This window comes from Meleagris gallopavo, chromosome 31 (assembly GCF_905368555.1).
Source record: "Meleagris gallopavo chromosome 31, MGAL_WU_HG_1.1, whole genome shotgun sequence".
NCBI lineage: Eukaryota > Metazoa > Chordata > Aves > Galliformes > Phasianidae > Meleagris > Meleagris gallopavo.
In genome coordinates this window covers 754,675-822,213 of record NC_139434.1, presented here as the reverse complement: position 1 = coordinate 822,213, position 67,539 = coordinate 754,675, and the positions used below count along the sequence as shown (strand labels likewise).

At 55.0% G+C, this 67,539-nt stretch overlaps 7 protein-coding genes across 11 annotated transcripts in view; 2 read left to right on the top strand and 5 right to left on the bottom strand.

The window, feature by feature from the left end:
• The window catches only part of POU6F1 (POU class 6 homeobox 1), an 18,020-nt gene extending 17,501 nt beyond the window's left edge, over positions 1–519 (bottom strand). Inside the window, 1 exon segment of the mRNA XM_085212397.1 lies at positions 426–519. The gene's annotated coding sequence lies outside the window, so the exon portion shown is untranslated.
• An 11,661-nt stretch (positions 520–12,180) lies between these two features.
• Positions 12,181–15,042, top strand: DAZAP2 (DAZ associated protein 2). The gene is given in 6 exon segments (XM_085212420.1): positions 12,181–12,306; positions 13,415–13,536; positions 13,944–14,040; positions 14,043–14,185; positions 14,891–14,978; positions 14,981–15,042. Coding segments are annotated over 6 exon segments (498 nt in total). The 5' UTR covers positions 12,181–12,293; the 3' UTR covers positions 15,016–15,042.
• A 3,292-nt stretch (positions 15,043–18,334) lies between these two features.
• On the bottom strand, positions 18,335–22,035 carry SMAGP (small cell adhesion glycoprotein). Its single transcript, XM_085212406.1, has 4 exons — positions 21,904–22,035; positions 19,278–19,350; positions 18,868–18,942; positions 18,335–18,697 (listed from the first exon to the last, which is right to left on the bottom strand). The coding sequence occupies exons 2-4, from the start codon at positions 19,306–19,308 to the stop codon at positions 18,525–18,527; spliced, it is 279 nt and encodes a 92-aa protein (XP_085068532.1). The 5' UTR covers positions 19,309–19,350; positions 21,904–22,035; the 3' UTR covers positions 18,335–18,524.
• A 2,377-nt stretch (positions 22,036–24,412) lies between these two features.
• Positions 24,413–32,085, bottom strand: BIN2 (bridging integrator 2). Its single transcript, XM_085212410.1, has 11 exons — positions 31,887–32,085; positions 30,311–30,391; positions 29,286–29,340; positions 29,048–29,142; positions 28,854–28,949; positions 27,691–27,798; positions 27,520–27,605; positions 27,183–27,258; positions 26,676–26,758; positions 25,125–25,686; positions 24,413–24,673 (listed from the first exon to the last, which is right to left on the bottom strand). Exons 1-11 carry the CDS (start codon positions 31,959–31,961, stop codon positions 24,566–24,568), a joined length of 1,425 nt encoding a protein of 474 aa, XP_085068536.1. The 5' UTR covers positions 31,962–32,085; the 3' UTR covers positions 24,413–24,565.
• Positions 32,086–33,266: 1,181 nt separating this feature from the next.
• Positions 33,267–36,386, bottom strand: CELA1 (chymotrypsin like elastase 1). The gene is made up of 7 exons (XM_010710550.3): positions 36,347–36,386; positions 36,163–36,245; positions 35,674–35,774; positions 34,966–35,091; positions 34,731–34,867; positions 33,628–33,773; positions 33,267–33,554 (listed from the first exon to the last, which is right to left on the bottom strand). Exons 1-7 carry the CDS (start codon positions 36,384–36,386, stop codon positions 33,267–33,269), a joined length of 921 nt encoding a protein of 306 aa, XP_010708852.2.
• A 2,513-nt stretch (positions 36,387–38,899) lies between these two features.
• Positions 38,900–60,247, bottom strand: GALNT6 (polypeptide N-acetylgalactosaminyltransferase 6). Of its 3 annotated transcripts, none has more exons than XM_085212107.1 (11): positions 60,088–60,247; positions 51,030–51,587; positions 49,673–49,845; positions 48,278–48,427; positions 47,901–48,135; positions 45,698–45,815; positions 45,406–45,606; positions 44,014–44,145; positions 42,369–42,470; positions 41,713–41,865; positions 38,900–39,964 (listed from the first exon to the last, which is right to left on the bottom strand). In XM_085212107.1, the coding sequence occupies exons 2-11, from the start codon at positions 51,515–51,517 to the stop codon at positions 39,851–39,853; spliced, it is 1,866 nt and encodes a 621-aa protein (XP_085068233.1). In that variant the 5' UTR covers positions 51,518–51,587; positions 60,088–60,247; the 3' UTR covers positions 38,900–39,850. The 3 variants fall into 3 exon arrangements, with proteins under 3 accessions (XP_085068233.1, XP_085068232.1, XP_085068231.1); XM_085212106.1 differs by lacking the exon at positions 60,088–60,247 and adding an exon at positions 59,234–59,372; XM_085212105.1 differs by lacking the exon at positions 60,088–60,247 and adding an exon at positions 55,555–55,628.
• On the top strand, positions 59,388–66,202 carry LOC104910880 (uncharacterized). 3 transcript variants are annotated; one of them, XM_085212108.1, is made up of 5 exons: positions 59,388–59,517; positions 61,320–61,442; positions 62,652–62,708; positions 63,016–63,509; positions 64,383–66,202. In XM_085212108.1, exons 1-5 carry the CDS (start codon positions 59,469–59,471, stop codon positions 64,536–64,538), a joined length of 879 nt encoding a protein of 292 aa, XP_085068234.1. In that variant the 5' UTR covers positions 59,388–59,468; the 3' UTR covers positions 64,539–66,202. The 3 variants fall into 3 exon arrangements, with proteins under 3 accessions (XP_085068234.1, XP_010708851.1, XP_085068235.1); XM_085212109.1 differs by having other exon boundaries at positions 59,389–59,517; positions 61,202–61,442; XM_010710549.4 differs by lacking the exon at positions 62,652–62,708.
• The last annotated feature ends 1,337 nt before the right edge of the window (positions 66,203–67,539 follow it).

Genomic DNA, 67,539 nt, shown 5'->3' with positions numbered 1-67,539 from the left:
CCCCACCCCGTGCCCCCCAAACATCCCTAAATCGTGCCTTTCCAAAGACCCCCCCCACCACGCAACCCAGCGCCCCCAACTCACCTTCCCCAACCCCCCCTCCTGTCCCCCCAAACCTCCGTGCCCCCACATCTCAACACCCCCAACTCGCCGACCCCCCCGCTGCCCCCTTAAAGCCCAACGCCCCCAACTCGCCCACCCCCACCGCGTGCCCCCCAAACCCCAAAGTCCTCCCTCCGCCCCCCCCCCCACCCCGGCAGCCTCCCCCCAATCCACCCCACAACCCCCCACAACCGATCCCCGCACCGCTCTCTCTTTATCATAAATATATAAATTATGCTAATTACCGCATTGCATATTCACCGCGCCGGGCCCCACCGCCCCCCGCCCGGCCCCCGCGCGGCCCCGCAGCGCCCCGCACTCACCGCTCCGCACCGCACCGCTCCGCACCGCGGTCACCGCTGCACCGCGCGGCGGCGGCGGCGGCACAAAGGGGCGGGGGGGGGTGGAAGGGGGGGGGGAGTGGGGAGTGATGGGGGGTGGGGGGGGGGCGGCCCCGGAGCGGTGCGGGGTTGCGGGGGTGAGAAAAGAGAAGAGGGGGAGGTGGGGAGAGGAGGTTTTGGGGCCGTTTGGGGCGAATCGGTGGATTTTTGGGGTGGGTTTTTTTTTGTTTTCTCGGCTCGGGGATTTTTTTTTTTTTTTTTTTTTTTTTTTCCTTTTGCTGCTGCGTCATGAACATAATTTATGCGCGCGGCCTTTGCCGCAGCCGCGGGGCTGCACCGCGCACAGCGGCCGCCGGGGGCGCGCGGAGACCCCCCCGCCCCCCCTCCCCAAATCTCTCCGCGCCCCCCCCCCCAAATCTCTCCGCTCCCCCCCCCCCGGCCCCGGAGTGGGACCCCAAAGCGGAGCTGAGCCCCGAGCTCTTTCCCCCCCCCAATCCCCCCAGCCCCGAAGTCAAAGCTCCGAAACGCCAGAGCCCTGAGACCCCCAAACCGCAGCTCCCCCACCCCCCCGGGACTCCCGAAATGAAAGCTCCCCAAAATCACAGCCTCCCTTCCCCCCACCAACGCCGAGACCCCCGAAGTCAGAGCTTCTCAACTCCCGACACCCCCGTCCGTGAATCCGCCCGGCGCCGAGACCCCCAAAGCAGAGTCCCCCCCCCCGAGGCTCCCCAAAGTGCGAGCTCCACAAAACCACAGCCGCCCTCCAACCCTGAGACCCCCAGAGCCAGGCTTTCTCAAGTCCCTGGACCCTCACACATGAATCCCCCAAACCGGAGCCCCCCCGAGGCCCCCCAAACTGAGAGCTTCCCACATCCAGAACCCCCCCAAAGCCCGATACCCCCGAAGTCAGAGCTCTGAAACACCAGAGTCCTCAGAACCCCAAATTGGAGCCCCTTCCCCCCCCCCCCCGGGACCCCTGAAGTGAGAACTCCCCACAACCACAGCCCCAACCCCAAGACCTCCAAAATCAGAGCTTCTCAAGTCCTGAGAGACCCCCATTCATTAATCCTCCCAGTACCGAGACCCCCAAACCGGAGCCCCCTCTGAGAATCCCCAAAATGAGAGGTCCTCACAACCAGAGCCCCCTCCCCAAGCTCAGAGACCCCCCAAACGGATCCCCCCCGTCTAGAGTCCTGAGACCCCCAAACCAGACCCTCTCCAGACTCCTAAAATCTGAGCCTCCCCAGCCCCGAGACCCCCAAACTCAGAGCTCCCCACAACCAGAGCCCCCTCCCCACGCCCTAAGAGCCCCCAACAGACCCCCCCCAGCTCCAAGAACTCCCTCCCCAGCTGCACTCTCCCCAGAGCCCCCCGACCCCCAGCTCTGAGCCTCCTCAAATCCAAACTTCCCCAACACTGACCCCCCACCCCACACGACAGAGCCCCCCAAACCCCACACCCCCATGAAACCCACAGCCCCCCAACCGTGCTCCCATTCCTAACCCACCCCAAACCACGTCCCAGACGCCCTGACCCCACAGCTCCACCCCAGACACCCCTAAACCAACCCCCAACCCCCCCCAAGACCCCAACCCCAAACCTCAGCCCCATTGAATCCACCCTCCCCCCCTCCCAAGACCCCCTCAGCCCCATTGAACCGCCACCTCTGCCCCCCTCACCCCCTTACCCCTATTCCTAGCCACCTCCCCCCCACCCACACACACTTTAGGGTCACACTTTGCAGTCTAACCCCCATAGCAGTGGGGTGAGACCCCCTCTGTGCCCCCCTCCCCATCCTAACCCTAACGCAGCATTTCACCATCATCAATTAATTCGTTCATCACAGCATTAAGGCGAAGCAAGGGGGGGGGGGACGACACGACAACCGAAGGGATTCCAAGTGCTCCCCCCCCCCCCCCGCAGCCCCCCAAAAATATCCACTACAATTGGGGACGGAGACCCAGGGCCGAATCCCAGGGTGGGGCTTCGCTTAAAGTCATAAAACCGCCCCCAAAAGCCCCCAAAAAGCCCCGAAAAGTGAAAACGGGAGGAGCACCCGAGCGCTGTGCAGTAATAATTCAGGACCGCTCCATTTTCCTGCATAGCATTACCCGCAGGTCCAACCCCCCCGGCATAATATGCAGAGGGAGGAGCTGGGGGTGGGCTCTGCTCCGGCGGCCTCACAGCACCAATGGGAGGGGGCTGCAAAAAGGAGCTGGGGGTTCCCATCCTATAAAGGCTGCAAGAGGTGCTGGGGGTCTGACCCTATAGAGGCTGCAGAGGGGGCTGGGGGTTCCAATCCTAAAAAGGCTGAAGGAGGTGCTGGGGGTTCTGGTCCTATAGAGGTTGCAGAAGGGTTGGGGGTCTGGTCCTATAAAGGATACAGGGGTGGCTGGGGGTTCCCATCCTATTAAGGCTGCAGGAGGATTCAGGGTCTGACCCTATAGAGGCTGCAGGGGAGGTTCTGGTCCTATAAAGGCTGCAGGAGGGTTGGGGGTCTGATCCTATAGAGGCTGCAAAGGGGGATGGGGGTTTTGGTCCTATAAAGCCTGTGAGAGGTGCTGGGGGTTCTGGTCCTATAAAGGTTGCAGAAGGGTTGGGGGTCTGGTCCTATAAAGGATACAGGGGTGGCTGGGGGTTCCCATCCTATTAAGGCTGCAGGAGGATTCAGGGTCTGACCCTATAGAGGCTGCAGGGGGGCTGGGGGTTCCAATTCTAAAAGGGCTGCAGGGGGGGCTGAGGGTTCCCATCCTATAAAGACTGCAGGGGGGTTGGAGGTCTGATCCTATAGAAGCTGCAGGAGGTGCTGGGGGTTCTGGTCCTATAAAGGGTGTAGGGGGAGCTGGCGGGTTCAGGTCCTATTAAGGCTGCAGGAGGGTTGGGGGTCTGATTCTATAGAAGCTGCAGGGGGGCTGGGGTTCCAATTCTAAAACGGCTTCGGGGGGGCTGGGATTTCCCATCCTATAAAGGCTGCAGGAGGGTTGGGGGTCTGATCCTATAGAGGCTGCAGGGGGGCTGAGGGGTTCCAATTCTAAAAGGGCTGCAGGGGGGCTGGGGGTTCCCATCCTATAAAGGCTGCAGGGGGGGTGGGGGTCTGATCCTATAGAGTCTGCACAGGGGGCTGGGGGTTCAGGACCTATAAAGGCCACAGGAAGGTTGGAGGTTCCCATCCTATAAAGCCTACAGGGGGGGCTGGGGGTTCTGATCCTATAAAGGCTGGGGTGTGTGTGGGGGGTGGATCATTAGAGTCCCCTCCAATGGGGTGCTGGTTTTGTGGATGGGGATGTAGGGACGCAGAGCAGATCAGGTGCGACGTTACCTTAATTGTCACCAGGTAATTAATCGTCACCACGTAATTAAAAGAAGGCAGGGCGCCGTTTCTGTGACTGTTCCGCTCATTAGAAGCACGGGAGCCGTTCTGCGGCGCTCCAAGCCCGTCTATGGATCCATTAGGGCTCATTTGGAGTCATTAAAAAGAAGGGACCAAGGTGTGGTATGGGGCATTCTGTATCTTTTGTAAATGGAAACTTCCTTCTTACACCCTGGCAGGGAAACAAAACACGCACACACACAAAAAAGACAAAACTTCCAAATTAATGTCTCACTTATTGGTGTTTCTTAATGAGCGCGTGTGGACAGAGCTGAATTATTTTTGCCTCTCCCATAATGTAAGCTTGGGAGGGGGACACCTGCTGCTGTCTTTGCTGAGGGAGTTATTTCTGCACCCCATAATACTCCTCTTGTGGTGAATCGTTGGACTCTCGTCGCTTGCATCCCGAGTGCGCTCCTGATCATCGTGAGAATGGAAAAAGATGCGTGAGGACTTACAAAATGTGGTCCCTATCGAATGAGTGGCTGGAATTGAGATCTCTGGAGAAGAACTTGTGGCTCCCGGTGGCCGATGAGGTGACGGTGAGGCAGCGGTGTGTCCTGGTGGCCAAAACACCCAAAGGTGCAATGGTTGGCCAATGGTTGACCCAAGATTGAGCAACGGTTGACCAACATTTGACAAGGGTTGTCCACGGATTCACCATGAGCCAGCAGCACGTCCTGGTGGCCCAGAGGCCGATGGTGTCCTGGTTGACCAGTGGTTGACCAGCAGTTGACTAACAGTTGACCGACAGCTGACCGTGAGCCAGCAGTGTGCTCTGGTGGTCTAGAAGGCCAATGGTGTCCTGGTTGACCAACGGTTGACCAACGGTTGACCAATGAATGACCAGTGGTTGACCAATACTTGAACCTGAGCCAACAGCGTGCCCTGGTGGCCCAGAAAGCCAATGTTGTCCTGGTTGGCCAATGGTTCACCAACGGTTGACTAACAGTTGACCAGTGGTTGGCCAATAGTTGACCATGAAGCATCAGTGTGCCTTGATGGCCAAGAACACCAATGTTGTCCTGGTTGGCCAATGGTTCACCAGCAGTTGACCAACAGTTGACCAACGGTTGACCAACAGTTGACCAATAATTGACCAACGGTTGACCAACAGTTGACCAACGGTTGACCAATGGTTGACCAACAGTTGAACAACAGTTGACCAACGGCTGACCAACGGTTGACCAATGGTTGACCAACGGTTGACCAACAGTTGATCAGTAGTTGACCAATGGTTGACCAATAGTTGACCAACAGTTGACCAGCAGTTGACCACGAGCCAGCAGTGTGCCCCATTGGCTAAGAAGGCTAATGGTTCCCTGGTGGGCACATCATAGAGGGTGGCCAGCAGGAGAGAGTGAAGGAGGAGAAGAGAAAGGGGGGAAGAGGGAGAAGAGAAAAGGGGAAAGGAGGAAAAGAGAAAGGGGGGAAGGAGGAAAAGGGAAGGGAAGGAAGGAGGAAAGGGGAAGGAAGGAGGAAGGAAAGGGAAGGAGAAAAGGGAAGGAAGGAGGAGGAAAGGGAAGGAAGGAGGAAGGAAAGGAAGGAAGGGAAAGGGAAGGAAGGAGGAAAGGGGAAGGGGAAGGAAGGAGGAAAGGAGGAAGGAGGAAAGGAAGGGGAAGGAAGGAGGAAAGGGGAAGGAAGGAGGAAAGAGGAAGGGGAAGGAAGGAGGAAAGGGAAGGAAGGAGGAAAGGGGAAAGGGAAGGAAGGAGGAAAGGGGAAAGGGAAGGAAGGGAAAGGGAAGGAAGGAGGAAAGGGGAAGGAAGGAGGAAAGGGAAGGAAGGAGGAAAGGGGAAGGAAGGAGGAAAGGGGAAAGGGAAGGAAGGAGGAAAGGGGAAAGGAAGGAAGGAGGAAGGGGAAGGAAGGAGGAAAGGGGAAGGAAGGAGGAAAGGGGAAGGAAGGAGGGAAAGGGGAGGGAAGGAAAGGAGGAAAGGGTAAGGGGAAGGAAGGAGGAAAGGGGAAGGAAGGAGGAAAGGGGAAGGAAGGAGGAAAGGGGAAGGAAGGAGGAAAGGGGAAGGAAGGAGGAAAGGGGAAAGGGAAGGAAGGAGGAAAGGGGAAGGAAGGAGGAAAGGGGAAGGAAGGAGGAAAGGGGAAGGGGAAGGAGGAGGAAAGGGGAAGAAGAGGAAAGGGAAGGAAGGAGGAAAGGGGAAAGGGAAGGAAGGAGGAAGGGAAAGGGAAGGAAGGAGGAAAGGGGAAGGAAGGAGGAAAGGGGAAGGGGAGAGGTGCTCCCCGGCTCTGCTCTGCGCTGGGGAGGCCCCATCCGGAACGCTGGGCCACATTTCCATCCACAATCCATCAGATCCATCCAAGCACCCCCTCTGCACACAGCTGTTATTTGAGACCGCCGCGCGCTTTGCATACGCTGTGCTGCGATTATGAATATTTAAACACTTCCATCTAGTTAAATTTCGGCCTCATTTGCATACATTGGCATACTGCTTCATATAATGCACATGGGGAAGAGGGTGCACGTTGCATTTTTAATTTCCCTTGGAGAGGAATTGATTTCACGAGTGCCGAAAAGCTTTTTTTTTCCTACAGGAAAACAACTTGTTGGAGGTGGGGGGAGGGGGGTGTTAATTAACTGTTTGATGGGAAGAGCTGGCAGAACTTAAACCCTGACTGCACCTTCCTCTCCTGTGCTCCTTTTGCTGATTCGGCTGCAGAAATCACACACGGCTCCAGGGCAGGGAAGGGTTTGCAGCTGACCACGTGGATTCTGGCACATCAGATTTGCTGTATAAAACGCTTCCAGCCCTGCAAGGAACGTGCATGCTGCAAAGCGACTTGTCCTATGTGTTCCCAGAACTCAATGATTGGTGTTCCAGATGTTCCCAGAACTCGACGATTGGTATTCCAGATGTTGAACATGCAAAGGAGAAGCGCACCAGGCTCTTGGCGCTTGGCTTCCGTGCTGCCAAACACACAAACTTCCACGAATCTGATCTTAAATGTGGCTTTTAGCTCTTTTTTAAAGGTTCTCTTCCCCATTGCACTGAAGGCTGAGCTCTGCTGGGTTGAACTCCTGCACGGCCATCTGCTGTGTGCTCAGCAGCTCCACGTTCCTCCCATCACCCACAGGAGCAAAATTCCACTGGCACAGATCTGATTTAGGGGCACTGATATCAGCAACTGAATCGTCCTTCTTAAAGGAGAGATCTGTGGGGTGCAGGAGGCTGTGGTGATGCTCAAAGGCTGCCTGGACTTTCAGGACCCTTCCAACCCAAAAAAACCATGGATCTGTGACCCTTCAGGACCCTTCCAACCCAAACATCCTATGGCTCTCTGACTTTTCAGGACCCTTCCAATCCAACCATCCCATGGTTCTATGATCTTCAAGGACCCTTCCAACCCAAATATTCCATGGTTCTATGATCTTTAAAGACCTTTCAAACCCATTCTATGGGTCTATGATTTTTCAGAACCCTTCCAACCCAATGATCCCATGGCTCTATGATCTTCCAACCCATTCCACGATTCCATAATCTTTAAGAACCCTTCCTACCCATTCTATGGCTCTATGAACTTTAAAAACCCTTCTAATCCAACCATCCTATGGTGCAGTGACCTTCAAGGACCCTTCCAACCCAACCATTCCATGCTTCCATGATCTTTCAGGACCCTTCCAACCCAACCAGTCTATGATTCTATGACCTTTAAGGACCCTTCCAACCCAACCATCCTATGGTTCTGTGTTCTTTCAGGACCCTTCCAACCCATCCTATGGTTCTACAATCTTTCAGGACCCTTCCAACCCAATCATCCAATGGCTCTGTGCTCTTTCAGGACCCTTCCAACTATTCCTATGCCTCTCTGGTATTTATGCTCTGCTTTCATCCACCCCACCCTGCAGGGCCATGGGCACGCTTCCAGCCATTCTCCCACTTGGAAGGGTAAATACAGCTCTATCCCAACACACATATGTGTACTTTGCAGCTCTGGCAGTGCTGCTGCGACACACAGAGCTCTTCCCGTTGCATTATTCACAAGCCCTCCTAGGCACAGCAGCCAGCTGCATATTCATCAGCAATACTACATTATTCACGAAGTGTTGGCTTACACCGGGGGGAACACAATGCCAGCACGGAAGGCAAAAAGCTGGAGAGCAGAGGGCTGTGCCCTGAGACTGCAGAAAAACCACAAAAAAGAGATGGGGGTTCTTTTTTGGGTGTTAGGAGCAATTTCTCCTCTGGGGGAGTGGTGATGCGTTGGTTGTAAGAGGGGTGGGGGTCCAGAGCTGCACAGCCAGAGCTCCAAATCCAGAGCTCCACTTCCAGAGCTGCACATCCAGAGCTGCACATCCAGAGCTCCACATCCAGAGCTCCAAATCCAGAGCTCCACATCCAGAGCTCCACATCCAGAGCTGCACATCCAGAGCTGCACATCCAGAGCTCCACTTCCAGAACTCCAAATCCAGAGCTCCACATCCAGAGCTGCACATCCAGAGCTGCACATCCAGAGCTCCACTTCCAGAGCTCCAAATCCAGAGCTCCACTTCCAGAGCTGCACATCCAGAGCTCCACATCCAGAGCTGCACAGCCAGAGCTCCACTTCCAGAGCTCCACATCCAGAGCTCCACATCCAGAGCTCCACATCCAGAGCTGCACATCCAGACTCCACATCCAGAGCTGCACAGCCAGAGCTCCACTTCCAGAGCTCCACATCCAGAGCTCCACATCCAGAGCTCCACATCCAGAGCTGCACTTCCAGAGCTGCACATCCAGAGCTCCACATCCAGAGCTGCACATCCAGAGCTCCACATCCAGAGCTGCACATCCAGAGCTCCACATCCAGAGCTCCACATCCAGAGCTCCACATCCAGAGCTGCACTTCCAGAGCTGCACATCCAGAGCTCCACTTCCAGAGCTCCACATCCAGAGCTCCACATCCAGAGCTGCACAGCCAGAGCTCCACTTCCAGAGCTCCACATCCAGAGCTCCACATCCAGAGCTCCACATCCAGAGCTCCACTTCCAGAGCTCCAAATCCAGAGCTCCACATCCAGAGCTCCACATCCAGAGCTGCACAGCCAGAGCTCCACTTCCAGAGCTCCACATCCAGAGCTCCACTTCCAGAGCTGCACATCCAGAGCTGCACATCCAGAGCTGCACATCCAGAGCTCCACTTCCAGAGCTCCACATCCAGAGCTGCACAGCCAGAGCTCCACATCCAGAGCTGCACAGCCAGAGCTCCACATCCAGAGCTCCACATCCAGAGCTGCACAGCCAGAGTTGCACATCCAGAGCTCCACATCCAGAGCTGCACATCCAGAGCTCCACATCCAGAGCTGCACAGCCAGAGCTCCACTTCCAGAGCTCCACTTCCAGAGCTCCAAATCCAGAGCTCCACATCCAGAGCTCCACATCCAGAGCTGCACATCCAGAGCTGCACATCCAGAGCTTCCACATCCAGAGCTCCACATCCAGAATTCTGCTTCTGAAGGCAATGGATTTTCCTAACAGTGTTTGGACCTAAAACATCCAAATAATTGGAGGCTATGACAGGAAACTTCACTGCCACTCTCGACCATGGACTGGTTGGATTGTAAAGGTCCTGCAAGGTCACAGAACCATGGGATGTTTGGGTTGGAAGGGTCCTTACAGCTCTCTTCCACTCTGTACCCCATCATGGAATGGGTTGGAAGTTTGTTGTTTTGTTTTTATGGTTTTGTTTTGTTTTGTTTTGATTAAGGGTGGTTGGCAGGGCTGTGCTGGGTGGGGCGTGAAGGAAAGTTGTAGTGATCACGAGATGGTGGAGTTCAAGATCCTGAGTGGAAGAAGCAAAGCAATAGGTAGGATTGCTACCCTGGACTTTAGGAGAGCCAACTTCGATCTCTTCCGGGACCTACTTGGAGCCATCTCGTGGGCTCGGGTGTTAGAAGGGAAGGGGGCCTCTGAGAGCTGGTCAGCATTTAAACAGCTCTTCTTCCAAGCTCAGGATCGGTGCGTCCCTGTGAGCAAGAAATCGGGAAAAGGTGGCAGGAGACCTGTGTGGATGAGCAAGGAGCTCATGCGCAAGCTCAAAGGAAAGAAGAAGGTCCATGAAATGTGGAAAAAGGGTCTGACCACTTGGGAAGAATATAGGAATGTAGTCAGGGCCTGCAGGGATGCAACGAGGAAGGCTAAAGCCCGTCTGGAATTGAATCTGGCTAAAGTGATAAAGGATAATAAAAAAGGCTTCTTCAAGTATGTTAACAGCAAAAGGAAAACTAGAGAGAACGTGGGCCCCTTACTAAGTGAGGGGGGGTTCTGGTAACGGAGGATGCTGAGAAGGCAGAGATACTGAATGCCTTCTTTACTTCTGTCTTCAGTGAAAAGGCTCTCCTACAGGAATCCGACACCCTGGAGGTTAGGGAGAGGGCCTGGGGAATGGGAGACTTCCCTTTAGTCAGGAAAGAGGACGTGCGTGAGCGCCTAGGCAGTACTGAGGTCCACAAGTCCATGGGACCTGATGGGGTGCATCCACGTGTGCTGAGGGAGCTGGCGGAGGTCATTGCCGAACCGCTCTCCATCATTTTTGAGAGGTCTTGGATAACAGGGGAGGTCCCTGAAGACTGGAGGATAGCCAATGTCACTCCGGTCTTCAAAAAGGGCAAGAAGGAAGATCCGGGTAATTATAGGCCTGTCAGCCTCACCTCCGTCCCTGGAAAGGTGATGGAACAGCTTGTGCTGGATACCATCTCCAGACAACTGGGAGAAAAGGAGGTTATCAGGAGTAGTCAGCATGGGTTCACCAAGGGGAGGTCGTGCTCGACCAACCTGATGGCCTTCTATGATGCTGTCACATGCTGGGTGGATGGGGGAAGAGCGGTAGATGTAATCTACCTTGATTTTAGAAAGGCATTTGATACTGTCTCCCACGACATCCTTATAACAAAGCTGAGGAAGTGTGGGATAGACGAGTGGACAGTGAGGTGGGTTGAGAACTGGCTGAGTGGCAGAGCGCAGAGGGTCGTCGTTGGTGGTGCAGAGTCTGGCTGGAGACCTGTAACCAGTGGTGTCCCCCAGGGCTCTGTGCTGGGTCCGGTCTTGTTCAACATCTTCATCAATGACCTTGATGAGGGGACAGTGGCCACCCTCAGCAAGTTTGCTGATCATACGAAGTTGGGAGGATCGGCTGACACACCTGAAGGCTGTGCTGCCATTCAGCGAGACCTGGACAGGCTGGAGAGCTGGGCAGTAAGAAACCGGATGAGGTTCAACAAAAGCAAGCGTAGGGTCTTACACCTAGGGAGGAATAATTGCATGCACCAATACAGGCTGGGGGATGAGCTGCTGGAGAGGAGCTCTGCAGAGAGGGACCTGGGCGTCCTGGTGGACGACAGGTTGGCCATGAGCCAGCAGTGTGCCCTCGTGGCCAAAAAGGCCGACGGCATTCTGGGGTGCATTAAGAAGAGCGTGGCCAGCAGGTAGAAGGAGGTGATCCTCCCCCTCTACTCTGCCCTGATAAGGCCTCATCTGGAGTGCTGTGTCCAGTTCTGGGCTCCCCGGTACAAAAAAGACAGGGATCTCTTGGAAAGAGTCCAGCGGAGGGCCACAAAGATGGCGAAGGGCCTGGAGCATCTCCCCTATGGAGAAAGGCTGAGTGAACCGGGTCTGTTCAGCCTTGAGAAAAGACGACTGAGAGGGGACCTGATCCAGGTTTATAAATATCTGAGGTGTGGCGGCCATAGCGGTGAGGCCAGTCTCTTTTCAGCGGTACGTGGAGACAGGACGAGGGGAAACGGACATCAGCTGCAGCACAGGAAGTTTCGCACCAATGTGCACAAGAACTTCTTCACGGTGAGGTGACGGAGCACTGGAACAGGCTGCCCAGGGAGGTTGTGGAGTCTCCTTCTCTGGAGATATTCAAGTCTCACCTGGACGCCTACCTGTGCGACCTGGTGTAGGGAACCTGCTTTGGCAGGGGGTTGGTCTCGATGATCTCTAGAGGTCCCTTCCAACCCCTACAATTCTGTGATTCTGTGATTCTGTGAAATGAGCACAGCTCCGTGGGGAGCCGCAGCGGGACGGGGGCCACAAAATATCCCCCCCCAGTGACTCCCAGGCCTCACCTCTCCCTCACAGTTGATTCCTGGGCCACATATCCGCCCTCCCCCACCACCAAAGACCCCTGTGCCACCCTCCATTGACCCCCTCTCACCCCACATGTCCCCTCAGGGCCCACCTAGAGCCCCTCACTACTGCAGTCCTTGCATGCTGCCCCCCCAAAGCCATGACTGCCCCCCCCCACACTACTCTACGATCTGCTCGAGGGTCCCCTTCGCCCACCTGCCGCCCCCCACCTCATAATTCGGCACTCCCACCTTCCCCCCGTCTTAAAGGCTGCGGCCCCTTTAAGAGCGCTCGGCCCCGCCCCCCCTGCGTGATGACGCAGCGCCGTGCGTGCGGCGCCCACTTCCGGCCCGCCGCCCGCCGCAGTGACAGGCAGCAGTCAGAGCGCGGCGCGGGCACAGCGGGACCGCCGCCCCCCGCCGCCGCCATGAACGGCAAAGGCAAGCACCGCGCCGCGCCTGGGGCAACGCCGGGGGTCACGCCGCGCCGCCGCTGTCACCACCCGGGGTCGTCTTTTAAGGGGTCGCGGCGCCTTTAAGGGCCGCGCCGCAGCAGCGGAACGGACCAATAGAAGCGATGCTGTGGGGGGCGGGCGCGCGTGTTGCCATGGCGACGGGCGGCTCGGCCGGGGTTTAACCCTGTGTGCGCCGCGGGGGACCGCTTGGGGGGGAATCCCCGCATGACGTCACGAGGGGCAGCGTTCAACGCCAGGGGGGAGGGCGAAGCGGAGACCCTCCCGGATGAGGAATGGGGGGGTGGGCCGTGGGGGGGTAAGATGAGGAACTGGGGGGGGTTCTGTCTTTGCGGGGAGGTTGAAAAGGACGGGGGGCGTTGGGGAGCCCCTCCTGGGGATGGGACGTGCGGGGGGGGGTGCGTGGAGGAGCGGTCATTTCCTCCTGCAGTGCTGGGACTGGGGGGGAGGGGCTGTATCCAATGTCAGGGGAGGAATGGGAAGGGAAGACCCCCAGAGAGACAACGGGGGAACCCCATGGCACGGGGAAAACACCCCCCAGTACAGGGCGTCCCAGGGGGTCCCCAACGCATATTGCTGGGAATTGGACCCCACTGAGGCAGGGTAGCAAGCGACCCCACTTCCTCTCTTCCACCCCCCCCCCCAAACAAAGGAGTCAGAGCATCCCCTCCCCCATGACACTGCACCCCGCGCTCTGCCCCACAGCCCAGCATGGCACCCGAAGACCCTGGGGCTCAGCACCCCACGGGCAGGAGGGGCTCCCCTGCTCTGCTCTGGATCCGCTACAGCCCTGCAACCCCCCCTGCTTCCTTCCTCCAACCCCAGCATCCCCCCCCCCCCCCATGTGCCCCAACCCCGGCCCGGAATCAGCTGCACATTCCCAGCAGCTGCCCTCATCGCTGCGGTTTCATCACATTTCTTCACCAGACTTCCCCTTTCCCCATCTCCCTCCATCCAGCGCAGCACCGATACTCCAAAACTCCACTTTCCCGTGGCCAGAACCCTCCCAGCGTCCCCAGTGGGGATTTGGGGGCTGTGTGTGGGTCGGGTTGTGACCTCCTCTCTCCCCCCCGTAGGGCAGTACCCCACGCAGCCCTCCTACCCCGTGCAGAGCGCTGCCAACCCCCCCGTGTACCCACAGACTGTGCCCCTCCCGCAGCCCCCGCCGTACACCGACGCTCCTCCTGCGTACTCCGAGGTGAGCACAGTTTATTTTCTTCTGAAATAATAAGGATTAAAAGATAAAAAAAAACACAAAAAACAACCAACCAAACAAACAGCACAGCAGCGACTCTGGGTACACTGATAAATGCATTTCCTCTCTGCCTGGGGGACTTTTTGCTGCCCAGTAATCTCTCCGTGAGAACTGAAGTCTGAGCACTTTTTTTTTTTTTTTTTTGGAGCAGAGGTGGCACAGAGCCCCCGGGTGCAGAACAGGGGGGGGTTGAGGAAAACAACAGGGGAAGGAAGGGGGGAAATGTCCTCGAGAACTCAGGGTGGAGGATGGCAGAGCAGGAGGTGAAAGTCCACCTTGAGTCTGAGGAAGCAGATGGTGTGTGGGGCCATAAAGCCTGGAATAACGCCCTGCCTCGTGACTCTGTGCAGCTCTACCGTCCCAGCTTCGTCCCTTTGGGGGCTGCCACCGTCCCCACCATGTCGGCAGCGTATCCGGGTGCGTCCGTCTTCCTGCCCGTGGCCCAATCCGTGCCGTGGGGCCCATCGGTTCCTCCGTCCCCATGGCGTATTACCCCGTGGGACCCGTCTATCCGCCGGGCTCCACCGTGCTGGTGGAAGGTGGCTTTGATGCTGGAGCGAGGTTTGGGGCTGGAGGCACCGCCAGCATCCCTGTGAGTACAGTCTGACCCCAAAACCTGCAGGGAGGAGACGTGCCTTGATTTCTGACCTGGGAGGTGGGGAGGTTGGGGGGGTCACAAAGCTGCAGCTGCAGGCTGTCTGTACCCTGGGCTGCATCGACAGACTGGGGGCAGTGGGGCAGGGAGGGGGCTGTCCCCCTCTGCAGTGGGGCAGGGAAGGGGGCTGTCCCCCTCTGCGATGGGGCAGGGAGGGGGGCTGTCCCCCTCTGCGGTGGGGCAGGGAAGGGGCTGTCCCCTCTGCGATGGGGCAGGGAGGGGGCTGTCCCCCTCTGCAGTGGGGCAGGAAGGGGGCTGTCCCCCTCTTGCGATGTTGGGGCAGGGAAGGGGGCTGTCCCCTCTGCGTGGGCGGAAGGGGGGCTGTCCCCCTCTGCGGTGGGCAGAAGGGGGCTGCCCCCCCCTGCGTGGGCAGAAGGGGGCTGTCCCTCTGCGTGGGGCGGGAGGGCTGTCCCCGTCTGCTCTCCCTGGTGAGTCTCATCTGCAGTGCTGCCCTCAGATCTGCCCCCCCCCCAGCTCAGAAGGATGGGCTGGGGGATCTGAGCACCCTTCCAACCCCACCCACCCTATGGGTTTGTGACCTCCCCCTCCTCTCCCCATGCCCCTGTTCTCCCCACCACCCCAGCCTTGCATCCTCCTGAGGTTCTGGCCCCCCCCCCCCCGCTCCATGCTCTATGTTTGCAGCCCCCCCCTCCGGCTGCCCCCCCAACGCAGCACAGCTGGGCGTCATGCAGGAGCCAACGTGCTGTGACGCAGAGGAAGGGCAACTTCTTCCTGGAGGCTCAGACGGTGGCTACACTATCTGGTGAAGAAGAAAGGGGGTGGGTGATGGCGATGGTGGTGGTGGTGGTGGGGGGGGGGGGGGTTAGGGTTAGGGGGTGGGGGGGGCTACGTGTGTGTAAGGAACGGCGTCACGTACCGTCAGCACTTCTCACCATGTAACTGCTTCAGTCCCGTATTAACCTGAGGTCGCAGAGCCGAGGTGTCTTCCTGCTCCTGAACCCCACCGCGGTCGCCATCCCTCCATCGGGGTTTGAGGGAAGAGGGGGGGGGAGGTGGGGGGGGGGGGGGGTCCTCAGCCCCGCTGCCTCTTCTTTCATCCCAGGGGTTTTTGTGTTTTTTTTGGGTGGGGGCACACGGAGGGGGTGGGGAGCACCGGGACCTGCAGCTCACAAAGCAGAGGTGCAATGCATCCTTCGCCCAACTCCCTCTGCAGACCCCCCCCCCCCCCCATCCCTCCCACCCCTCCGTGGGATCCCAGACCCCTCCAAGTACGCTTGGATTTCTTTGCACATTTAGGTCTAATCAAAGCCATGCTTTGGTGCCAGAAACACGATGCAACTCATGTTGGAACATTTCATTCGATGCTAACTCTGCTTTTAGACGATGCTTAATAAGCAGGTTTTCCCCCCTTTTATTCCCCACTCCCCCTTTAATTACCCCTCATTAGCTCCCCCCCGTTATTTCCCCCCCTTATTTCCCCCCCCCTTATCCCCCCCGTTATTTCCCCCCCCTTATTTCCCCCCCCGTTATTTCCCCCCCTTTATTTCCCCCCCCTTATTTCCCCCCCCTTATTTTCCCCCCCTTATTTTCCCCCCCCTTATTTCCCCCCCTTATTTCCCCCCCTTATTTCCCCCCCCTTATTTTCCCCCCCTTATTTCCCCCCCTTATTTTCCCCCCCTTATTTTCCCCCCGTTATTTTCCCCCCGTTATTTTCCCCCCTTATTTCCCCCTTATTTTCCCCCCTTATTTTCTCCCTCCTTTATCCCCCCCCTTTTCTCCCTCCTTTATCCCCCCCCTTTTTCTCCCTCCTTTATCCCCCCCCTTGTTCTCCCTCCTTTATCCCCCCCCCTTATTCTCCCTCCTTTATCCCCCCCCTTTTTCTCCCTCCTTTATCCCCCCCCCCTTATTCTCCCTCCTTTATCCCCCCCCTTTTTCTCCCTCCTTTATCCCCCCCTTTTCTCCCTCCTTTATCCCCCCCCTTGTTCTCCCTCCTTTATCCCCCCCCTTTATTCTCCCTCCTTTATCCCCCCCCCTTGTTCTCCCTCCTTTATCCCCCCCCTTGTTCTCCCTCCTTTATCCCCCCCCTTGTTCTCCCTCCTTTATCCCCCCCCTTTTTCTCCCTCCTTTATCTCCCCCCCTTATTCTCCCCCCTTTATCCCCCCCCCTTGTTCTCCCTCCTTTATCCCCCCCCCCTTGTTCTCCCTCCTTTATCCCCCCCCTTGTTCTCCCTCCTTTATCCCCCCCCCCTTGTTCTCCCCCCTTTATCCCCCCCCTTATTCTCCCTCCTTTATCCCCCCCCCTTTATTCTCCCTCCTTTATCCCCCCCCTTGTTCTCCCTCCTTTATCCCCCCTTTATTCCTTCCCTTATTCCCTCCGCCCTTTATTCTCCCCCCCTTTCCCCCTCTCCTGTTTTTCTCCCCCTGTTTTTCTTTCCCTCCTCCTCCTCTTTTTTTCTTTCCCCCCCCCCTTTTTCAACTCCTGATCCCCCCCCCATCCCACTGTTGTCAAACAGGGGCTGCCCCCATCCCCACACAGTGTCAAACCACCAACAGCAGCGTTGTGGGCTGTGGGTCATTATAGGAACACATTGCAAAACAGCCGGGGGGGTGCGATGGAGTCGTAGTAGAGTGATGAAGAACATTTCAGGGATCCTCAATGTTTCCTTTTTTGTTGTTGTCGTTGTCGTTGTTGTTGTTGTTGTTTTACGAAGGAAAAAAAAACAAAACAAAGATCAGAATTCAGATCTGTTTTATCAGGAGGTTTCAGTTGGGTGTAAAATCCGCGTCCCTCTGTGTTGTGTTCAGCCATCGACCGACTGTTAAAGGAAGATCCACGTTCTGTCTCTCTCTGTATACACTGTGGTGCACTTAACTTGTGGATTTTTTTTTTTTTTATACTAAAAAAAAAAAAGAAGAAACAAGGAAAAAAAAAAAAAAAAAGAAGTAGAATAAAGACTTATTTTGAAAATTTGAATGCGGGAGCACGTTTGCATCACTTCCCCCACCCCCCCAACCCTGCATGGCTTCCACCCATCGTGTGCTGCAGCGTTGCTGAGCTCTTCCCCTTCGCTGCCAGCTTTGCAGACTTCTTCCTACTTTGGCTTTAGTGATGGGGCGTGATGTGAAGGTGGAGGTTTGCTGACGGCACCAAGCTGAGCGTGGGGTTGGAAGGAAGGGATGCTGTTCAGAGGGACCTGGAGAGGCTGGAAAGGTGGGCCTGGGCGAAGCTGATGAGGTTCAGCACGGCAAAGTGCAGAGTTTGGCACTTGGGCCGGAGGAATGGCAGGCATCCGTACGGACTGGAAGGAGGGTCCTTGAGAGCAGCCCTGCAGAGAAGGAGCTGGGGGTCCTGGGGGTGAAAAGCTGACCGTGAGCCAGCAGGGTGCGATTGCAGCTCGGAAAGCAAAGGGGATCCTGGGCTCCAGCAGCAGAGGGGTGGCAGCAGGGACAGGGAGGTGATCGTCCCCCTCTGCTCCGCTTTGTGAGGCCCCGTCTGCAGTGCTGCGTCCAGGGCTGGAGCCCCCAGCACAGGAAGGACAGGGAGCTGTTGGAGAGGGTCCGGAGGAGCCACAGAGATGAGCAGGGGCTGCAGCACCTCCCTGCAAAGCCAGGCTGAGGGAGCTGGGCTCGTTCAGCCTGGAGAAGAGAAGGCTGGGGGGGAGCTGAGTGCAGCCTGCAGGACCTCAAGGGAGCCTGCAGACAGGAGGGGATCAGCTCTTGGGAAGGGGAGAAACAGCAGGACGAGGGGAACGGCTGGAAGCGGAGGGAGGGCAGCTTTCAGTTGGCTGTCAGGGGGAAGTTGTTTGCTGTGAGAGTGGGGAGGTGCTGGAACAGCTGCCCAGAGAGGCTGTGGATCCCCGTCCATCCCTGGAGGTGTTCGAGGCCAGCAAGGATGGGGCCCTGGGCAGCCTGGGCTGCTGTGAGATGTGGAGGTTGGTGGCCCTGCGTGTGGCGGGGGGTTGGAGCTCCGTGATCCTTGAGCTCCCTTCCAACCCAACCCTTCTGCGACTCTGTGATTTGCTTCCCAATTAGCCATGCTAATGAGCCCGCCATGCTAATGACCCTGCTGCTAAACCCAGAGCAGAATCACTCGATTGTGTGGCGAGATAAGGCAAAACAACAGCAATTCTTGGAGCCTTTGTCACTGGGTTGTATTGAATTCACCCAAGGGAGGGGATGGGGTGCGGAGCTGCAGGCAGGCAGCAGCATGCCTGGCCTTCACCTTCCTCTGCCTTAATTAATAAATTACAGAGAAAAAGAAAAGAAAAGCTGCCAGAGATCGGACTCCTGGCGGTTCAGGCGACGTGAGATGGACCCTATATGAAATATTCCTCTTTCTCCTTGGATGGGTCATCCTCCATCTGCACGGCCGCGTCCTCCTCGGCCACCGGCTGCTCGTAGGTGAGGTAGCTGCCCTTGTTTCTGTACAGGTAGATGACGATGACCACCAGCACCGTCAGCAGGGTGAGGAACACCAGCGTGATGACCACTGATGGGAGGAGAGGAGAGGAGAGGAGAGGAGAGGAGAGGAGAGGAGAGGAGAGGAGAGGAGAGGAGAGGAGAGGAGAGGAGAGGAGAGGAGAGGAGAGGAGAGGAGAGGAGCGGCGTTCAGCCCCATGCAGTGTATGGGGAGCACTGGGGGGGGTGGGCAGCCCCTACCTGCGATGACGGCCGTGTTGGCTGCTTCGTGGGGAGCTGGGGGGTGAGACTTCTTCAGCCCCGGCGTTGTCAGCTCTTCTCGTGGAATGGCAGAATGGTTCCGATTGGGTTGGATGAGACCTCTGAGAAGATCACCCCCTCCCACCCAAATGCATCCCCACATCCCTGCAGCTCTGTGACCCCCCCCCCCCCACCATGGGGATGGTGACCCCTTTCCCTGCCGACTGCCGACCCACCCCACCGTGCCCACTCGTGATTCAGATGGGACGACACCTCCAAGGTCAAATCCGACCCCAACCTATCCCACCACGTCTGCTGGTGGAGTCATTCAGGTGGTGGAGTCGTGAAGGTTGGAGAAGACCTCTAAGTAAGCACAAACCCCAACGCTCAGCCCGTGCCCCACGTCTTACCTGGGGGGAGCGTGGGCAGAGCCCCCTCCATGGCATCGGCGTGGCTGAGCTCGGGCTCAGGGCTCCTTCACAACTGTGGAGAGAAGGAAGGGACGTGGTTAGTGCTGCCATGCAGTGGGACGGGAGGGGAGCAGTGAGCATCTGGGGAAAGCATCCACATTTCGCCTTTTGCTCTCCAAGGTGAACTTCTGTGGGGCTGCGACATCACCTTCACCCCCACACCCTCGCAGAGCCTCGCAAATCGCACACCAGGAGCTGCTGCAGCCCCAGCCGCTCATCAGAGCTCCTTCCCGTGCACCAACCCCATCCCACCAACCACCTCTGCAACCCCCAAAGCAGAGCTGCGCTGCTGCAGCCCGGGGGCAGCGACTCCTGCACCGGGCACGAGTGACTCAGCGCTCAGCAGAGAGGCACCGCTAGATGTCAGGAACGAAAACGTCTCCCCCCAAAAAAGAAAATCAATCAATAAGAAGAGCAAACTGAGAATCAGGAGGGAGCGGGGCGGGCACGGCTCACCACGCCGACTGGGGTTTGCAAAGCAGGGAGCAGCGCTGGCATTGCTGGCCCCGCTGTGACTCGGAGCTGCACTTTGCGTTCCCTGCAGGTCGGGGCTGCAGGAATTCAGCTCAGCCCCTGTGCTGCTGTGTTGCGCGCACTGTGCTCACACCGTTCCCATTCCAGCAGCCCCCGCCGTGCTGTGCATGCACCCCATTCCCATTCCCACTTCTATTCCCATTCCCATTCCCATTCCAGTTCCATTCCCATTCCCATTCCCACTTCCATTCCCATTCCCATTCCACTCCCATTCCCAGTCCCTCAGCCCCTGTGCCACTGTGTGCACACATTCCCATTCCCATTCCATTCCCATTCCATTCCCATTCCCTCCTCATTCTCATACTCTCAGCTCCCGCCCCACTGTGTGCACAAAACATCTTCACCCCATTCCCATTCCCATTTTCATGCTCGCTCCCATTCTATTCTCATTCCCATTCCCATTCCCTCAGCCCCTACCCCACTGTGTGCAGGCATGGTGTCCACCCCATTCCCATTCCCATTCCCATTCCATCAGCCCCTGCCCCAATGTGTGCATGCATCATGCCCTGCCAGTTCCCATTCCCATTCCATTCCCATTCCCATTCCCTCAGCCCCTGCCCTACTGCATGTATGCTCCATGCCTGCTCCATTCCCAATCCATCATCCCATCCCACCGTGCACACAACATCCCCACTTCATTCCCATTCCCACTCCATTCCCATTCTCATTCCCATTCCCTCAGCCCCTACCCTACTGCATGCATCCACCGTGCCCATTCCATTCCCATTCCCATTCTCATTCTCATTCCCATTCCCATTCCCATTCCCAGCAGCCAAACCCTATTTTACCAGGACCCCCCCAGGCTGCAGCACAGCACCGGCCGGTCGGGATGGCGACAAACCAGAGCTAAACCAGTTTGTGGGGCACAAGGCAGCCGGTCCTGCAGGCGCTGCACAGCTCTGCACTGAGCAGCACGTGGGGCAGAGGTGTGGGGCTGACTGCAGGGAATGTGCTGTAGAGCTGGGAGTGCTCATGGGATGGGAAAATGCTCTCTTGTTTGCACTGCTGGGTGCAAAGGGGGTTGGGGGAGGGCTCTCTGGGTGAGGGTTTGTTACGGATGCAGCTTTGCTCTTTAGTCCCTGTAACCTCCCTGGAGCCCTCGAGTGGTTCCTGCAGTGCAGTCCCAGAAACTCAATGTAGGGGATGCGTGGCACCATCCCACCCCCAAACCCAGGGGATGGGCCCACGACCCCACTGCCTTCTGCTCCATCTTGTGGGATTCCCCCCTCTCCTGACTCAGAGTTTGCTCTGCCCTCTGCAGGGCTGTGTTCCACCTGAGCCTCTCCATGAGCAAAACTCCATGCGCCTGATACCCACCACCCCACACCCACCACCCCACATCTAACACTCCATACCCAAAAACCACACACCCACCACCCCACACCCACCACCCCATACCCAGCACCCCATACCTAACACCCAACACCAAACACCCCAAACTCAACACTCCATGTACGACACTAAACACCCAACATCCCATACCCAGCACCCCATATACGACACTCCATACCTAACACTCCATACCCAAGACCCCATTTCCAACACCGTACACCCACCACCCCATACCCATCACCCCATTCCCACCGCCCTATACCCACCACCCTACACCAAACACCCAACACCCAGCACCCCATACCCAAAAACCATACACCCACCACCCCACATCTAACACTCCACACCCACCACCCCACACCCACCACCCCACATCTAACACTCCATACCCAAAAACCACACACCCACCACCCCATACCCATCACCCCATACCCACCACCCCATACCCATCACCCCATACCCACCACCCCATTCCCACCGTTCCATTCTCACCACCACATACCCACCACCCCACACCCACCACCCCACACCCACCACCCACCACCCACCATCCCATACCCACCACCCCAAACCCACCACCCCATAGCCATCACTCCATACCCACCACCCCATTCTCACCACCCCGCACCCACCACCCCACACCCCACACCTACCACCCCAAGCACAAAGCACACCCCAAATCCCCCCCACTCCCCCATACCCGTGCCGGCCGTATGGGGCTGCAGACACCATGTGCTGCTCCTTGCAGTGCAGCGCAGTGTAATGCAGTGCAGTGCAGCGTTGGCCTCGCCCAGGCGTTCCCTTCCTGCCTCACCTTTCCAGTTCCACTGCCCCTGATGATGACAGAGCTGCAATTCCTCCTGCTTAACCCTTTGCTGGTGCAGGATGGGGCACCCTGCAGCAGCACGGCCCATGCAGCAAAGTGCATTGCACACACGTGGAGCCCGAAGGGAGGTGGGGGCACAAATCCCATTTAGGAACCTGTCCGTAAGACCCACAGGAGCTGTCCCACGGGGAACCCCAAAGCTGCACCTTGGCAGCACAGTGAGTTTGCATGGGATGCTCCAGCAGTGTGCAATGCCTGCTGCAGTGCAAACCTCAGATTTGGTGCTGGAGACAGAGCTGCAGAGCACCCCAAAGCTGCACCTTGGCAGCACATTGAGTTTGCATGGGATACTCCAGCAGTGTGCAATGCCTGCTGCAGTGCAAACCCCAGATTTGGTGCTGGGGATGGAGCTGTTGTGCGCCTCAATGTCACAGCTTTGCAGCACAGTGAGTTTGCACGGGGTGCTCCATCTGTAAGCAACGCCTGCTGCAATGCAAACCCCAGATTTGGTGCTGATGGAGCTGCAGAGCGCCCCAAAGCTGCACCTTTGCAGCATAGTGAGTTTGCATGGGATGCTCCAGCAGTGTGCAATGCCTGCTGCAATGCAAACCCCAGATTTGGTGCTGGAGACAGAGCTGCAGTGCACCCCAATGCTGCACTTTGCAGCACAAATGTTTGCACGGGATGCTCCATCTGTACGCAATGCCTGCTGCAATGCAAACCCCAGATTTGGTGCTGGGGTTGGAGCTCCTCAATGTCACAGCTTTGCAGCACAGTGAGTTTGCACAGGATGCTCCATCTGTAAGCAACGCCTGCTGCAATGCAAACCTCAGATTTGGTGTTTGGTGCTGGAGATGGAGCTGCACTGCACCCCAATGTCACAGCTTTGCAGCACAGAGATTTGCTTGGGATGCTCCATCTGTATGCAATGCCTGCTGCAATGCAAACCCCAGATTTGGTGCTGGGGTTGGAGCTCCTCAATGTCACAGCTTTGCAGCACAGTGAGTTTGCACGGGGTGCTCCATCTGTAAGCAATGCCTGCGGCAATGCAAATCCCAGATTTGGTGCTGATGGAGCTGCAGAGCGCCCCAAAGCTGCACCTTTGCAGCACAGTGAGTTTGCATGGGATGCTCCAGCAGTGTGCAATGCCTGCTGCAATGCAAACCCCAGATTTGGTGCTGGAGACAGAGCTGCAGTGCACCCCAATGCTGCACTTTGCAGCACAAATGTTTGCACGGGATGCTCCATCTGTACGCAATGCCTGCTGCAATGCAAACCCCAGATTTGGTGCTGGGGTTGGAGCTCCTCAGTGTCACAGCTTTGCAGCACAGTGAGTTTGCACGGGGTGCTCCATCTGTAAGCAATGCCTGCTGCAATGCAAATCCCAGATTTGGTGCTGATGGAGCTGCAGAGCGCCCCAAAGCTGCACCTTTGCAGCACAATGAGTTTGCATGGGATGCTCCAGCAGTATGCAATGCCTGCTGCAATGCAAACCCCAGATTTGGTGCTGATGGAGCTGCAGAGTGCTCCAAAGCTGCACCTTTGCAGCACAGTGAGTTTGCATGGGATGCTCCAGCAGTGTGCAATGCCTGCTGCAATGCAAACCTCAGATTTGGTGCTGGAGACAGAGCTGCAGTGCACCCCAATGCTGCACTTTGCAGCACAAATGTTTGCACGGGATGCTCCATCTGTACTACGCAATGCCTGCTGCAATGCAACCCCCAGATTTGGTGCTGGAGACAGAGCTGCAGTGCACCCCAATGCTGCACCTTTGCAGCACAAATGTTTGCATGGGATGCTCCATCTGTAAGCAATGCCTGCTGCAATGCAAACCCCAGATTTGGTGCTGGGGATGGAGCTGTTGTGCACCCAAAGCTGCACCTTTGCAGCACAGAGGTTTGCGTGGGATGCTCCAGCAGTGTGCAATGCCAGCTGCAATGCAAACCTCAGATTTGGTGTTTGGTCCTGGGATGGAGCTGCAGTGCAACCCATATCTGCACCTTTGCAGCACAGTGAGTTTGCACAGGATGCTCCATCTGTAAGCAATGCCTGCTGCAATGCAAACCTCAGATTTGGTGTTTGGTGCTGGAGATGGAGCTGCAGTGCACCCCAATGTCACAGCTTTGCAGCACAGAGATTCGCTTGGGATGCTCCATCTGTATGCAGTGCCTGCTGCAATGCAAATCCCAGATTTTGTGCTGGGGACGGAGCTGCACATGAGCCTCTCCATGAGCAAAACTCCATGCACCCCAATGCTGCACCTTTGCAGCACAAAGATTTGCATGGGATGCTCCATCTGTATGCAATGCCTGCTGCAATGCAAATCCGAAGTTTGGTGCTGGGGATGGAACTGTGGTCTAGAAAATCCGACCTCCTCTCTCAGTGCATTTCCAGGCGCTGCCCTCTGCCTTTATTTCAGCACTGTGTGTGGTGAAGCACATTATGGTTACGCGCAGTGATCTGCAGGCAGTCCCATAAAGCTGCTCCCCCTTCACTGCCTGCACTGCGCTGGGCGTGGGGGGCCACAGAGTGGGGGTCACAGTGGGGTGAGGGATTCGCCGGTGTCCTGGGGGGGGTCACAGCTCACGTCCTGCTCCGGTGGTTCGGGTGTGCCATGCTCATGGGGCCCTGCATCCAGCCCCACCTGCGGGGGTTGCAGCGATGCATGGGGTGGGGGCTCATCCCCTGGTCCCCTCACTCTTCTCCCCCCACCCCCCCAAGCCCCATCTCCTTGCGTAAAGCTGGGGTTCATCTCCTGACCCTTCCATCCCCAAATCCTTGAATTCAGCTGGGGCTCATCTCACCCCCTCTCCCCCCCCCACCCCTGGCCTCCCCCATCCCCATGTCCCTGCACCATGGCTCATCCATGGACCCACCAGGGCCCTGTGTCCTTGCATCAGACTGGGCTTGTCCCCAGACCCCCATCCCTGCACAAAGCTGGGGCTCATTCACAGACCCCCCCAACCTCCATCTCCTCTATGGGGGCTCTGAGCACCCCAGGGCATCACCCCATGTACCTCCACGGGGTCAGACTCCAGCACAGCCCTCTGCCTTCCAAACCCCACCCCCAGTGCCCTGACCTGGGCTTTGCTCACCTCTGGGGACACATCCGTCCCCTCCACACTCTCCTCCAATCCCTCGGGGTGTGGACCCTCCTCTGCCCCCTCCACGGGGCTGGTCTCACTGTCGATGCTGTCCCCACCACCAGTGCCATTGCTGTCCTCCGGAGCAGCACCGGTGGCCGCAGCGATGGCCTCGGAGAGGATCATGGAAGCCATGGATGCAGCGATGCCCTCCACTCCCCCCCCGGCAGCCCCCTCTGTTTTAGGGTATTCAGGGCACCCACTGCCCGTGGACACCTCCATCTCTTTGGGGCTGAGGTCGATCTCATGACTCTCCTCGCTGCACTCTGACTCTGACGCAGACCCCACACTCGTGGGTGAGGCTGGAGGGGGTCCAGGCATGGGGGCACCCGGCTCAGCTGGACCCTGTGCTGCAGGGCCATTGGGGACATCCTCAGTGGCATCGCTGCCCACCCCGGGGGTCGTTGGTATCTGCTCTGCTTCTGATGAGGGGTCCCAGTTGGGTGACTTCTCCGGGCAAGGGTAGACGGCTGGGGGGCTGACGGGGGCCGAGATGAGCAGCGAGCGGCGGTTGCTGCGTGGGGGGATGACAGATTGGGTTCAGTTCCTGTGAGACCCTACATGCAGCTGGACACTGCTCTGGGGTCATGGTGACACTGTGTCCCCAACCCAAATTCCGTCCCCAACCCAAATTCATCCCTAGGCATCCCATTAGCTTGGGGGGGGCACCAAAGCCAAAGGCCCCAATTTGTCGCCCAACACTGAGATGTGCTCAGCACCAGTTCAGCCCTATAGCACCCAACACCAGGAGATGATCAGCCCCAGCTCAGCCCTATAGCACCCAATGTCTAGACACATTCAGCTCCATTTCATCTCTACAGCACCCAAAGTTGGGAGGGAGGAAGTTGGGCTCAGCCCCAATTCATCACCCAACACTGGGAGGTGCTCAGCCCCAATTCAACCCTACAGAACCCAAGATAAGGAAGTGCTCAGCCCCAATTCATCACCCAACACTGGAAGGTGCTCAGCTCCAATTCAACCCTACAGAACCCAACACCAGAAGGTGCTGAAATTCAACCCTATAACACCCAATACTGGATGGCATTCAGCACCAGTCCATCACCCAATATCAGGAGGTGCTCAACCCCAGTTCAACCCTATAACACCCAAAGGTTGGGAGATGCTCAGCCTCAATTCAGCCCTACAGCACCCAATGTCTAGACGCGCTCAGCTCCAACTCATCTCAACAACACCCAGTGTTTGGAGGTGCTCATTCCTATAATATTCAATTCTAGGAGGTGCTCAGCCCCAGTTCATCCTTCTAACACCCAACATCAAGAGATGCTCAGTCTCAATTCAACCCTGTAGCCCTCAACATCAGGAGGTGCTGCAATTCAGCCCCATAACACCCAATACTGGGAGGTGTTCAGCCCCAGTTCATCACCCAACGTCAGGAGATGCTCATTCATCCCCGTTGGTCACAGGCAGAAATAGAGGAGGGCATTACATCCACCCATTTTTTGGGGGAGGGGGCTCTGGGGCACCACAGGACCCCCCCATTACCTGGAGACACCTTTGATGATGAAGACTTTGCTGGAGTGCTGCTTGTCAAGTTTCCCCATCACTTCGTAGAGGTCACGGTTGAGCTGTGTGGGGGGAGAGAAACTCATCAGAGCCCCCGGGACCCCCATGGGTGGGGCTGCATCCCACAAAGGGCAAATTTGGGTTAAAAAGAGGTCATACTGAGGCCGGAAAGCACCAGCTGAGAGGAAATCGCTTCTCCCATCCATCCTTCCTCTCCCTGATGCCCTTTGGGGGCCTATTTGATCCCCACAAAAGAAGCAAAACTCCAAAACTCTTTCCTTTTTTTTTTTTTCCCCCCACCATTGCAACGATGGATAAAAAGACTCTTTTTATCCCAAAACTTGGTGGTGAAGCAGCACTGCTCATTGCTGACAGCAGCACTGGAGCGCTCGAGGTGATGCAAATCCTCATCAACCCCAGAGAGCGGCGCAGCACCAGCAGAATGGGAGGGGAGGGGGTGTCTGTAAGGGGGCTTTGGGGTCCCACCTTGCTCATCTCTTTGTAGAAGATGTCACGCAGGTTGGAGATGTTCTGGAAGATGGTGACGTAGCAGGCAATGCGGCTGCGGGGAGAAATGGGGCACGAGGAGGAGGGGGCTGGAGGGGTGCAGCTCCTGACCCTCATCCTTGGGGAGGGGATAAATGGGGGGGGGGATGAAAGCGGGACGGCTGTTTGGGACAGTGCTGCATCCCAATGGGGTGGGTTGTTTTTTTTTGGGGGGTGGTGGGGGGGTGGAGGGGAGTTGGAATGCTGCACGCGTGTTTGCAAAGCTTTTTCAGGGGGGATTTTGGGGAGGGGGCTGCGGGTTGGGTCAGCTCAGTACCTCCCATACAACACGGGCAGCTCCTCCCGCAGCTCCCGGTTCAGCTCCTCGAACACCGCCTGCGCTCTGTTGAACTCCTCCTCAGCCTGTGGGGGTCCAGAGGGGTTATGGGGGGTTATAGGGGGGATGTTAGTGGGGCACGGCCCTCTCCCAGAGCAGACTTGTACCCACCTTGGCAATCTTGGCCTCGTCCTTCTTCTTGGCGTTCTGCAGTGCTTCCAGGTGGTGCCGGGCGCTGTCGTAGTCCACCAGTTTGCGGCCGCGTTTGGCGATGCGCTCCTGAGTGGGGCAGAGGCCTCAGAGAGATGGAAAAGTGCCATGGCGTGCTGTGCCATGCTGTGCAATGCCGTGCTGGGCTGTGCCGTGCCATGCCATGCAATTCTGTGCCATGCTGTGCCATGCCATGCCATGCCATGCAGTGCCGTGCCATGCCATGCCATGCCATGCAGTTCTGTACCATGCTATGCCATGCCATGCCATGCCATGCCATGCCATGCCAATGGCCACGCTGAGCCTTTCTGCACCATGCTGTGCCATGCCATGATATACAATGTCATACTCTGCCACATGTTATCTGAAATCACATGCCGTGCCATGCCATTCCATACCATGTTGTACCATGCTGTGCTGTGCCATGGAATGCTGCATCAGGCCGTGCCAAACCATGCTGTGATGTGCCATGAAATGCCATACCATGCCATACCGTGCCGTGCCATTCCATGTCACGATATACAATGTCATACTGTGCCATACCAAGTCATGCTGTGCCCATGCTGTGCTATGCCTTTCCATGCCATGCAATGCCACACCATGCCATGATAAGCAATGTCATAATGATCCATGCCATTCCATGCCATGCCATACAGGGCTGTGCTGAGCCATGCAATGCTTGCCATACCATGCTGAGCCATGCCTTTCTGTGCCGTGCCTTTCTGTGCCATGCCGTGCCTTTCCGTGCCATGCCATGCCATGCCACGCCATGCCATATCATATCATGCCATTCCTTTCTATGCTGTATCATGCTGTGCCGTGCCATGCAGTGCTGCGCCAGGCCATGCCACACCATGCTATGCCTTGTTGTGCCATCCTATCCCATCCTATACCATACTGTGCCATGTCATGCCATGTTGTGCCATACCACACTTTACCATACCATGCCGTGCCCTGCCACACCACAGCGTCCCATCCCATCCCATCCCATCCCATCCCATCCCATCCCATCCCATCCCATCCCATCCCATCCCATCCTATCCCATCCCATCTCATACCACCCACCCCATCCCATGCCACGCCATGCCACGCCACTCCATGCCACACAATCACACCCCACGTGCCTTAATGTCCCCAAACTGAGCCAGGTAGTTCTCCATCAGGCGCAGCGCCTGGTCGCCCAGCTTCGCCTCATAGTCTTCCCACAGCAAGTCGTTGCTCTGCAGGAGGGAAGGGGATGGGAGTCGGGGACGTGCCGGGCTCTGTCCCCGTGGACTCATCTCCGTGACCCCAACCCTCAGGGGACAGCAGTGCTCACGTCTGCGATGGCCTTCAGCTCCACGTGTCCGTCCCATTCGGTGCTGTAGATCTCCTGCAGTGTTTCGGTCACTTTTCGTGAGCTCTCGTGCATCACTGCAGGGATGGGGGGAGTTGCAAAAGTTGGGATGCGTGGTGAGGAAATGCAGCACAGGGCCTGACAACCCCCCACCCCTCCACCCCCCTGGATGCTCTGTGCTTCACTGCCCAGGGTGTGCAAAAGGGGCATTGCTCTGTACCTTTCACTGCACCGACAAAAGCCTTCAGGTCTTTGTAGAGTTTGTTGCCTTCATTCTGTAAAGCAATTGTATTGGGGGGGAAGGGGGCAGGTTGGAGCCCCTGGGATGGGGTTGCCCTCGAGCCAAAGTGGGTGTGGGGAGTGGGGAGGGATGGAATGGATGGTGGTGTGTTGGGGATGGGACAGTGATGGCATGGGGGTGGCACTGGGTTTGGATAGGGATGAAACAGGGATGGCATGGGGATGGCACTGGGGTGGGGTGTGGGTGGAGCAGGGATGGGATGGAGGTGGCACTGGGGTTGGATGGGGATGGGACAGGAGTGGCCTGGGGGTGGAACTGGGATGGGGATGGGAAGGAGATGGAATTGGGGTGGCACTGGGGAGGAATGAGGATGGAGATTGCATTGGAGTGATGGTGGGGTGGGATGGGGATGGGAAGGAGGATGGTACAGGGAAGGGATGACGTGGAATGGGGATTGCACTGAATGGAACAGGGGCGGCACAGGGATGGCACGGGGAAGGTATAGGAATGCCATTGGGATAAAATGGGGATGGAGTAGGGATAGCATGGAGATGACGTGGGATGGTACAGGGATGGATGGGAATGGCATTGGGGTGACATGAGGATGGCATTGGAATGATATGATGGGTCAGGGATGACATGAGAGTGGTGCAGGGATGGGATGGGAATGGCACAGGGATGGCATTGGGATGGCATGGGGATAGTGCAGAAATGGCATGAGGGTGGCATTGGCATGATGTGCGAATGGAATAGGGATGGAATGGGGGTGGTGTGGGGGTGGAACAGGAATAGGATGAGGATGGCATGGGAATGAAATGCAAATGCTATGGGGATGAAACAGAGGTGGTATCGGGATGGTATGGAGATAGCATAGGGATGGCATGAGGACCGAATGGGGATGGTATGAGGATGGAACAGGGAAGTCACAGGGCTGACATGCAGATGACATGGGGATGGCACGGAGTGACCCTATCCCCCCAGTCCCCTCTACTCCCTGGTGCCACCTGCTGCAGCTGGAAGTTGTTTGCGCTCTGCTCAAACTGCTCGTCTTTGGTTTCCACGGTTTTGCCCAACTTCTGCAGAACCTGGGATGGAAAGGGGGACGCGTCAGCAAGGAGAGTGGGCAAAATGCTGGAAGAGCCCTAAAGGGTGCCCAGGACCTGACTGCCTCGACGCGGAGCCCACCTGAACTGAGGTGTGCTTGAGGGATGCCAAACTTCTGCACATCCCTTAATGCTCTTTATTTTTAGGGGAAATCTGTGGGTTTGGGGAGCCAAACCAACACAGTGTGTCCCCACGCAAGACTGCCTTCATTTGTGAAATCTTACGGATGCAGCCCTGTGCTCCCCACAGCTCCCCTGCACGGGTGCATTGGGATGACATGAGGATGGTATGGGGATGGAACAGGAATTGAATGGGGAAGGGATGGGGATGGAATAGGTATGGGATGGGGATGGTGTGGGAATGGAACACGGATGAGATGAGGATGGAACAGGGATGGTGTGGGGGTGGTGTGGGGGGATGGAAGAGGAATGGGATGGGGGTGGTGTGGGAATGGAACAGGGATGGGGTGGAGATGGAAGAGAAATGGGATGGGGATGTTGTAGGAATGGAACAGGAATGGGATGGGGGTGGAAGAAGAATGGGGTGGGGGTGTGTGGGGATGGAACAGATTTGATGAGGATGGTAAGGGGATGGACAGGAATGACACAGGGATGGATCATGGATGGTATGGGGATGCAACAGGGATGGGATGGGGACGTCATGGGGATGGAACAGGGATGGAACAGGAATGGCGTGGGGATGGTATGGGGATGGAAGAGGAATGTAATGGGGATGATATGGGATTGGAACAAGGATAGCATGGGGGTAAAACAGGGATGGGATGGAGATGGTGTGGGAATGGAAGAGAGATGGGACGGGGATGTCATACAGTGGGTGAATACTGATGCAAATGAAGCCCTAAAGTGCTGCCCCAGTGGGAATTGGTGACACTGCTGCAAAGAGGAGGAGGAGGAGGAGGAATAGCTGTGGGTGAAGGCCACCCCATGTCCCAACCGCAGAACCACGGAAGCGTGTCCTGGGCAGATATGGTCACAGAAGAGCTGAATTTAGCCCTAACCAGGAACCGTGGGAGCTTCTCCTTCCATTGTTGGGGTTGAAATGTCCCCAAACCACGTCCAATCGCCCCATTTCAGCCCACTTCCGCAGCCCTTCCCCCCACTTCCTGCCATGGGCTGCACCCGCACTGCGGGGCCATCCTGACCCTGGGTTCTGCTGGCCCTGGGGGACATGGGGACAGTCCCACAGAACCCCGTTCCAGCATCACCCACCCCATGGCCTGCACCACAAGTACTTCTGGGGAGAAAATCCCACTTTATGAAGCATTTCGGGGGGCTTTGAGGAGCAGCTTGCAAAACTGAATACTTGCAGCACTGCGGGGCACCCAACCGGATACCCTGTGAGCACCCAAGGGAGGAGAGAGGTGCACGGCGAGCAGAGCCCATTGGGGCTGCCCCACCTCACCCTGCAAAAACCCACCGAAAAATGAAAGTCGAGGGTGGTGAGGCCATGCCCTACCTTCTCCTGTGCCCGGCTGAAGTGCTTCTGGACCTGCTTGGCGAACAGCCCAGCCCCGCTCTTGCCCTCAGCCATGGTTGCTGATGGCTGCAGGGTTCTGCTTGCAGCATCAACTGTGGTTTGGTTTCTGTTGCGGAAGTTCGAAGCGATGCATCCGCCGAGCTCCGGGCACCCCCGAAACACCCAACCACGGGGTGGGACGGGAAGAGGAGAACACACAGCCGAGCCGTGGCAGTCCTCACCCATGTTTCTGTTTTGAGTTTCAATTTTGCTTTTGGAGTCACTTCTGCAATTCTTTGCTGTTTGTTTCCCACCTCGAGCAACGTCAGCCGCTCACCAGTGGGGTGCGTGGGTGTGCTTCGACCCTACAGCACTGGGCAAGGTGATAAAAGCACCACATCCATCCCCTCTCATTGCAAATGAATTTGATGTTCCCGAGCCCAGTGGGGGTGTGGGGAGCACGAGGCACTGTGAGACGTGGGGGTGGCATGGGGAGGGGATGGGGATGGGGATGGTGAGGGGGTGGAATGAGAAGGGGATGGGATGGGATAGAACATGGATGAGATGGAATGGGGATGGGGACGGGGATGGGATGGGGATGGGATGGGGATTGTAGCAGAGTTGAGGGACTGGGAGAAGTCCTTCCCCTGACAGATTCCTGCTCCTCAGGGGAGAAATTTTTCCCTTTTTTCACCCAAGGACACTTTGGCTTTCCAGGCTTGGTTGTTTTTTCCAAGACTCTGTGCAAGGCAGAAGGGGGCCTGACAAAAGGGATACTCGAAAAGATGAGATTGGAGAAGAATTGTATGAATGCAGGCAAAAGAAGTGGGGCAGGGCATCCCCAGCCTTGCTGGGGAGAAACAACAGCCAGCACGCTCTCACTGAAGAACACAATTTATTGATGCCAGCTTTGAGACATAAATGTCCCCAGCTGAAATGCTCAATGTCCACATTCAGGGCCGGGGCTGAGGTTCTCCTCCTCCTGCTGCTTTGTTCTAGGAGATCACCTGCAGGGAGAACAAGGAGCGTAACCCCACAAATCCACAGTGCTGCCATTGAGTCGCTAGCACGGCCCTAATGGGTGCTCCACACCCCACTGAGTGCTCTGTTCCCCTTTGGGTGCTCCATGCCCCATTGGGTGCCCTATTCCTCACTGGGTGCTCCGTTCCCCACTGGATACTCCATCCCTGTTGAGTACGTCACACCCCATTGGATGCTCTATTCCCCACTGGTTGTTCCATTTCCCTTGGAGTTCTCCACTCTCTGCTGGGTGCTCCACATCCCACTGGGTGCTCTATTCCCCACTGGGTTCTCCATTTCCCATTGGGTGCTCTATTCCCCACTGGGTTCTCCATTTCCCATTGGGTGCTCTATTCCCCATTAGGTTTTCCATTTCCCGTTGGGTGCTCCATGCCCCCTTGGGAGCTCCACACCTTCCCAGTGGGTGGAGAAGCCGTGCAAGTCCCCTTTGCATGACCCCACTGGAATAAACAAAACCCTTCCAGCCCGTCTCCTTACGCTGGATATCCAGGAGATGTAGGCAGAGACGCGGGTGAAGACGGTGGGCTTGTTGCGCACGTTGCAGCCCAAGCTGGAGACGAAGCTGGTGACGCCGTGCACTTGGTACACCCCATTGACTGCGCAGTGCAGGGGGCCTCCCGAGTCGCCCTATGGAGGGACACCCATCAGAGTGGGGCTGTAACAAGGGCTGGGGGTTGACAGTGAGGTGACAGGGCCGTACCTGGCAGCCGGCACGCACGCCGTCCCCGCCGGCACAGATCATGCTGCTCTTGACAGTGGAGCCCCAGTAGGAGTAGCTGGAGCAGGTGCTGTAGCTCACGACGGGCAGGTACGCCTGCTGCAGCACGCTCGACAGCTGCCCGTTGGCTGCAAGTGAGCAAGGGTCCATTAAAACCCATAGGTCCCTTAACACCCCCCAAAATATTTGCACGGCAGCATCCAACCTTGAGCATCCCATAGAACCTCTCAAAATATTTGCATAACAAATCCATCCCTTGGGGGACCTCCTTCCATGTCCAAAAGTGATTAACCTCCTCCATTTTCCCACATTCTTAATGAATTTTCGTGCGCCCTATAAAACTCGCCAGTATTGTTGCATGACCTCATCCAACCTTGAGCACCCCCATTTCTTGCAGGACCTCAAACCACTTCCAAAAAGGATTTACCTCCTCCATTTCCCCATTTTGTTAGGGGATTTTGGTGAGCTCTATAAAACATCCTAACATATGTTCATGACTGCATCCAACCGTAGGCATCCCACAAAATCTCCCCAGGTATTTGCATGACCACATTCATCCCCATGCATGATGCCTTGTAGAACCTCAACCTACTTCCAATAGCGATTAACCTCTCCCATTTTTCCCACATTTTTACTGGATTTTAGCAAGCCCTGGAAGACCCCCCAGTATTTTGCATGACCCCATCCAACCCTGAGCATCCGCATGTCTTGTGGGACGTCAACCCCCTTCCAAAAAGGATTAACCTCCCCCCTTTCCCCACGTTTTCAGTAGATTTTGATGAGTCCCATAAAACCCCCTCAGTGTATTTCATGATCCCATCCAACCTTGAGTATCCCCATGCCTTGTAGGATCTCAATTTGCTTCCAGAAAGGTCGAACCTCTCTCATTTTCCAACATTTTTGGAGGATTTTGTTGATCCCCACAAAACTCCCCAATACATTCGCACCACCGAATCCATCCCCACACACAACGCCTCGTGGGACCTCAACTCGCTTCCAAAACCTGACGAACAACCCCAACTCCCCAAAATTTTCAGGGATTTGGGGATGAGTGTCCCTGGGATGCCCGTGTCGGTGGCACTCACTGCGGGTCAGCCCCCAGCCGCTGATGTAGCAGGGGTAGTTGTTGGCCAGCACTGTGCCCTGGCTGGGCAGCACCGCCAGCTGCACGTAGCTGTTGAGCGTGGCCGAACCCGACAGGCGGAGCAGCGCGATGTCGTAGCTGTGGGGAGGATGCAAAGGGCGCTGTAGAGCACCTGGAGAAATCCCCATCCCCCTGCTGTGCTCCCTCCCGACAAACCCCCTCCCCGGGTGCGTTACCCTGCTGCCACGTTGTTGGAATTCCAGCTGGGGTGGATGTGGATGCTGCTGACGCTGAAGGTCTGCTCGGTGCCCTCGCTCTGGTAGATGTTGTGGTCACCGGCGACGACGCGGAAATTCAGGTTACTGCAAAAAAGCACAGGATCAGGACCCACGCTGTTATTGCTTCAAGGGTTATCACAACAGGACTGAGGAAGTGACTTGGCTTTGATGGACAAACTTGATGGAGAATAATCAAATCGTGTTTTTAACTCCACATCTCTCACGTGTACATTCACATTTTCTCTGCGTGTGCAATAGAAACTCCTAATTCTTTATCGACACCATGGACACAGGGATAGAAAGAAGGAATAATAATCCTATGGTTCTGTGATCTTTCAGGACCCTTCCAGCCCAAAGTTCTACAGTTCTAGATTTTAAGGACTCTTCCAGCTCAGTGTTCTATAGTTCTATGATCTTTAAGGATTCTTCCAGCCCAACCATCCAGTGGTTCTGTAGTGAAGAGTCATCCGTACAAGAAGATGCTTGCAGGGATCATTCTCCTTAGTGGAAAGATCAACAAAGACCCCGAGTCCTTAACAGAAAGATCAGCAAGGACTGCTACTCTCTGGGTGGGGACAGCTAATTTTTTTCCTTTTTTTTTTTTTTTTTTTTTTTGATGGAAAAATGGCATTTTCAGGAGACAGCGGGGCTCCCATGGCTGCTCACCTGTCTACGCAGTGGGCTGCTGTCAGCACCCAGTTCTGTCGGATGAGGGACCCTCCACAGGTGTGGTGCCAGCTGCCCCCGGAGTAATACTGGAGGGAGATCTGGGGAGAAACAGCACAGGGTGAGATGTGGGGACAGGAGCTCCCAGGGGATGGGAACACAAAGGAGACAGGAAAACCAAAGGGGATGGGACACCCAAGGGGAAGGGAACCTGAAAGGGACAGGAGACCCACGGAGATGGGAGACCCAAGGAGACAGGATCACCAAGGGGATAAGATACCCAAGGGGATGGGAACTCCAAGGGAATAGGAGACCCAAGGGGATGGGATACCCAAAGGGGATGGGAACCCAAAGGGGATGGGATGCCTAAGGAGATGGGAGCCCTGAGGGGATGGGATGCCCAAGGAGATGGGAGATCCAAGGGGGTGGGAGATCCAACAGGATGGAATCTCCATTCTTCTTTCATCTCCAGTCCCCAACCCAACCCACCTGTGAGGGCCAAGCATGTGACTGCGCCTCGGTCCCCCCAACCACACGTTGCATCCCATCAGAGCCCGGCTCTGCATGGCATCCTGTGGGAAAGGAACAGTGACAGCCGCACACCCATTTCTCCCTGGAGCCCCAAATCTGAGAGCTCATTAGCAGCTAACGAGCCCCTGGCACAGGAACTCACCACACAGCGCGAGGGCAGCGAGGAGCAGGAGCTGCAGCATGGTGACGGTGTGGCCAAGACTTCACCTCACGCTGCTTTATAAAGGATGGAGAAGGAGGTATGGGAGCCCCACAGGTGGCCCTATCAAGCAGCCTTGGTCCCTTTTCCAAAATACACGTGGCCATGAAAGTCGGAAGCCAAGAGCTAAAAGTAGTCTAAATGCAAGCAAGCTGCAGTAAACTCGTTTATTTTAATCCATTTTTCACGATGGGGGCAGGATGCGTTCACCTGGATTCAGCTATCAGCACAGTGCACCTGCACAGCTGTATCTACACCTGTGTATTTGTTTAGCTGAAATATTTCAGTCTGTGACAAAGAAACTGACTTTTGGCAAAATGAATAAATAATTAAAAAATAATAATCCAGCCTATGTATATTTTTTGGCTGTTAGAAGTGAATGGAGGCTGTTCTGGGGTCCTTTGGCAATGGCACTTCTTGCAGGGCGTAATCCAAGTGAAGGGTGGACTGTTGGATGGATAAGGAATTGGTTGGATGGTTCAGGTGGAGGTGGTGATGAGTGGTGATCCCCAGGGATCTGTCTTGGGAGAGGAGATTTCAGTGTCTTTAACGGTGACATCAGTGATGGGATCATTGTGCACTCAGAACGCTGGCGGATGGCACCAAGTGCAGTTGGTATGACAGAAGGAACTATTCTATGGTTCTATGATCTTTAAGGACCTTTCCAACTAAACCATACCAGCATTCTATGATCTTTCAGGACCCTTTCAATCTAATTATCCTATGGTTTTGTGATCTTTAAGCAATCTTCTAACTCAATTGTCCTATTGTTCCATGATCTTTAAAGATCATTCCAATCCAATCATACTATGGTTCCATGACCTTTCAGGACCCTTCCAACCCAACCATCCTATGGTTCCATGACCTTTCAGGACCCTTCCAACCCAACCATCCTATGGTTCCATGACCTTTCAGTACCCTTCCAACCCAGCCATCCTATGGTTCCATGACCTTTCAGGACCCTTCCAACCCAACCATCCTATGGTTCCATGACCTTTCAGGACCCTTCCAACCCAGCCCTCCTATGGTTCCATGACCTTTCAATACCATTCCAACCCAACCCTCCTATGGTTCCATGACCTTTCAATACCATTCCAACCCAGCCATCCTATGGTTCCATGACCTTTCAATACCATTCCAACCCAGCCCTCCTATGGTTCCATGACCTTTCAATACCATTCCAACCCAACCCTCCTATGGTTCCATGACCTTTCAATACCATTCCAACCCAGCCCTCCTATGGTTCCATGACCTTTCAATACCATTCCAACCCAGCCATCCTATGGTTCCATGACCTTTCAATACCATTCCAACCCAGCCCTCCTATGGTTCCATGACCTTTCAATACCATTCCAACCCAACCATCCTATGGTTCCATGACCTTTCAATACCATTCCAACCCAGCCCTCCTATGGTTCCATGACCTTTCAATACCATTCCAACCCAACCCTCCTATGGTTCCATGACCTTTCAATACCATTCCAACCCAACCCTCCTATGGTTCCATGACCTTTCAATACCATTCCAACCCAGCCATCCTATGGTTCCATGACCTTTCAATACCATTCCAACCCAACCATCCTATGGTTCCATGACCTTTCAATACCATTCCAACCCAACCCTCCTATGGTTCCATGACCTTTCAATACCATTCCAACCCAACCCTCCTATGGTTCCATGACCTTTCAATACCATTCCAACCCAACCCTCCTATGGTTCCATGACCTTTCAGGACCCTTCCAACCCAACCATCCTATGGTTCCATGACCTTTCAGGACCCTTCCAACCCAACCATCCTATGGTTCCATGACCTTTCAGGACCCTTCCAACCCAACCATCCTATGGTTCCATGACCTTTCAGGTCCCTTCTGACCCAACCATCCTATGGTTCCATGACCTTTCAGGACCCTTCCAACCCAACCCTCCTATGGTTCCATGACCTTTCAATACCATTCCAACCCAGCCATCCTATGGTTCCATGACCTTTCAGGTCCCTTCTGACCCAACCATCCTATGGTTCCATGACCTTTCAGGTCCCTTCTGACCCAACCATCCTATGGTTCTATTCTATGGAAGCAGCAGCACTCAGGTTTTGCTCCTCCAACAGAGTGGGCACAGGAAAACAGCATTGGGCACATGTCCCAGGTTCCATGGGCACACAAGAAAAAAAAAAGAAATAGGAAAGAAAAGAACACACCTGTCACATTTCTGCTCTTATCACCGTAGGAAACATGAGATTTCATAGGGAGAAATTGTCTCTGATTAATCACCTCTTCGTTTTTATCAGCATAGAAGGGCACACACAGCAAAGGCACAACCCAACTCTACCCATGGCAAACCTGAGCCCCCAGAAGTCAACACTTTATTGTAAGAATGGGGCTCCAAAGGGACATTTGAGCTGCAGATAATGAAGAGGACTTCCAGGGCAACGGGATCAGAACGGGGCTGGGGACTCGGGGGCAGTTCTGGGGGAGGAAACAGAGCCGAGATGGGGTCTGTAAAATAAATCATCTCTTTATTTCAGGTCACGTACCCAAAGGTGGACCCTCCCCATCCATTTCCAGGAGGAGCTTTCCCCAGCTATCAATGAAACGGTACCAAAATTGGGGTGGGGGGAGAAGTGTGGGGGGGAACAGCAGGGACCGTGGTTGGGTGTCCCCAGCATAGCACCCAGGAGCACCCCACAGCCCGGCCCCTTCCTCCTGCTCAGCACGAGGACCAACGGAACCACCCCAAGAAACAACGATCACAACATCATAATGACCAAAATAATAATAAAAAAAACAATCCTCTAATGTTTCCCCTACAATCAAGGCTGGGATTTAAGGCAGGTGGCCCCACAGAGCTGCCCGAGGTCCCTCTCCCCGACCACGAGTGAGGGACACTGGATGCTGGTGTGGGGCTGGGTCCCAGCAGCCACCCCATATATCCCAGCTCCTTTCTATGGGGCTGAGCCCCTAGTCCATCTCCCACAGCCGGGCCAACCCCACTGCCCTCCTCAGGTATAGGGAAGGGGCACATGTGGGGCAGCTGTGACAGCTTTGGAATGCCCCAAGGGCAAGTTTGGAGTCTCTTTGATGAGTCCAACATGAGTCCAGCACCATCTCTCCCATCCAGGCACTAAAACGCAGCACTGGGCTCCTCCACGACCCTTTTTGGGATCCTCAACGAGCCCCTTTGAGGGTTCCTCCACGACCCCACTTTGGAGTTCCTCCATGCCCCCTCTTTGGGGCTTCTCACATTATCACCCCATCTCCACGGGGTTTGCAAAAGGCATAGGGCTGAGTTCAAGGCCAGACGTGAATTGCAGCATATTTAAGGCTTTTTGCTTCTTTTAAATTAAAAAAAAAAAAAAAAAGATAATAATATTAAAAAAAAATAATAATAAGGAGGGGAAAGAGTTGGCTGCCAGTGCCCTGAGCGCGGCTGGATCCCAGTGTGCTGCTGTTAGGTGAAGGACCAGAGCTGGTGGAGGTCTGAGGGGTCGCAGGGGGCCATGGCCGGGTGCTTGCCACGTGCTGTCAGACACATCCGGGATGCATGGTTCTTAATGAGGTGGTCCTGGATTGAGAGAGAGAAAAACAGAGTCTGGCTCAGCTCGACCCTAAGGATGCAAGCAAGGAGATGCAGCAATAGCACGAAAAAGGGATGCAGCACTGAGTGCTACGTGGGGATGCAACAAGTGCATGGTGCAGGGATGTTGCAAGTGCGCAGTGAGGGGATGCGGCAGTGAGCACATGGTGCAGGGCTCCAGCACTGAGTGCGTGGCATGGGGATGCAGCACTGAGAGCACAGCATGCAGATGCAGCAACAAATGTGCTGTGTGGGTTTGTAGCACTGAGCAACAGTGCAAGGAATGCAGCATTGAGTGCGCAGTGCTGCGGCGTCAAGTGCACGGTGCTGGGATGCACCATGTGCATGGCCCAGGGATGCAGCACCAAGCACTCGATGCAGGGATGCTCCAAGGGCATGGCGGTGGGATGCAGCACCGAGAGCAAGGCACTGTGCAGGCAATGCAGCACCAAATCCAAGCACGCAGTGCGGGGATGCAGCATCAAGCGCACAGCGTGAGAACGCAACACACAGAGCACAGAACAGGGATGCAGGTGAGCACACAGCCCAAAGTTGCAGCACCACACGCTCCGTGTGTGGATGCAGCACGCAGTGCAAGATGGCATTGGGTGCCAGAGTGCAGAACCACATGCGTGGTGCAGGGATGCATTGAGCGCATGGTGCTGGGATGCGCTATGGTGCTGGGTGCATCATGGTGCTGGGATGCATCAAATACGCACAGTGCTGGGATGCACTGAGTGCATTATGGTGCTGGGATGCACTATGGTGCTGGGGTGCTCTGAGTGTATTATGGAGCTGGGATGCACTATGGTGCTGGCATGCATTGAATGCACAGTGCTGTGGTGCTCTGAGTGCATCAGGGTGCTGGGATGCATCGTGGAGCTGGGATGCTCTGAGTGCATCAGGGCGCTGGGGTGCTCTGAGTGTATTATGGAGCTGGGGTGCTCTGAGTGCTGGGATGCACTATGGTGCTGAGATACATTGCAGTGCTGGGATGTGCTGGGATGCACTATGGTGCTGGCATGCATTGAATGCACAGCGCTGGGATGCTCTGAGTGCATTATGGTGCTGGAATGCACTATGGTGCTGGGATGTGCTGGGATGCACTGAGTGCACAGTACCGGGGTGCACTATGGTGCTGGCATGCTCTGAGTGCATCACGGTGCTGGGATGCATCATGGTGCTGGGATGCTCTGAGTGCATCACGGTGCTGGGATGCATCATGGTGCTGGGATGCATCACGGTGCTGGGATGCATCACGGTGCTGGGATGCATCACGGTGCTGGGATGCTCTGAGTGCATCATGGTGCTGGGATGCATCATGGTGCTGGGATGCATCACGGTGCTGGGATGCTCTGAGTGCATCACGGTGCTGGGATGCATCATGGTGCTGGGGTGCTCTGAGTGCATCACGGTGCTGGGATGCATCATGGTGCTGGGATGCATCATGGTGCTGGGATGCATCATGGTGCTGGGATGCATCATGGTGCTGGGGTGCTCTGAGTGCATCATGGTGCTGGGGTGCTCTGAGTGCATCACGGTGCTGGGATGCATCATGGTGCTGGGATGCATCATGGTGCTGGGATGCATCATGGTGCTGGGGTGCTCTGAGTGCATCATGGTGCTGGGGTGCTCTGAGTGCATCACGGTGCTGGGATGCATCACGGTGCTGGGATGCTCTGAGTGCACAGCGTGGGGATGTTCTGAGCACAGGGGATGCTTGCAGTGATGCTCACCTGTGTCAGCTCCCACTCCTCATCGGGGGGCACACGCGTGGGCTGCCCACGGAAGCTGCACTCCCCGAGCTGCACCGGCCCCGCGCCCGCCCGCAGGCACAGCTGTTTGCCCACGTTGTGCCGCAGGTCCCGCTGAGTCGTGTACTCAAAATACTGTGGGGGGAGAAAGAGATGGAGGAGGGGGGCATAGCAACCCTGTGAGAGGCAGGGATGAGCCCTTGGGGCAATAAAGGAGACCTTCGGGGGAGGGGGAAATAGCCTGTAGGGGTGAGAAACCATTCAGAGTGAGGGGGGGAAATAATGATAAAATAGTCCTTGGGGGAGGGGAACTTGAGAAAATAGCTCTGGGGTGGGGGGGGAATGGATAAGAGTGCCCTGAAAGGGTGGGAGCAGATAAAATAACCCTGAGTGTGTGGGGAAACACAGTGAAATAAACGTCGGGGCGGGGAAAACGGATAAAGCAGCTCTGGGAGCAGGGGTGGGAAGTGATAAGATAGAGCTGGGGGGGAGGGAAGGAAGGGGTGAAATGACCCTGGGGGGGGGGATGAAGGGATAAAATAGCACTCGGTGGGGGGGACGATGATAAAACAGCCCTCGGGTGGCGGTTTGGGGCGGGGGAGGCAATGAAACGGCGGCGTGGGGAGCGCTGAGCCCACCTGGTTGCCCCCCATCCCGTGGCAGGGGTACATGATGAGCGGCTTCCCCCCGTGGTTGTTCTCCCCGACGTCCAGGCAGCTGTTGGTGCCCTCGTTCTTAATCTGCACAGGGAAAAAATAATAATAATTATTAAATAATTATAATAATAATTATAAAATAATAATTAAAAATTAAAATAATTAAAAATATATAAATAAATAAAATATATATTCAATTTTATGTCTATATAGATATATATATATTTCAATTTTACATATACTTTTCAATTTTACATATACTTTTCAATTTTACATATACTTTTCAATTTTACATATACTTTTCAATTTTACATATACTTTTCAATTTTACATATATATATTTTTTCAATTAAAAAAATTAAAATGAAAAAACATCGAAAGAATTAAAAAAATAAAAGATATAAAAATATATAAAATTTATAAAAGTAAAAAAGTAAAATAACAGCATAAAAATAATTAAAATATATAAAATTAAAAAAAGGAAAAATATATATTTTTAAAAATTTAAAAATTAATTAAAAAAAAATCTACAATTAAAAAAGTTTAACAAATAAGAAGTGTACAATTAAAGGAAAAAAATAAAAAATAAAAAAATCTGTAAATTAATAAAATAAAAATAAAAAAAGATTAAAAATATATAGAATTAAAAATAAAATAAAATTAGTAAATATATAATAAAAATTAAAAATAGAAAAATAAAATTAAAAAAATAAACATAAAATTAAAAATTAAAAAAATAAAAATATAAAATTAAAAAATTTAAATACATAAAATTAAAAAATAAAATAAAATAATTATAAAATTAAAAAATGTAAAATAAAAATTTAAAATAATTAGAAAATACATAAAATAAAAAATTAAAAATAAAAAAATTAAAATACATAAAATTAAAAAAATAAAATAAAAAATTAAAAAAGAAAGCAAAAGTTAGAAATATAAAATTAAAAAATAAAATTAAAAAAAGGTAAAAAAAGGAAAAATTACAGAAAAATCTAAAATGAAAAAAATTAAAAACATAAAATAAAAAAATAAAATTAAAAAAACTAGAAAATGTATGAAGTTTAAAAAAAATTAAAAATTAAAAAAGTATAAAATAAAAAAAAATTAAAAAAAAATTAAAAAGTGTTAAAAATATTAAAAAATAATTAAAAAAAAAAAAAAGCAAACCCGAAAAACAAAGAAAGGAAAGGTTTGCTGAGCCCTGGGGCGGCCGTCGGATCTCAGCCCTGGCGCTGGGCTGAGGCTCCGGGTCTCCGTCCTTCCCAGGACGTGGTGAGGAACGCCCGGACCAACGCCTCCCCGGGACGGGAGGTGAGCAAAGGTTGAGGAAATGAAAGACCAGGGAAATAGAAGCGGGTGGAGAGGCGGCGCTGAGCCCTGGGACACGTCAGCACCCGCATCAGAACGGCACCCAGGGTTGGCCGCCAGCGCACCCATCTGCGCCCAGTGATGGCACGGAGCTGCGGGAAGCGTTCGGCTCTTCCTCCCCACTGAGGCCACACAACATCCCCGGGGGCCCCGAACCAGCTCTGCTGGATTCCAGCTCCCAGCTGAAGCAAAAAAAAAAAGGCTTTTTCTTTTGTTTTTTTTTGCGCCCTCATTGAGGTCGTCGCGTTCCTGCACTTACTGCTCCGTAGAAGGTGGGGTTGAGGTCGGGGACGAACATCTCGGGGTAGATGTTCTGCAGGTACCAGGTGAAGTTCTTGCAGTGCAGCCGCTCCCTCAGCCTGCGCCGTTCTGTAATGTCACCATACGTCTTCTATCGGCAAAGTCACGTGAGAAAATTAAACTGATCTCCAGAGCCAGCAGGAAATCCCCCCTCCAGCCCCTCACCCCCCTCCAATGCTGTCCTCCCCCAAAAGTTCCGTCCTCCCACCCATTGCAGGACCCCAGTGGGCACCAGAGCAAAGCTGAGCTGTGGCAAAACACGCTGGCAAAGTTAAAAAAAACATGGCTAGAAAGCATTATGGCCCAAAGGATTTATTTTTTTTAGTTGTGTTTTCCCATCCACGTTTGATTTCATTGCTCTAAGCTGAGTCTGCAGAGCTTTTGCACCTCCTGTTGATCAGACCCAAGCTCTGGGCAGGAGCTCAGACCCAGGATCCCACAGGAGGGGCTGGAGCTGGATGAGCTTTCAGGACCCTCCCAACCCAACCATCCCTCGGCTCCCTGCCCTTTCAGGACCCTCCTAACCCAACCATCCCATGGCTCCCTGCCCTTTCAGGACCCTCCCAACCCAACCATCCCTCGGCTCCCTGCCCTTTCAGGACCCTCCCAACCCAACCGTCCCACGGCTCCCTGCCCTTTCAGGACCCTCCCAACCCAACCATCCCTCGGCTCCCTGCCCTTTCAGGACCCTCCCAACCCAACCATCCCTCGGCTCCCTGCCCTTTCAGGACCCTCCCAACCCAACCATCCCACGGCTCCCTGCCCTTCCAGGACCCTCCCAACCCAACCATCCCTCGGCTCCCTGCCCTTTCAGGACCCTCCCAACCCAACCATCCCACGGCTCCCTGCCCTTTCAGGACCCTCCCAATCCAACCATCCCACGGCTCCCTGACCTTCCAGGACCCTCCCAATCCAACCATCCCACGGCTCCCTGCCCTTTCAGGACCCTCCCAACCCAACCATCCCACGGCTCCCTGCCCTTTCAGGACCCTCCCAGCCCAACCATCCCGTGGCTCTACGACCTTTCAGGACCCTTCCAACCCACTCATCCCACGGCTCTCTGACCTTTCAGGATCCTCCCAACCCAACCATTCCAATATTCTGTGGTTCCGTAACCTTTCATGACCCTTCCAAACCAACCGTCCTATGGTTCAGTGATCTTCAAATTCTCTCTCAGTCCAACCAACATGTGGCTTTGTGACCTTTATGAACCCTTCCAACCCAACCATCCCAAGGTTCAGTGACTGTCAGGGACTCTTCCAACTTAACCATCCTACAATTCTACACTCTTCAAGGTCCCTTCCCTCCCAAGGATTCTATGACAGTGAGACCACCGCTGGGGTGCAGGTACCTCTCTGGCCATCTGTGCAGCCTGTTGGTTCCTCCTGTAGAAGATCTCCTTGTAATCATCCATCCAGACCTCAGCCAAGCGGACCTGGTTCCTGGAGATGACCTGCGTGCCCTTGGGGAAGGTGTGGGGGCTCTTGGAGCGGAAGACGTGGCCCACAACAGAGCAGGGGATGATCTCCAGCTGACCCCCACACTGCCAGACCTGCGGAGATGAGACGTGGGGGCTGAGCAGCCCCGGGATTGAGGACGTCCCCCAAAGCAGTGCTCTGAATGCCGTGCCCCCTCGGCCTCACCCTGAAAGACATTTCCACGTTCTCTCCCCCCCAGATCTCCATCTGGTCGTCGTAGGAACCGATGTGCTCAAAGTATGACCTGGAGATGGCAAAGAGACCACCGGCGAAGGTCGGGGACCTACAGGATAGGGGAGAAAACATAAGGCTGGAGGGCCTCCATCTGCAGAACAGGTTAAGAAAACACCAAAACGCAGATCTGAATTTCGGGGGGACATCACAGAGGGTGGCACTGGGCAGCAGCATCCTCTCAACCAGGTGCGTGCCAGCCCCAGGTGTGGTCCATGCTCCCATGGCCATAGCAGAGGGGCACCACGGGGACGGAGCCACTGCCAGGAGGGGACAGCAGGAACACAGGGCGGCACGGCACCGAGGGGCCTCACTCTGTTGCCTCAGGATCCAGAGCAAAGCACGGTGGATTTGATTACAGAAAACCTATCGCAGCAAAGAAAGGCAGAGATTAGCTCGGTGACCAGGCACCCCATTCACTCCTCTGGCTTTTCTAATCTGTTCCATCTGATCTTTAGAAGACGGAGGCTGGAACAGAAACTTGCTTTTATTCAAGGGGGAGAAAAAAAAAAAATAATAATATGAGGACAAAAAGGAGCTCGCTGAGCAGCCACGTTCCTGCAGAGAGGAGCGGGGAGAGATGAGACGCTGCTGAGAGCCAGCACAGCTGACAGAGAAAGGGACCTTTATTGGGGCCAGGACGTCTCCCAGGTGCCCTCTGCACAAAGCCAGTCCTGCTGGACAGGATGCAGCTGCAGCCAAACACAGTGTCAGGTATCCCCACACGGCTGAGGGGCTCAGCAGCTGGAGGAACCCCACTGCCAAAGTGTGGACACTGGGCTCCCAGAGCCAAGGCTGTCAGTGCGCAGTTATATTATTATTATTTTTAATTTTTATTTTATTTTTCGTAGGAGAAAGCCCATTTTTCCGGATGCTTTCCATCACCTTCACCTCCTGCAACGCACAGCACCGTGGCACTGTTGGTGTTTCCACAGCTTCACCATCAGCTGCATGGAGAAATTGTGGGATGAACAACCAATCGACTTTGGGGGGCACCAACCAACCCCTCAAGCATCCTTCCTGCACCTGCTGGTGTCTCTGCCTGCTCACTGTGGGCTCAGCTTGCTGCCTGCAGGCAATGCAGCAAACCTGCAGCAAACCTGCAGCAAACCTGCAGCAAACCTGCTGCAAACCTGCTGCAAACCTGCTGCAAACCTGCTGCAAACCTGCTGCAAACCTGCTGCAAACCTGCTGCAAACCTGCTGCAAACCTGCTGCAAACCTGCTGCAAACAGCCCCAGCACAGCCAGCAAAGGGTTTGTTTTTGCTGCATTGTTCACCCCATGGGGAGTAGGGAGCTCTGCAGCTGTGCTCACCCGCTGTAGCCTGCAAACAAGGCAGTGTGCTTTGGTGCTGGGGGCTTCTCTGCTTGCAAAATTGGGTTTATGAGAGGCTTTGCAAGAACTGAGATTTATCTGGATCTGGAAGCAACTGAGGAGTGCTTTCCTTCATTTGTATCTGTAGATTCACTGAACCTACGCTGAGATTTCCCTCCTGCCCAAGCATCAGCTGCCAGGGAGCTCCTAGCCCCAGAACCCATGGGGAAACTGTTGGGAATGTAAAAATCACAAAGCAGCAAGAAAAATGACAGCTCCAGGCCCCCACCATCTCTGGACCCTCCATGGGGGGCTCGCCCAACAGTTCCCTGACTGCTTGAACTGGGTCCAGCGCTCCAGATGGGGTCTCCCCAGTACAGAGCAGAGCAGGGAGCACCTCCTTCACCCTGCTGGCCATGCTCTGTGCAGTGTCCCACAGGGAACCATTGGCCCTCTAGGCCACCAGGGCACACTTCTGGCTCGTGGTCAGCTTTTGGTCAACCACTGGCCAACTGTTGGCCAACCATCAGTCAACCAGGACACCATTGGTGTTCTCGGCCACAGGGGCACACTGCTAGCTCATGGTCACTCTGTTTGTCAACCCTTGGTCAAGGAGAACACCACTGGCCATCTTGGCCACCAGGGCAGACTGCTCACTCATGGTCACCCTGTTGGCCAGTCAGGACCCCAAGGTCCTTCTCTGCAGAGCTCCTTTCCAGCAGCTTAGCTCTTGACCTGCACTGGTATGTGCAGTTGTTCCTCCCCAGGTGTAGGGCTCTACATTGGCACAGGGAGGATGGAACACTCCATGCCCAGGCTTACTTGATGGGGACAGTCTCGTCCTTCCTCCTCTGCCTCTCACGGGGTGGCACGACCTCCCATCCAAAAGTGAGACTCCAGTCGAAATTGCCCCGGCTGTGCTGCTTTCCATACTGCACTGGCTTGGAGAACTCGAAGGTGTTGAGGTCTATGGTGGTGATGTCAGGGCTGACAACGGCTGTGGGCTCCTCGGCGATGCGGGACAGCAGGGGCTCCAACCACCCATGGAAGCACTCACCTGGAACACAGGGAAGGGTGAACTGACCTCACCAGCATCGCTTCAATCGGATGCGCCAGGAACTGGGGGCTGCATCTCGACCCCAGGGGCTGCATCCCGACCCCAGGGGCACCCAGAGGGTGGTGGGGAGGTGGACACTCACAGTGTGCATCCAGGAAGGTGAGCACCTCGCCGCTCGCCACGCTGGCTCCCAGCAACCGGGCTGTGATCAGCCCCTTCCTCTCCGCCTGCCGCACCACCCGCACAATCTGCAGCTGCTTCACATAGCGATCCAACTCGTCCTTCAGATATTCTGGGGGAACAGAAGAGGGCGGACAGCCTCACGGTGAGCTCAGCCCCTGCTCCTCACCCCCCATCAGCACATCGGGGTCCCCACAGCGAGGGAAGGGGCGTCCCTGTTCCCATCTGCATCCTGCAATAAGTGGGGGTGACACAAGTTCTCCCCATTCCCCCAGCCTGAGAGGTTTTTGATTGCTAAAAAAAGAATCAGTGAGGTTGGAAAAGACCTTTATGACCACCCAAATCCAACCATCAGCCCATCCCCACTGCGTCCACTAAATCACGTTCCTAAATAGAATCATAATGGTTGGAAAAGACCTCAAAGGTCATCCAGTCCAACCACCAACCAAACCCCGCCGTGCCCAAATGAAGTTTGCAATTTTGTTGCCCCCACTCCTCCTTGCATTTTGCCCCCATCAAGGAGCGATGGGGGGAAAAGGGCTCTTGGCTCCGTGGTTCAAGTGCAATTACAACTACCCAGAATTTCATCACTGAGGAATGGATGAGGAGGGCTGTCCTGGGCTCGGGTTTGGAGCAGATTCACCTAACCAAAGGAGGGGTTTGGGAAGGGATACCCCAAGTGTTCAGCAGAGAGCTGGACACCCCAGAAGAGACCCAAAATCTCAGGGGCACCCAACCCGTGTCCCCATCACAAAGTTCCTGGCTCCACACTTAGCTTTTCCAAGGATTTCTCCTAGCATCTCCCTCCCCGCCCATGCCTGCACACAGCCAGACCACAACTTCTTGGCCAAAGCACAACCCGGATCTCACTGGGGCAGAATGGGAACTGCCACCCGGGTCAACCGCACCCTGAGTGCACAGGGATGAGCAGTGCTCAGGGCAGAAAACCTAGCAGAGAGCAGAGTGCTGTGTGAGAAAGCACCACCACACCTCTCCCTGGGATGCTGCACGCTGAGCAAAGCATCGCTCTGCCCCAGGAGATGCTTCAGGTGCAGAAATCCCTTTATTTTCCAGGTGCAGCACACGCTGCTTTACGCATCTTGGGAGGTGGAAGCAGAGCACGAGGGTAAAGTCTGCTAATCTCCCAACACCTCACCGTGCCGTTCATTTGCTTTGGGTGGAACTCATTAGCGAGCCATGTAACGAGGTATTATGTGGGGTGAGCACCTGGGCTTCATCTAGATGGAATAAAAGACCCAACGGCGCTCAGGGCAGTAGGAGATGATTCAGAAAAGCCCAGGAGCGTTTTGCGCCCTATCCTGCAGCCCCATAAAAGCCCCATAACAGCCCCACACACCGTCCGTGCTGGCGTCGTCCACCAGGATGATCTCCCTGAGCAGTGCAGCAGGCGAGGCGTGCAGGACGCTGTACACCGTGCGCAGCAGCGTGGACCACGCTTCGTTGTGGAACACGATGACGACGCTGGTGGTGGGGAGGGGCGGGCAGCGCTTGAACTTCTGGTCGATGCACCTAGGGGAGAGGAGGATAAAATAATAATAATAAAAAAAAAAAACAATAAAAGGGAAGAAAAAGCAGAATTTATCGCGGCTATGCACCAGGCATGAAGAAGCAGCGGGGTTGGCGTGCCGGAACAAAACGCTGTCGTCCCCCACCGCGGCGTTCCGCACGGGGGGCAGCGGCACCGGCAGCCCCCGCAGCTCTGCCTCTTTGATTTCCATTGGGTTTACCTCTTTTTCTCCCCCTCCCTTTGCCCCCGTCGCCTCCGGTCCAGTGAATGACATTCCCATCCCACCCCGACCCGGTGTTCCCCCATTGTGACCGCTACACCTGCTAGGCACGGATAATCGCCGGCCGGCGCGGCTTCTCCCTCCTATTCAGAGCTTTTTTTCTCCAGGATCCCCCCCCCTAAACCCACCCCTGACCAGGCAGGGGTTGGGGGCACACTCTAATCCGGGCGGGCGGTGCTGAAGCCGCTTCCTTCACCCCCTGCCTGGGGCTGTTCCACTCCGCTAAGAAAAGAAAAAGTCAGCTTAGGGCTGGGCTGGAAGAAAGGAGGGGAGAGGGGGAGATGCTGGAGCCTGGAGCAGGTACACAAAGAGCTGCTGTGCCATTTCACCCGCTGCAATTACAAATCAAGCATAAAGCAGACAGAAATCAAGGAGAAATTTGGTATTCCCAAGGTGCCAGGCCCCCCAAAAAGTGATTTGCAGCCTCTTTGATGGGCTGATGCATCTGGTGGTGCATGGGGCTGCTGCAGCACGAGGTCATGGAGCTCCTGCAACAGGGAGCTGCACGGAGAGTGCACGGAGCTCCTGCAATCTGCTGTTGCAGAGCGAGGGCACGGAGCTCCTGCGGTGGGCAGCTGCACAGAGAGTGCATGGAGCTCATGCAATGGGCAGCTAGAGAGCAAAGTCATGGATCTCATGCAATGGGGAGCGGCACGGAGCTCTTGCACCAGGCTGCTGCGTAAAGCATCCACAGAGCTCCTGCAATATGCTGCTGCAAAGTTGTGAAGCTCCCTTGCTGGGCTGCTGCATGGAGAGTGCATGGAGCTCCTGCAATATGCTGCCGCAGAGCGAGGGCATGGAGCGAGGGCGAGCAGCTGCAGGCCCAACTCTGCTTTGATTTCCTCATAACTTCGCCTGAACGGAGCCGAGGAGGTCGGCACACTTTTGGGAGGAGGGGGCTCTTACTCCGGAGGGCGGCTGTCGGGTCCCAGCGCACGCTGCAGGGAGATGCGGTCACTGGCGAAGGCGTTGAAGCAGTGCTTCTCGTAGCCTCGCTCCTTCTCCTTGCTCTCCTCTGCCGTCCACTGCTCCTTCTTGAAGGCTTTGCCATCAGCCCCGGGGCCGGAGGGGTCCTGGGGGGGTCGCTCCAGCAGCGGGCGCAGCTCTGCTGCCGTGTAGAAGCCGGGAGGACAGGAGCGGGCGCTGCGGGGCGGCTCCTCCGGGGGCACCGGGGCCCCGATCTGCAGCTTGGGCATGGAGTCGCGGAGGTTGTGCACGGCGCCCAGCATCAGGTCGATGACCTGGTCCTTCCCATCGACGATGTTCTTCAACCAGGGCTCCTCGCGCGGGTCGCCGTCCCCGACGTCCCTCTGTAGGATGAAGAGGAAGAGGAGGAAGACGGCGCCCACCAGGGCCACCTTCAGCGGGCTGTAGCGGCGGCGGAGCAGCCTCATGCTGTCTGCAGGAGCTGCGGTGCACGGCTCAGGGTCGGGGGCTCCGTGGAGGCTTCATGGCTCCGTTAACCTGGAGGGGAGAAACGCACAAGGGGTTATAATTCACCCCCCCTGCAACCTGCAAAGCTGTCAGCGGAGCAGCCCGGCGTTGTCGGAGAGCGGAGCCTCTCCCAGAGCTCTTCTCATCACCTGCCCCCTGCAAACCCGCCCTAAAACACGTTGGAAGGAGGCTGCAAGACGCAAACCGTCAGCCCCAGCCGTACCCCCCTGCAAGATCAGCAGAAGGATCAAGGCGGTGTGCGACAAAGCTAAAACGTCAAAAAAAAGTTTACTCCAACATTCGGGATGCAAGGACAGAGCCTTCCCTCGGGCACTCCTCCTGCCTGGGAAGGAGGATGAGTGCAGATCTCTCCGAGCTGTGCTATCTGGGAGCAGCAGTCCCAGCACCCGGGGCTCTGCCCCATCCGCCGACCATTCCTCCCCGCTGCTCTTTGTGAGCCGCTGCCACCGGAGCATGGAGAAGCTCCGCGGGAGCCATTCACCGCCATCTCCTCCTCCTCCTCCTCAGGATCACTCCCTCCTCTCCCTCCCCCTCCCTCTTTTTTTTTTTTTTTTTTTCTTTCTTAAAATCCTTTGGAAGTTGCTCAGCCCCCCCCCAAGCACCCCGCTGTCAACTTCAAGGGCAGGGAGCTCAGTGCGGGGTCCCCATTCTTCCACGGCCCCATGAGGTTTAGGGGCGGGGGGAGCGCAGCGATGCGCTGGAGGGGAGGGGGACACTCCGCCTCCGGGTCACCGCTTTCAGTGCCCGTAGGGCTCCGGGATCAACGCCGGCGATCAGACAGTGCTTTATTGCCCAACGTGGAAGGAAAAAAAAAAGCAGAATTAAGGGGGAGAAAAAATGAATCTCCGCTCAACTTCCCCCTCTCACCCCCCCGGATCTCTGTTCATACATTTCTAAGCTGAGCTCCCCCCCCAGCTCCACCCTCAATGTTCCTGGAGCTCTGTGCAACGAAGAGAAGGCAGCGTCGGAGCAGAGGAGCAACCCCAATTCCACCCTCCCCAGTCCTCTGCTGGCCCCATTGCCTCGATCTCACTAACGAGCACCTCCTTATCTGCTAACGAACCTCAGCGCAGCACCCTGGGGAAGGTGCACAGCAGCTTCAGCCCCAAAGGGTCCATCCCTCGGGGGAGGGGGGAAGAAGGGGTCCTACCCTAAACCACTGCCCCATCAACTTCCCTAAAAGCCAAAAAGAAAAGCCCCCCCCCACACCCCCAAAGCAGCAGTCCGCCCCCTCGGCACTGACATCTCACATCAGCTCTTCCCCAAAACTCTCCTTTCAGTCCCGAACGCGGGGTGGTGGTGGTGGTGGGGGGGGGGGAGTTTACGGGGCCTCCGTAGGAACCTCGCTGAGAACGTGGGACGTTTCCCTCCCCGCTCCCCCCCCCCCCTCCCTTGTCCCATAGGAGCGCGGTGACATCGTGACAAACTCCCGCGGGGCTGAGTCACCCGCAGGGCGCGTCCCGGGGATGGGCATTGCCACGAGGACATTTCCAGCCTTACACTGCACAGCCCCTTCCCAAGGCTCAGAGCCACCACCGACCCCCCCCCCCCCCTCCCGACCCTCCCATAGCCCTCCCAGAGCCTCCCTTGGCCACCTCAACCCCAGAAACTCCCGAGACCTCCCCAAAATCGTCCCCAGGATGCACGCAGCAAGAGCAACACGTGCAAGCTGTTCGGAGAGAGTTCTTAAGCCTGTTGCATTCAAAAGAGGTTTTAAAGGAAGAAAAAAAAGAAAAAGAAAAAAAAGAAAAGAAAGAGAGGAAGAAGAAATAAATGGGGGGAAAAAAGAGGGATTTAGGGAAAAGGGTCACCAACACAGTCACTGCCACGGGTGGCAGCAGGACAGTGCCCACGTGATGGCACAGCTGCTTCCTCCTTGGTGACGAAGGGAGGAACCCCAGAGGTTGAAATATATTCTCTCCCCTTCCCCCCCAAAAATAAGCAATAGTGGGAGAACAGCAAAATGATGAAGATGATAATGAAAAAAAAAAATTAAATAAAAAGGCAGAGACATCAACGCAGCAGGTAGCACGGCCTCACCTGACACCACCTTCAGCTCCACGTGGCAGCGCGGCCACGTTTGTCGGGGTGCCAATGGTGTTTGGGATGGCAAAAAGCCAAGAGATGTAGCAGCCCCACGGGTGGGATTTCCCTTCCCCCCCTTCCCACATCATCGTGGGAGTGTGATGGCACGTCTTTAATTTTGAGCAGATTGGGAAAAAAGGAGCGATGCTATGGGGTGTGAGTGCTGGGGGGGGGGGAGAGGGGGGGGGGTGAAAGGAGACCCCAAAGATGCAATAGGGTGGAAATGGGACTGAGACTGGGATCAGGGAGTGGGGCATGAAGGCCGGGGACCCAGTACTGGGAAGGAAGACTAAAGACTGAGACCAGGACCTGGACTCAAGACCAGAGAATGGGGACAAAGGACTGAGACAGGGACCCAAAGATCAGGGAATGGGACCCATGACCAGAGAGTTAAGATCGGGACCAGGAATGGGATTGACGATCAGAAAAGGAACTGAGCACCAAGTCTGGGACCAGGGAATGGGACCAGAAGATCGGGAACACAAAGAAAGGGACTGGGGATCTTAAAGACCAGGTGCCTGGGGGACCCAAAGACTAGACTGGGGACCTGGGGTATCAAAAGATTAGGGATCTGATGGAACCCCAAAGACCAGGGACCCAGGAGGGATCTAAAAGACTGGGAACTGGGGACCCCAAAGACTGGGGGAACCAAATAGCAGAGACCCAGAGGGGACCCCAAAGATCAGGACCAGGGGAACCCTGAGGTCTGAGGACCCCAAAGACCAGGGACCCAGGAGGGACCTCAAAGACTGAGGACTCAAAGACCAAGGACCCCTAAGACTGGGGACCCAGGGGGACCTCAAAGACTGGGGATACCAAGGACCTGGGGAACTCCAAAGAATGGGACTATGGGCACCTCAAAGGCTGGGGACCCAGGGACCCCAAAGACTGCAGATCCCAAAGACTGGAACTAGGGAGACCCAGAGGACTCCAAAGACCAAAGAGCTCTGGGGACCCAAAAGACCAAGGACCCCAAAGGCTGGGATCAGGGGGATCCCAAAGACTTCAGACCCCAAAGACTAAGGACCTCAAGGATGGGAGACCTGGGGGACCCCAAAGACTGGGGACCCCAAAGACCAGAACTCAGGAAGGTCCCAAAGAGTTCAGACCCCAAACACTGGGGACCCAAGAGGACTCAAAAGACTGGGGACCCCAAGGATGGGAGACCTGGGGGACCCCAAAGACCGAGACTCAGGAGGATCCCAAAGAGTTCAGACTCCAAACACTGGGGAACCCAGGGGGACCCCAAAGACCGGGGACCCCAAAGACCAGGACTCAGGAAGGTCCCAAAGAGTTCAGACCCCAAACACTGGGGACCCAAGAGGACTCGAAAGACTGGGGATCCCAAGGATGGGAGACCTGGGGGACCCCAAAGACCGGGACTCAGGGGAATCCCAAAGAGTTCAGACCCCAAACACTGGGGACCCAGGGGGACCCCAAAGACCGGGGACCCCAGAGACAGGACTCAGGAAGGTCCCAAAGAGTTCAGACCCCAAACACGGGGGACCCAAGAGGACTCAAAAGACTGGGGACCCCAAGGATGGGAGATCTGGGAGACCCCAAAGACCGGGGACCCCAAGGACAACGGACACAGGAGACCCCAAAGACCGGGGACAGGATCAAAGACAGAAAACTGAGATCCAAGCCAGGACCGGGACTCAGGAAGACCCAAGACCGAGACGTGGACCAGGACCGAATTCTGGAACGAGGAACCGAAATCCGGGAACCCAAGACCGGGACCGAGCACCGAGGACCCGAGACCGGAACCCGAAACTAAGACCGAAAATCGGGATCGAGCGAGCCGGACCCAAGAGCGGGACGGAGATTCCAAACCGACACCAAAAACACGAAAACCGAAACCCACAAACAACCCCAAACGACCCCCACTCACCCGCTCCGGAGCGGCGGCGGCCGCGGGTTCGGGGCCGCAGGTGCCGTCCGGGGGGCGGGGCGGGGGGCGGGGATGCAGCCGGTACCGGCCTCGCCCCGGGGCACAGGTGAGCACCGCCAGGTCCTAACGCCGTCCTCAGCAACGGAGGGACGGGGATCGTAGGGGACCCAAAGGCTGATGGTGGGAGTCCGGAGGTTGGTGGGGGTCTATAGGGGATATAATGGGGGATGGGCTCGAGGTGAGGCGCTGGGGGAGGGGGGGGTTTGGGGAGAGGCTGGGATGCTGTGGGGAGGTTGGGATTGTGGTGGGTTGGCATCGGGGTGCTGGGAGTGACAGCTGTACTCTAAGGGAGTGATATGGGAGGTGTGGGGAATGAAGGGGAGGTGAAGGGGACAATACGGGGTTTTGCACTTGGGACGGATTAATCCCAGATACAGAATCACAGAACCACAGCGGGGTTGGGTTGGAAGGGAGCTCAAGGATCACGGAGCTCCAACCCCCGCCACACGCAGGGCCACCAACCTCCACATCTCACAGCAGCCCAGGCTGCCCAGGGCCCCATCCTTGCTGGCCTCGAACACCTCCAGGGATGGACGGGGATCCACAGCCTCTCTGGGCAGCTGTTCCAGCACCTCCCCACTCTCCCAGCAAACAACTTCCCCCTGACAGCCAACTGAAAGCTGCCCTCCCTCCGCTTCCAGCCGTTCCCCTCGTCCTGCTGTTTCTCCCCTTCCCAAGAGCTGATCCCCTCCTGTCTGCAGGCTCCCTTGAGGTCCTGCAGGCTGCACTCAGCTCCCCCCCAGCCTTCTCTTCTCCAGGCTGAACAGCCCAGCTCCCTCAGCCTGGCTTTGCAGGGAGGTGCTGCAGCCCCTGCTCATCTTTGTGGCTCCTCCGGACCCTCTCCAACAGCTCCCTGTCCTTCCTGTGCTGGGGGCTCCAGCCCTGGACGCAGCGCTGCAGACGGGGCCTCACAAAGCAGAGCAGAGGGGGACGATCACCTCCCTGTCCCTGATATACATACAGACTCCCTGCAGAGAAGGACCTGGGGGTCCTGGTAGGTAAAGGACTGAACATGAGGCAGCGGGGTGCTCTTGCAGCTCAAAAGGGCAATGGTGGCTCAGAATGGGATCCTGTGCTCCATCTGCAGAGGGGTGGCAGCGGGACAGAGAGGTGATTGTCCCCCTCTACTCTGCCCTCATGAAGCCCCATCTGCAGCACTGTGTCCAGATCTGGAGCCCCCAGTACAAGAAAGACAGGGAGCTGTTGGAGAGGGTCCAGAGGACGAGGAGAGGGCCATGAAGATGCTCAGAGGGCTGGAGCACCTCCCCTATAAAGATAGACTAAGGGAGCTGGGATTATTCAGCCTGGAGATGAGAAGGCTGCAAGGGAACCTCATTGCAACCTTCCAGTATTTAAAAGGGGATGATAAAAAGGAAGGGAATTGATGTTTTACAAGGGTAGGCAGCGACAGGACAAGGGGGAATGGTTTTAAGCTGAAGGAGGGAGGGGTTAGATTGGATGTTGGGGAGAAGTTCACCACTGTGAGAGTGGTGAGGTGCTGGAACAGGCTGCTCAGAGGGGCTGTGGATGCTCCATCCCTGGAGATGTTCAAGATCAGGTTGGATGGGGCCTTGGATCTGGAGGGTGCCGGCCCTGCCTGTGGCTGGGGGCTTGGAACATGATGGTCTTTGGGGTCCCTTCCAACCCAAGCCATTCTGTGATTCTTTGAATAGGATCCATAGTGGCCATGCAGCCGTGTGCTGGGAATGAAAGGCCTGTGGAGGTCATTGAGTCCTATAGAGGCCGTAGGGCCTATTGTGGCCTGACACCAGTGTGCTGGGAATTACCAGCCTGGAGAGGCCATAGGGGCCTGGAGAGGTCATACATGCCTATAGATGTCATAGGGACCTATAGAGGCCATAGGGGCCTCTAGAAACCATAGGGACCTATAGAGATCATATGGGTTGGGAGAGGTCATAGGTGCCTATAGAGGCTATAGGGGCCTATTGATGCCATAGGTGCCTATAGAGGCCATAGAGACCTATAGAAGCCATAGGGGACTGATAGAGACCTATAGATGCCATAGGGACCTATAGAGAACATAGGGGCCCAGAGAGGTCACAGGTGCCTATAGAGGCCATAGTGGCCTCTAGAAACCATAGGGACCTATAGAGGCCATAGGTGCCTTTAGAGACCATAGGTGCCTTTAGAGGCCATAGGTGCCTATAGAGGCCATAGGGGACTGATAGAGACTTATAGAGGCCATAGGAACCTATAGGTGCTTGTATGGACCATAGGGGCCGATGTGGGGTGCTGAGACCCAATGAAGCTCTGAGCCCAGGTGTGCTCTCCCTACTCGTGCTCAGTCCTCGTTCCGCCTCATATTTGTTATTATTCTCAGTGTTAATTACTCTGGCTCTCCAAAGCCTCCCTCACCCGTAGCTCAGTGGTTGCACTGTGCAGCAGTGCGAACTCTAAGGTCATTTTTATCAGGCTTTGATAAGCGCTGGCGACGTTTCTTTGGGTGGGTGGACACACAGACCATCGACGCTGGGATTTGCTAATTGCTCCCATCTCTGTCATCCCTATTTAGCCTCTACCTTCCCGCTGAACTCCTGATGGCACCACTTTGCTGCTCTCCAGCTGTGCTGCTACAGGGCTGCGTGTCCCCACAGCCTGCGATGGAGCGCAGCCCCAAAGCTGCTCTGAGGACCCCATTTCCTTATCCTCCAGCCCCACGTTTAACACTAGGTGGTGGTATCACCATGAAGATTCCAGCTGATGGCTGCTATGGCAGGAAAAGTCCCTGGGAAAGCAGGGAAAGTCTCTGCTGTATTGAGGACCCCACGTTAAAGCTGAGTTGGCTTTAAGGTCCCTTCCAACCAGTGCCCTTCAATGGTTCTGTGATCTTTAAGGACCTTTCCAACCCAAGCCCTTCTATGATTCTATAATCTTTAAGGACTCTTCCAACCCAAGCCATGCTGTGATTCTATGATTCTGTGATAGAGACGGTGTGAAAGAATTGTTTGTAGCCCCTCTGGGGGATGTGGTTTGAACAATGTGGCAGGTACAGGCACAGGCAACCCCATCAGCAATGGATTTCGATGCATGGAAAGAAATCATAGAATCACAGAATCGAAAACATCCTCTAAGACCATCCAGCCCAACTCCAACCCATCCCACCATGCCCACTGACCACATCCCCAGATGCCACATCCCCACAGCCCACCACCTCCCTGGGCAGTCTGTGCCAATGCTTTTCAGACAAAGCAGAGGATGAGAATCCCCCGAGCCTTCTGCGCATCCCAGCAGTGGTTGAGATGCACAAAAGGGCAGAGGAGCGCGAGGGAAATGCCAGTGGGGAAACCCCAGGGGCCTCTCCAGCCTCCTGAAGGCAGGAGGCACGAATGCTGGGAGGCTTTTAATCTCCTACTGAGCATTTTGTGTTGGCTCCCATGCTGTATGGAGGATTTGAGGGATTTGAACTGGGGTGGAGTGAGAATTACTTTGGATTATTGGGATGTGAGGTTGAATATTAGCTGTCTTACGGAGGATAAGTCAGGCAGGGCTTTGAGGCAGCCGGCATCGCAGATGTGCAAATCCCCAACACATTAAAGCACCAACACGTTGCTTGAGGAGGGCAGGGGGAAACTGAGGCACAGAACAGATAACGGCTTACCTGGCACGGAGCAGAGGAGAGCCCAAACTCACCACCGTTGGCCTTCAGCATCGCCTCCTGGATTCTTGAGAGCTAATTTTAAAGCCCTGGGTTTGCTGCCTGTAATTCACTGCTGCTATATTTCCTGTCTCTCTGCCGCGCTGAGGTTTCACTCTGAGCACTGAAAAACTGAAGGGAAATTCCCTGCCCCGGATTTTTCTGTTAGAGAAACTTTTTCAGTTGCGCCCAGAGGCCGATGCTGAGCTGTGGCCACCAGGACGGGGGCAGGAGGGCCCCCCACCACTGTAAGTGTACTCCCCAAATTGCAGCCTCGGGGCTTCACGGGGTCCCCGTTGGGTTTTATGGAGAGGTGTGGGGTGGGGGTTGGGATTTTCGCTGTGTTAAAGCAACCCCATTCCCCAGCACCGGGGGAGAACGTGGGCCGTGCCCCTCTGAGCCCTGATCATCTGCGTCCCCAGTTGCTTCTTTAATTGCAATTTGGGAAATGTTTCTCCGGGTTACACAGGAGGTTAAGGTCTCCCGTCCTCTTAATGACAAAGTGGTAATTTGGGGGGAAATTAAGACTTGGTTAACTACTGAGAAGCCAGCAGGGCTCGTTCAAAATCAATATGGGCTTGCTGGGAATGGCAGCTCCAAGTCACACACTTCTTAATAATTAATTGGCACAGTTATATATAACTCCTAGACAAAATATATCCTCTTAATCTTTAATTAGTTAGCTGCTTTGCAGGTTTTGTGTGCTAGGTTTTCAAGAACCAGTGGGGGCCCAAAGAGCTGAGAGTGCAACGCAGCTCCCATCACAGCTTGTTTTGGGGTGAGAAGCACAGAAAACCCTTTGCTGAAGGCAACCTTACCATGGTGTCTGCAGTTCTCTTGATGCTGGGAGCATTCCCTTCGGCTCCATTGGGATTTTTGTCCTTCATCCCTCTTGGGGAACCCACGTTGGTCTGGGTGGCAGAGGAGTTGTCCCCAAAGCCATCAGCTGAGCCCTAATTACAGCGCCAGAGCTTAAATTCGCAGCGCTGAGCGGCGGTGAAGCTGGAAAGTATGACAGGAAGCAAAGCTGATTTGCATGTTTATGCTAATTGCGATTGCACAAATCTTTCAAATCAAAGCGTGCGTTGCAGATGGCTTGCAGATTTACACCACGCTTTGGCTTTATTTATTATCTTTCAGACTGGTAATAATTGGTGCAATATGGTAAAACTGGAAAGTCTAATCCACAATACAGCTGTTAAAGCAAGGAGAAATGTGCTGAACACAACGTGGAGAGGTTATTTTTCCTGGTGACAATATTTGGCTAAAGCATACCTTGTGGGCACGAGCTGGATTTTCATGTGGAGTATTTTCAGGAGCAGCTCAGGGCTGAGTGACTGAAGAAATGGGAGTTGTGCCTCCATGCTTGGACCTCTTTCCCCTTTGGGGTTCATTGCCAGGAGTTTGTTTGCTCTCACACTACTGCAAAAAAAAAAAAAAAAAAAAAAGTTATTTCTCCAAATCATGGAATCACAGCTTATCTGAAGCTGGAAGGGCTCTTAAAGATCACAGAACCATAGGATGATTGGGTTGGAAGGGTCCTTAAAGACCACAGAACTGTGGAATAATGGAGTGATTGGGTTGGAAGGGACCTTAAAGATCACAGAACCATGGGATGGTTGGACTGGGAGGGAACTTTAAGATCTCAGAACCTTGAGATGATTGGGTTGGAAGGGTCCTTCAAGATCATAGAACCATGGGATGGTTGCTTTGGAAGGGTCCTCACAGCCTCCCACCCCTCTCCCTGCTCTGGACAGGTCCAATTCCTCCATCAGGAGGCCTTGAACTTCTCTCCACTGTGAGCTGAGAGATGGAGAAGCCCAGCTCAGCAGTTGGGTTATCCCCTGCTTTGGACAGCATCACTTCCCTTTTCAGCTTTTTTTTTCTTTTAAATTGCAAGAAAACTGCAACTACAACTTCTTTCCATCACAGTGAAGCACCGACATCTCCGTAGATCCCACAATAGGACGGAGCACCGTGCTCCCCATCACCACATCCCCTCCCTGCTGCCTTTGGATAACGCACAGCTTCTTGCTTCCTCCCTGACCAGGTGTGATGGAAATGGGTGAAGTATTCCTCCAGCTGTGCCAGGAGGTGGCCAGGCTGCGGGAGCTGTGCTCCAGGCAGAGCGAGCTGCTGCAGAAACTGAGCGCCAGGAAGGGCCCTGTTGTGGGTGAGCAGTGGGGCTGGGGATGGGGGGAGGTCATGCTGAATGGCTCCTTCGCTGCAAAGAACAGAGACAGGCTGATGGGAGGGGATTTCAGCCTTTAACCTCATGCTGCTGAGAGGTTTGCTGCCAAAAAGGGTGTAATGAGGAAGCTGGCTGAAGGCACAGCTCCCTTTGCTGGCTGTCACGGTGTTTTGGCTTTGCCTTTGCCATCCAGTGCATGGCCATGTGCGTGTGTCTGCTGAGAGCCATGCTAAACCACCACAGGCCACGACTTACTCTGGGAAGAGCAGGGAGGAGCTGTGCCAGATGGTGCTGATGGCCTGGAGACTTTTTGGAAAGCAGGCACGGTGGTGGTGCAGCCTCCAAGGGCTGCACATTGCCCATGCAAATGCTCTCGCCCACCCCAGCAGCCTGCATGGCTATCCAAGACATGGCCCTCCTGTTCCCCACCGTGCTCTGGGTGCTCATCTGCTCCCCTCCAGCACTCCAGTTAATGAATCCTGCAGGGTCCTGCAAGCTTTTCCCAACCTTACAGGCTGTTTCATGCAGTCAGAAGGTCGTTGCCCAAGCAAAGAGCTGCCACGTGCTCTTTCAGCCCCGTGGTTGCCTCATTTCCCCCACAACGAAGAGGGTGAGCCTGCAGCATCGCCCTCTGCACGTCCTCTGCATGGGGCTGGAATGCAGATAAACATCTCCAAGCAGCACCAGGACCAAAGCCATCACGCGAGGACGCAGAGATATCTCAACATCTCCCCTGGAGGGGCAGCTGATGCTCTTCCTCCAGCTCTCAGCCCTCTCTATCTCTCTCCATCTGCCACTTCGTGCTGGTCCAGCCTCGTATTTCTTGCCATCCTCTGCCTGTGGGGGCAGTGAGCTTTGCTTGCGCACCCCCCACAAAAGAGATAACACTGGGCTTTTTCACTATAGCACAAATAGAGAAGGAAGCAACAGGAAGGGAAAAAAGCATAGATGGGATGCAGCCCAAACTCACCCAGCCCTTGGTGCAATGCCTCTTGGTTCCAAAGGACCTCTCTGAAACTACGAGATGGGGGTTGTTAGGATGAGTGAGTTTTGTGAGTGCTGGATGAGTTGGCACCAAAAGGCAGAAAAGGAAATTGTTTGAGTTTGGATGCTAATTTAGTTATTTGTGGTGGGGGTAGAAAAATTAGTCAGCTTGCTGTAATGTGTTGCTATATTTAACAATCTTTTTAGGCTGCTTTCCCTTAATTGCGTATCTTGTGGTTATCGCTGGAAGGAAGAGCCTCTCAGGTAACAGTGATAGGATGAGAGGTGATGGCCTCACATTGCACCGAGGGGGTCAGGTTGGGTATTAGGAACAGTTTCTCCTCTGGGAAAGTGGTGATGCATTGGCATGGGCTGCCCAGCGAGGTGCTGGGCCAGCATCCCTGGGGGGATGCTCTCTGCAGAGATGTGGCACTTGGGGACGTGGTCAGTGGGATGGTGGGGCGGGACGGGGTTGGACTGGATGGTCTGGGAGGTCTTTTCCAACTTTAGTGATTCTCTATGAAAGCACAGAGCGCCAAGACTGACCTCTCTGGCTTGCTTTCTTTCCAAGACATCCCCATGTCTCTGCCCATCCAGTGCACAGAGGATGCTTGGACAGAGGGAGGGGAGCAGCCAGCAGCCAGCCCCCAGGTGAACCCCAAGACCTCGCAGGGCTCTGCCCACCCTCTGGCCCCACCAAATGCTGCCCACACACTGCCTGGTGCCAGTGGTTGGTACCCAGCTTGCAGTGACCTCGGGGCTGGGAGAGCCACCCTCCCAGGGGCTTTTGGCAGCAGCCAGACGGGGAGAAAGGAGAAGATGCTGGTAGACACATGGCTGGAGGACTGTAGGATGACTCCTACCACCAATAGCCCTGAGGAAGGAGTAAGAGCTTGCTGCAGCCCACAGGAATTTGTGGCACCGAGCAGCGAGGCTGGGCACTCCTTTCTGACTATCCTGGACCTCTATGAAGCCCCAGAAGCTCTTGGGAGGGAGGATGCTCCCAGCGACGGCGCTCTGTCTGCTGCAGAAAAGGTGCCAGTGGAAATCCGGGGACCTCTGAAGGTAAATGTGAAGGGGTCAGAGGTTTCTGTCTGCCAGTTCTACCGGTTCTTCCCAGTGTGAGGGCACCTGTCCATCTCCTCATCATCCTCTCCTTCATCCTTCCTGTAACGTGGGGAGCTGTGGCGGAAGGCTGTGGTTATGCCCTGAAACTGATTGTGCCATTTCAAGTGGAGTCAGGACCATGAAAACTCTATTCCAGTGCCTGGTGTGCTTTGGGAGAAACCCAGTGACCCTTCCCAGATGGGGGATCCTTGAAGCAGTCTGTATCGACCTCTGTTGGATCTGCAAATTAAATAAGCTCTTAATTACTTCCTTCAGTCTCTCTGATTCATACGCCCCCAAACACTGATTCCAAAATACATCCTGAGATGCATCCCCTCGGTCTTGCTCAGCCTTCAGTGTGTTATGTGTGGGGCACCAACACTGGGCTGACCACTGAGGGTCTCTGAAATGCCAGACTATTTTCCTTGAATCTCTTTTCCCAAATGAGACCCTCAGAAATTATTTCGTGGCTGTTGTGCTGATGTATCCATGGGGAAAGCTATTGATTTTCGGCCCGGGTTATATTTAGAAGCTGTTTTCTTCTCCAGAAGGAGAAGAAAGAAAGAAGTAGAAGCACTGTCTGTCTGCTGAAGTCCTCATGTGCCTTATCAGCACTCAAATGATAATGGCACAGCAGGAAATTAATACTGCTCCCCATTTGGCTCCGTACGAAAGCACTTTTCTCATGCTCTGCCTCGGGGGAAGCAACAGGTGATGGGAAGAGCCTTGCAGGATCCTGCAGTGGATGTGGGGGGTCTGGGCGCAGCTGAGGGCTCGAGGAGAGGCTGTGTCTGCGTTCCCACTGATCTCTTTCCCCTTTGCTCCCTACAGACCTCCTGGACGCCGGGGTGGATGCTGGAGGACGCCGCGCTTGGACCTGGCGCAGCTGCGGCTGCTCAGATGTGTGACATTTGCCAGGCGACCTTCCCTGCAGACACCACAGCGCAGGCTGACTATTTAAAGCACGTCTTAACCCACATGAAGTAGGGCTTTAGGACTTCATGCTCAGAAAGCCATGTGTGTGCAACTGTGAGCAGCACAACGGGCTCCGGACCTGCATGAGATGCGGCTGCTGGGTCAGCTCAGGCTGCAGTCCCATTTTGTGCCACCCGGATCGGTTCCTGCTGTGCTGCCTGGGGGCTCAGCGGGGGTTCTGGCTGTGTTTCAGCCAATTGAGCTTAATGGGTATCAAAACTGCTTCTGTGCTGAGCTCCAGATGCGTGTAGGAGGTTTGGGGAGCTGCAGCTTAATGGGAAATGGACGTTTTTCCAAAGTTCTCTGTAACTGGAAAATGAATTCTTTTTTTTTTCCTTGAATAGAGACATTTGAAAGCTGCATTGTTGCTTTTTCCAAGAACACAGGAGGGGGGATCACCACGTTTTCATGGCACTAAATCTGAACTCGCTTTTGGAGAGGGTGCCAGCACTGCGTGCACGATGCCACCCGCCCTGCAGCAATGCAAAGCTCCCGTCCCATCACTATGAGGGACAGAACTGAGACCCTTCCTCGCTCCTCATTAAAACCTCATCAGCTCTGGCTCGTTAGCTCCTGGGAGTTTAACTGTTGTGGTGGGATGAGGCTGCTCAAAGCCCATAGATGTGGGGTGGGCTGATGGGTGTCGGGAACAGCAGAACAGGAAGGAGTTCCTGCAGTGCAGCATTCAGGTGGGCACATGGGGTGTTATTCTGCCGTATCCCCTCTGTCTGGAGTCCCATCTGCAAACCCAGAATGAAGATTGCACCCTTCCATTGACAGCACCTGTAATGTTGCTATTCTGTAATGTTTTCTCTCAATACATACCCATGTGCTTTGCAGAGGAATTCACCTGCACAGCTGAGGAAACAGAAGGGCAAAATGCTGATTAGCTCCAAATCACTGTATTCTGTTTTTTTCTTTCCTTTGGAAAAGCCTTATCTCAGACCTTTATGCTTAACAAGTAGCTCTGAAACAGATCTGGCATCGCGTCTTTGAGGCAACTTGCATTTAAATCTATGTCTGATGTCTCTGCTTCCATGGATCAAGATTAATTCCTGTCTCCAGCTCCAGAATGTCATCTTTAGCAGCACAGATAACAGCAATGACTCGAGGCTCTTCACAGAAACGTAACTGCATTATGAAGCAGTGGAGCTGATGATGAACATCTGTGTGTCCCGAGGGCAGGGACTGACATGCATGGGGCAGCACTGGGTCCTGGCAGTTTGGGATTTGCAGATTTGGGGTTTGCAGTCTGGGGACCATTTTCAGCTCCCTTAGAGCTACATCTCTGGGCTCAGTTCCTTCCATGCTGATTCTGGAGCTGCTCCTCGCCCTGAGCATGAACAAGACCTTAACTTGGTTGGGTTTTCTTACAGTGCAGCTTTCCCATTGGCATCTCCAACAGCTCCAAGCTGCCTCCTGTGGCACCCTGGTTTAATTAAGCAGTGGCATCATTCTATGGTGTTTTCTGCTCTTCTATAGGGCCTGGAAGAAGATATCAGTTTGCAGCTTGCAGCATTACTAGAAGCACCGGCTCTGACAACGCTCAAGAAGGGCCATAAATTCATTTGGCACAAAATTGTAACAGCCATCCAGAATTTGCCAGAAGGAAGAAAACCAACCCAGTTCCTCCTGCTCTGAGAGCAAGTCCAATAAATTTAATTTAAAAACTCTGAGCACAGATGGCTTTTCTCAAGAGTCAAAGCAGTCGTGGCAGACGGCCGACTTCTGTGAGATGCGTTTTGTGATGAGATGCAGGTGTGTGTGCATGGCACAGTTCAAATTAATGGGAATTGTGTGAGTGTAAAGCCCTACACCCAAAGAAGGACAACTGTATGCACTGGTGCAGGTCAAGGGCTGAGCTGCTGGAAGGGAGCTCCGTGGAGAAGGACTTGTGGGTCCTGGTGGCCAACAGGGTGATCGTGAGCCAGCAGTGAGCCCTGGTGGGCCAAGATGGCCAGTGGTGGCCAACAGGTTGACCGAGGGTTGACCATGAACCTGCAGTGTGCCTTGATGGCCAAGAAGGCCAGTGGTATTCTGGTTGACCAACAGTTGACCAGCAATTGACCAACCATTGACTATGGGCCGGCAGTGTGCCTTGGTGGTGGAGAAGGCCAGTGGTAGATGAGTGGTTGACCAGCAGTGAACAAATGGTTGACCAACGGTTGACCAACAGTTGACCAAAGATGGACCTCGAGCCAACATTGTTCCCTGGAGGCCAAGAAGGCACACTGTTGGCTGCATAGAGCGTGGCCAGGGAGGTGCTTCTCCCCTCTGCTCTGCAGTGGAGAGGCTTTGGGATTGTGTAACAAATCACTCTGGGCTTGTTTAGGGTCACCCAGACCTCGAATTTTGGTGTGATGCTCTGCCTGTGCTCCTTTCCTGGTGACTCAGGCTGGGGCTGAACTGTAGAGGTTCTACCACCATCTAACTTCACTGCATGAACTTTCTCAACGTGCTTCATTGTATTTTTAGATGTTGAGTTGTACGGTGCAATTAGTCACCCCCCTCCCAGCCAGATGGTCCACGGTGACACAGGAGTTTCTTTTTTTAATCCCACACTTTCCATTGGTGTGAGCATGCTTCTGCTTCCCAAATAACCTTAAGTATAGGGTGTTTGTTTTAGCTGCAGAGTGGGCGGTGTTATTGTTTTCCCCAGGTCCGCTCACCGGGTCTGTGGTGGTGTCATTTCTGGAAAGGAATGGCAGATTGGTAGCAGTTTCCAGTAAGGAGAAATTGGAAAAATCAAGGCTGGATTGGAAAATCAAGCAGAATTATGCCTGTTTTATTTCTTGCTGCTGGGTGCATGCCTTGGGTTGGGGGTCAGCACGTCCTCCCGTGGCTCTTGGTCTCAAAGCAGGGCTGGGTGAAGGCAATGCCACCATTTCCCAATGGAAACCAAACTTTGAAACTGCAGCTGGAAAACAGATCAGGGTGGGAAACGTTCAGTTGTTGGGTTTTCTAATGAAGAATACTGGGTTGCAGGGAGGGAAAGGGGGATACGGGCATCCTG

Excerpts from the sequence above, each read along its gene's own strand:
- CELA1 (XM_010710550.3), bottom strand. The coding sequence starts at position 36,386 with ATGCTGCAGCTCCTGCTCCTCGCTGCCCTCGCGCTGTGTG. Across the intron at positions 35,775-36,162 it reads CACATGCTTGGCCCTCACAG|ATCTCCCTCCAGTATTACTC; the intron begins GTGGGTTGGGTT and ends GTTTCTCCCCAG. Across the intron at positions 33,774-34,730 it reads CGGCTGGGGGCTGACCCGCA|CCAACGGGCAGCTGTCGAGC; the intron begins GTGAGTGCCACC and ends GCTCACTTGCAG.
- LOC104910880 (XM_085212108.1), top strand. The coding sequence starts at position 59,469 with ATGCTGAGCTGTGGCCACCAGGACGGGGGCAGGAGGGCCCCCCACCAC. Across the intron at positions 59,518-61,319 it reads CAGGAGGGCCCCCCACCACT|GTGTGATGGAAATGGGTGAA; the intron begins GTAAGTGTACTC and ends CTCCCTGACCAG. Across the intron at positions 63,510-64,382 it reads AAATCCGGGGACCTCTGAAG|ACCTCCTGGACGCCGGGGTG; the intron begins GTAAATGTGAAG and ends TGCTCCCTACAG.
- GALNT6 (XM_085212107.1), bottom strand. The coding sequence starts at position 51,517 with ATGAGGCTGCTCCGCCGCCGCTACAGCCCGCTGAAGGTGGCCCTGGTG. Across the intron at positions 48,136-48,277 it reads CACCTTCCTGGATGCACACT|GTGAGTGCTTCCATGGGTGG; the intron begins GTGAGTGTCCAC and ends CCTGTGTTCCAG. Across the intron at positions 45,607-45,697 it reads ACGTGGAAATGTCTTTCAGG|GTCTGGCAGTGTGGGGGTCA; the intron begins GTGAGGCCGAGG and ends TCATCTCCGCAG.
- BIN2 (XM_085212410.1), bottom strand. The coding sequence starts at position 31,961 with ATGGCTGAGGGCAAGAGCGGGGCTGGGCTGTTCGCCAAGCAGGTCCAG. Across the intron at positions 29,341-30,310 it reads ACAACTTCCAGCTGCAGCAG|AATGAAGGCAACAAACTCTA; the intron begins GTGGCACCAGGG and ends ATTGCTTTACAG. Across the intron at positions 26,759-27,182 it reads TCTACAAAGAGATGAGCAAG|CTCAACCGTGACCTCTACGA; the intron begins GTGGGACCCCAA and ends CCCCCCACACAG.
- SMAGP (XM_085212406.1), bottom strand. The coding sequence starts at position 19,308 with ATGGAGGGGGCTCTGCCCACGCTCCCCCCAG. Across the intron at positions 18,943-19,277 it reads TCTGCCCACGCTCCCCCCAG|AGCTGACAACGCCGGGGCTG; the intron begins GTAAGACGTGGG and ends TTCCACGAGAAG. Across the intron at positions 18,698-18,867 it reads CAACACGGCCGTCATCGCAG|TGGTCATCACGCTGGTGTTC; the intron begins GTAGGGGCTGCC and ends TCCTCCCATCAG.